The sequence below is a fragment of the Pyrus communis genome, chromosome 1, assembly GCF_963583255.1.
Source record: "Pyrus communis chromosome 1, drPyrComm1.1, whole genome shotgun sequence".
In the NCBI taxonomy this organism is placed as follows: domain Eukaryota; kingdom Viridiplantae; phylum Streptophyta; class Magnoliopsida; order Rosales; family Rosaceae; genus Pyrus; species Pyrus communis.
Genome location: NC_084803.1, coordinates 42,867,224 through 42,931,134, shown reverse-complemented (window position 1 = coordinate 42,931,134; position 63,911 = coordinate 42,867,224). Strand labels below are relative to the sequence as shown.

General features: G+C 37.2%; 7 protein-coding genes, 1 long non-coding RNA gene and 1 pseudogene across 9 annotated transcripts; 5 read left to right on the top strand and 4 right to left on the bottom strand.

Moving 5' to 3' along the window:
* Positions 1-4,682: 4,682 nt before the first annotated feature.
* On the bottom strand, positions 4,683-5,971 carry LOC137728296 (mitogen-activated protein kinase kinase kinase 18-like). Its single transcript, XM_068467126.1, has one exon. It carries the CDS (start codon positions 5,733-5,735, stop codon positions 4,683-4,685), a length of 1,053 nt encoding a protein of 350 aa, XP_068323227.1. The 5' UTR covers positions 5,736-5,971.
* A 1,769-nt stretch (positions 5,972-7,740) lies between these two features.
* LOC137713516 (uncharacterized) lies at positions 7,741-15,918 on the bottom strand. Of its 2 annotated transcripts, none has more exons than XM_068452832.1 (19): positions 15,351-15,918; positions 14,621-14,725; positions 14,205-14,261; positions 14,019-14,089; positions 13,324-13,423; positions 12,713-12,783; positions 12,507-12,607; positions 12,329-12,432; positions 12,189-12,242; positions 11,994-12,049; positions 11,764-11,802; positions 11,514-11,658; positions 11,042-11,223; positions 10,889-10,956; positions 10,493-10,565; positions 10,351-10,412; positions 9,332-10,259; positions 8,834-9,124; positions 7,741-8,255 (listed from the first exon to the last, which is right to left on the bottom strand). In XM_068452832.1, exons 1-19 carry the CDS (start codon positions 15,408-15,410, stop codon positions 7,979-7,981), a joined length of 2,844 nt encoding a protein of 947 aa, XP_068308933.1. In that variant the 5' UTR covers positions 15,411-15,918; the 3' UTR covers positions 7,741-7,978. The 2 variants fall into 2 exon arrangements, with proteins under 2 accessions (XP_068308933.1, XP_068308924.1); XM_068452823.1 differs by having other exon boundaries at positions 11,514-11,664; positions 15,351-15,917.
* A 5,091-nt stretch (positions 15,919-21,009) lies between these two features.
* On the bottom strand, positions 21,010-23,488 carry LOC137713507 (uncharacterized protein At5g43822-like). The gene is made up of 6 exons (XM_068452812.1): positions 23,158-23,488; positions 22,893-23,011; positions 22,408-22,590; positions 22,073-22,129; positions 21,513-21,577; positions 21,010-21,280 (listed from the first exon to the last, which is right to left on the bottom strand). The coding sequence occupies exons 1-6, from the start codon at positions 23,287-23,289 to the stop codon at positions 21,237-21,239; spliced, it is 600 nt and encodes a 199-aa protein (XP_068308913.1). The 5' UTR covers positions 23,290-23,488; the 3' UTR covers positions 21,010-21,236.
* A 735-nt stretch (positions 23,489-24,223) lies between these two features.
* LOC137713498 (uncharacterized) lies at positions 24,224-27,266 on the bottom strand. Its single transcript, XM_068452800.1, has 2 exons — positions 27,130-27,266; positions 24,224-26,036 (listed from the first exon to the last, which is right to left on the bottom strand). The coding sequence occupies exon 2, from the start codon at positions 25,776-25,778 to the stop codon at positions 24,558-24,560; it is 1,221 nt and encodes a 406-aa protein (XP_068308901.1). The 5' UTR covers positions 25,779-26,036; positions 27,130-27,266; the 3' UTR covers positions 24,224-24,557.
* A 4,083-nt stretch (positions 27,267-31,349) lies between these two features.
* Positions 31,350-44,180, top strand: LOC137713487 (vacuolar protein sorting-associated protein 52 A-like). Its single transcript, XM_068452789.1, has 20 exons — positions 31,350-31,713; positions 31,834-31,931; positions 32,240-32,297; positions 32,801-32,896; positions 33,488-33,589; positions 34,536-34,619; positions 34,915-34,995; positions 35,258-35,401; positions 37,856-37,947; positions 38,616-38,697; positions 40,063-40,245; positions 41,004-41,119; positions 41,227-41,285; positions 41,510-41,610; positions 42,098-42,148; positions 42,377-42,556; positions 42,646-42,780; positions 42,959-43,033; positions 43,580-43,637; positions 43,725-44,180. Exons 1-20 carry the CDS (start codon positions 31,687-31,689, stop codon positions 44,027-44,029), a joined length of 2,127 nt encoding a protein of 708 aa, XP_068308890.1. The 5' UTR covers positions 31,350-31,686; the 3' UTR covers positions 44,030-44,180.
* Positions 44,181-45,822: 1,642 nt separating this feature from the next.
* LOC137744399 (probable serine/threonine-protein kinase At1g09600) lies at positions 45,823-51,488 on the top strand. Its single transcript, XM_068484224.1, has 8 exons — positions 45,823-47,270; positions 47,919-48,203; positions 48,303-48,620; positions 49,156-49,383; positions 49,518-49,618; positions 49,897-49,975; positions 50,100-50,552; positions 50,679-51,488. Exons 1-8 carry the CDS (start codon positions 46,848-46,850, stop codon positions 50,883-50,885), a joined length of 2,094 nt encoding a protein of 697 aa, XP_068340325.1. The 5' UTR covers positions 45,823-46,847; the 3' UTR covers positions 50,886-51,488.
* Positions 51,489-52,888: 1,400 nt separating this feature from the next.
* On the top strand, positions 52,889-53,903 carry LOC137728931 (glucuronoxylan 4-O-methyltransferase 1-like). Its single transcript, XM_068467743.1, has one exon. It carries the CDS (start codon positions 52,889-52,891, stop codon positions 53,762-53,764), a length of 876 nt encoding a protein of 291 aa, XP_068323844.1. The 3' UTR covers positions 53,765-53,903.
* A 1,675-nt stretch (positions 53,904-55,578) lies between these two features.
* On the top strand, positions 55,579-56,771 carry LOC137729518 (uncharacterized). Its single transcript, XR_011068004.1, has 3 exons — positions 55,579-56,040; positions 56,156-56,250; positions 56,349-56,771. It is a non-coding gene; the product is annotated as an uncharacterized lncRNA (long non-coding RNA).
* Positions 56,772-63,641: 6,870 nt separating this feature from the next.
* The window catches only part of LOC137728289 (tRNA (cytosine(38)-C(5))-methyltransferase 2-like), a 2,746-nt pseudogene continuing 2,476 nt past the window's right edge, over positions 63,642-63,911 (top strand).

Here is a 63,911-nt window from a genome sequence, read left to right as displayed (position 1 = left end):
GCAGAATCTCACACAATTCATGTTTAAACACTCAAAATCAACTATATAAAATACTCAATTTAAAGATATATATTTGAATCTATCCATCCGCAGCTCTAGGTTACCATGCACATGCAATTTGCCAAGCTCATCGTTCTCCATCTCCAGCTCCAGCTCCACCTGGTTGTGGTGGATCTATGTTTTTGTTCGTTCAGAGCACGTACGTACGTAGAGAGGTAAGTTTCTTTTTGTTCATTTGATTGCTTATAACCAGTGTTTTAAAAGACTCGTCTTGAGGCGCTCCTAGGCGACCTTAGAGACGAGGTTGCATCATTTTCGCCTCTATTTTAAGGGAGTCGGCAAAATACACGCCTAGGCTGTCACATCCCTGCCCGGGGTCAACAACATCCCGGGCCCGCTCCACCACCGTAACACGATATTATTCGCTTTGGACCCCAACCACGCCCTCATGGTTTTGTTTCTGGGAACTCACACGAGAACTACCAAGTGGGTCACCCATCATGGGATGGCTCTCTCGCGCTACTCGCTTAACTTCAAAGTTCCCATGGAACCCAAAGCCAGTGATCTCCCAAAAGGCCTTGTGCTAGGTAGGGATGGGAATATACATATAAGGATCACTCCCCTGGACAATGTGAGATCTTACATAGGCGTCGATTGTGCGTCCCTTTTTCTTTTTTAAGTTTCAAAAATCTGGAAATTTTTTAGAGTTGTAGAGCTGTTTTGAGTTGCAGGCCATGAACACCAACAAAGGAGATGAAGAAGATAAAGAAGACTGCTAGGTTTTTTAGGCCGAGTTGGTATTTTTAATTTTTTCTTTCTTTTTTTAATGCTTAAACTGACATCACTTTGTCATATTTATTATCCCATTATCTTTACTTTTTTAAAACTAATCTCACTTTAAAGACATTTATTACCCCACTATCTCTTTTCTCTTCACTTTTTATTTATAATATTTATTTTCTCATATACTAGATATATATTAGATAAGCATTGCTTTGTTTTTGTTTTTATTATTTTCCTGAATATTCTCATGTTTGGCCGTAGAAAAGAAAACATCTTTTTATTTGGATTATTATTTTCTTAATGTTATATTATTCTTTTTTTTTTTTTAATTTGTTATATTTTTTTCTTATTTCTCTTTTTTTAAGACTACCTATCCCATCCAAATATTATCCAAGACTCTCATATAAATATGCACTTGCTTAAGTAGATGTTTGAAATTGATTAATTTGATTGCTTGATTAAACTTGGTTATGTGAAGTTGAACTAGTTTGTGACTATTATATTGTTATATGTATAAAATATGTATTAAAAAATTGGTCTCGTGAGGCGAAGGCTTTCGCCTAGACGGGACTATCCATCAAACGCCTCACTCACGCCTTTCCCTTTTAAAACATTGCTTATAATAACCGTGCATAATTACAACAATCATTCGAATTGGTCTTGTTGCATGCAGGTATGGCTTTTGCGATTGGATATGCCGTGGCCAACACGGCCGTGGATGCTTTGATGGGTCCTCGTCACGTCACTGCGCTGCCGCTGCTGCTTCTGCTGATCCTGCTGTTCTTGCTATTTCTGCTCCTCCAGCTCCTGCTGCTGCACACTACAAACCATGGCTAACACAAGCAGTATCAGTGGTTCAGATGCCTGCAGTATCACTCCAAGGCATTCCAAAAGATGTATGCAATGCTCGCTACGTCCTTTTCCCTTCATTATTTTCCTCAAGATTTATTGTGTCAGGGACCGTTTGCAGTTTTCGCTTTTTCGAAAACTACAAACTAATTATATGATGACCTTTGGTTTTTGGGCAAATAATTATACAGAAAACTAGATTTTAATTCCTAAATAAGATGAAGTTTAGAAAAATGTCTTATATAAGATTAAAAATTAATTTTAGTCCATAGACTCTATTTAATGCTAGCATATGTATTCAATGTTTCTTTTTTTTTTATTTACAATTTTATGAAAAATATTATAAATTTTAATTCTCATTATGGTAGGCATCTTATATAAGAAAATATTTTCGTAGAGATTTTTCGGTACACTTACACTATGTTTGGACAAAGAAATTTAAGATTAATAAGGAATTTTAAAATGACGGAAATTGAATTGATGGGATTTTATTTTCTAGAATTTATGAATTTTCTTGTTTAGTTAACCTAAGAGAACAATGAAATTGAATACGGAATTTGTTATTTTTAAGTTCTCAATCATATAAATTGAGAAATGACACCTACTTACATGGAATTTAAACTTGGGAATTGGAGGTCCTAAATTCCAAGGTTTTTTTCACGTGGAAATTCTAAATTTCTATGTTTATGAATCCAAACAAAAGAATTAGTGCAAGTCAATTTACAAAGTCTGACTTTTATCCAAATTCCAAGTTTATTTTTCTCATCCAAACATAGTGTTATGTTTTTGCATATTTTATTATCTGCCACTAATTCATAAAAATATATTTAGGTACGAACATTTCGGTACAATGGGTTAGTATAATATGTTTAGGTACGAACATTTCGGTACACTAGCTTAGTATAATATATTTAGGTACCGACATTTCGGTACACTAGTTTAGTATCATATAATTAGATACGGAATTTTGGTACACTTATGTTTTTACATAGTTTCTTATCTGTCACTGAATCATTATAATATATTTAGGTATGGGCATTTCGGTACCCTAATTTAGTAAAATATATTATGATATGGATGTTTAGATACACTAATTGAAGAAAGTTAAATAAAATTGTATAATAATAAATTTAAAATTTAATGTAATAACATTAAATAAGTTATCTATTAAATATAAAAACTTTGACAAAAAAATTCTATTAAATATAAAAACAAAAATATAATATGAATTTGAATTAAGTACACATTAAATGTCTAAAATCAATAATTAATATAACACCAGATTTTTTTTTTTTTAATTTTAATCTTCTTGAATGATTAAAAAAAAACCCCATAATTATATGACCACCTTTGTGCAGTGCATCGACGAATTTTAAGTGATATCAGCAAGTGTCAGTGGTACATGGATAAGCTGTACGGGTGCAAGAAAAATTCCAGCATGTTGAATGCTTAAGCATTGCTTCCTTGCAAATGACTTCCTGTGTCTATCATGATGGTGAATTGGTTGTCTATTTGTGGGGGAAGGATTTATATAAATCTTTATATTAGTACCTCTTCTTATTTGAACTCGATCGATCTGTGCTTGTATATTGCGTTCATGCTTTTTTTTTTTTTTTTTTTTAATTTGGCCACAAAGTTTGTCCCACTCCAGCATTGCTATTATGAGAAGAGACTTTGAGGAGAATTTATTGATAAACAAGAAAAATACAATATGTCAGGGGGGCATGAGGCCAAACCCAGATCATTAAATAATTCATAACCACAATTGAAAACCTCTTTTAGCAAAACCTATAACAAGGAAGCTTAAAAAGGTTCTGAGAATAAGCAGCTGCAACACAAAGAGGGCATGAATCCCACCAATGTACATCGGGGTGCTCAACACCATAATTGGCCAAACAATCAGCAACTTAATTACCCTCTCTAAAAATATGAGAAATCTGAACCTGTATGAAGGATAGTAAAACTCAAGAGTTATGCCAACTGACCAAAAGCCTCCATGGGATAGATGCCAAGGAAGGTGAGGATGAAGAGACAAAATGAACAACCAGTGAAGAGTCACATTCAATCCATAAGGAATGCCAACCTTTATCCCAAGCTAAAGATAAAGTATGAATAACAGCATGTAGTTTGGCATCCAAAGAAGAGGCCAAGCCTATTGAACCCGTAAAACAACCAAGAGAATTACCCGTAAAATCTCGAAAGATACCACCAAATGCAGCCACACTAGGGGAACCTCTTGCGTTCATGTTCGTAAACTAATGTTTCGTTTGCAACTATTTGGTGGATATAGTTGAAGAGAATTCAAGTATCAACTGTTAGTACCGAGTTCAATAACAGTTAGGGTTTGGCAATAGTTTCTTTATACTTATACCGGTTCTTTCAACTGTTTTCGACTGTGAAAGGGAGATTAGATGGACTTATTTGTGAATAGCCCAAAAAAACGAATGGAGCCATATTTGACAAGAAACGGTAGGACTTCATCAAACTTGAATTCTTTCTTTCAAACTAAAGAGATAAGACGAGAAGGAACTGTGAGCAGGAAGGAATTCTCTGTAAAAGCCAAACATATATATGTGAACAATCTGCATGCAGATTCTCTGTTTTCAACTATGTTATGTACAAACGCATTAGTAAGTAAACAACCTTAAACCTTATACTCCAAACGAGCATTGGATATGCGTTTTTCATGAAAAATTTTAAATGCTGTAGAGGAATGATTTTGTTGGAATGGAGCAAAATTCATATACATCGCGTTTGTTTGTGATTCTAGTTTCTACGTCTCTCATTTTGTGGAATCAAACCGATTAGAGAATGGCTGAGAGAAAGTTATATGAAGAGTGATTCAAATTAAACTGAATATTTTGCTTGCAAATCTATGAGTGTACAAAGAGAGGATATACCTCCACAAAAATAACTACTTGGAAAAACAGACAAACCTGTATTTTTTTTCTCTCTATTGGCTAGCTGTCTCTACATCTTTTCACAAATTTCTGATCATGTACAAACTGTGTTTTTATTCTTCTGCTGTGGTAATGTGATCTCGTAATCCTTTACCTAACAGTAATCCAATTTCCTGACGACTCCAAGTGATTCTCAGATATATGCTGCCTTCTTGAAAAAGGATGTCTACTCGGGCTGCTGGGGAACTCATCGCGATCCTGGATCTTCAATCCCTCATCAGAACAATCAGAAGCCTCTTCGTAAAGTCTAATGTCTAATGTGCTCGCCGGTGAGTAGGCCACGCCCTTTCTTGAAACTCGCATTGAGTTTCCGGACACAAATGGATGGTTGAGCAACTCCTTCGCAGACCACCTCCTTTTGGGGTCTCTCTCCAAGCACCTTGATAAGAAATCCAATCCTTCATCCGAGAGCTTTTGCGGGAAATGAGGCTTCTCGTTGCCACAAGCAATCTTCAAAACAGCAGCAACCGGATTCCAAATCTCATTCCCCCAAGGAGGCCTCCCAGTAGCCATTTCAATCACCGTGCATCCCAAGGACCAGATATCTGAAGCAAAATCTAGCTCTTCGTTTCTCAAAACTTCAGGAGCCATCCACAACGGTGTTCCGCCAATGCATTGCAAAGAATGCTGCACAGAAGCCCCGTCAACTTTTGAGTCCTTTAGCCTTTTCGCAAAGCCAAAATCTGCCAACTTGACATTTCCGGAGGATCCCAAGAGCACATTCTTGCCCTTGAGGTCACAATGCACAATCCCACTTTCATGAAGATACTGTAGGCCGTGAACAATCTCTCTGGTGTACAACCGAACCACCTCTTCCTCCAATGCGCCACCAAATATCTGTGACACATCTGACAAACTACCCGCTGCCATATACTCCATGAACACATTGATGCATTTCCCCTCACCATTTTCCCTCTCCATACATTTAACAACGTATGGGGAATTCAGACTCTCGAGAATCTTAACCTCTTTCTCGAGAGCATCAACTCCATCCCTTGACTGCGCAGATTTCACAACAAAAAGCGCTCCTGTGGCTTTGCTCATGGCCAAATGAACACTGCCATAAGAACCAGACCCGACCAGTTTGCCCTTCATCCACTCACCGGGCAGAGGAGATGTGCACTGATTGCGATTCGCCGCCATGTCCTTTCTGATATTTTAAACTGGATAAGAAAACAGGATGATGGAAAAAAAAACATGGCAACAGTTCCAGATTGAATGGAAATCGGAAACGTAAACAAAACAAGGAATTAATTTGGGATTAAACAGGAACTTCAATGACAGAATTACTCTCGTACTTTGATGGTAGTCAGATTTTTCAAAACAATTAAAGTTCATGAAAAAAACTGTAATGATGGTAGAGCGGTTTCCCTCTCGATGGAAAGCCGCTCTAGCAGCAAGAGATTTCTCCTGAAGTTTTACTAAGCAGACAAGTTTGATATTCTCCTCCTTTTTTTTAAGATACAATTTGATGTGGGATTTAGAATTTTTATGAAGTCCGATGGGAAGGAAAAAAAACTGTTGGCCATCCTAGCCTTGTGCAACTCCCTCCAGTCCTATTGGCCAGACGTAATGGGTACCTGCCACGTGGCGGTAACTACAACTTAATTCATTTTCTTCATACATAAAAAAGAGCGGTTATTGAGACATTAAATTTCTTGCCGTTCATTTCACTTAAGTTGGAATTTCATCCCTACGAATTAATGGATTATAGTAGTTTAAAACGTTGTTTCTAGAAACTAGTCACTCCTTCTTTTTATCACGTGCGTCGCTCCCAACTTACAGGTTATTGTTTTGCTCCATGTATTTGTGTACGGGTATACAGATCAATTGGTTACAAAAGAAAAAAAAAATGCAACTCTTTGATGTTTTGTGGTCATTAAAATATACAATTTGATGTTTCATGGTCAGGTTTTTCCGTTCATTTCGAACAATTTTTTACATTCGATTGTTTTTTTCTGGTTGTATTAACAGAGGGCAATTTGAGATTATTTGAATGTTTAACCATAACGCCTTCTGCCTAAATAATATAGACTAACATTCATGAACACGCTCAAGCATGTGTAGAAAGTATTTTTTGAATCACGGCGTACTACGCACAACTTATATGTTTTAAATGTATTAATTTGCATAAATTGACAACAAATATTTGAAGTAAATGAATAATTTTAGATTATGCTAGAAGAAATCTCTCATAAACCAATTAAAGCAGTTGAATTCACATAATAAAATCGGTCTCTATAGATTTTACATTAAGAATATAGAAAATAATATTTAACAAACAATTCATTGAATCACATTATTACTAGCTCATTGTGAGGCTAAGCCCACCCCTCATCCCCTTAATGTAGATAATATCGTTTGTTTAAAAAAAAAAAATACTCATTTGACAATTAATTTAATCACATTATTATCCGCATGCGAAAGACATTTTTTATAACCAGCATTATACACCTCTTAAAATATTTTGAACGTACTTAAAAATAGAGAAAATAATATTTAAAATATACAATTTGATGTTTCATGGTCAAGTTTTTCCGTTGATTTCGAACAATTTTATATATTTGATTTTTTTTTTCTGGTTGTATTAACAGAGGCCAATTTGAGATTATTTGAATGTTTAACCATAACAGTGTATTAAAATGCCAAGGCGTGGGCGAGGCGTCTGAGGGATAGCCTGGCCTAGGTCTGAGGTGTGAGGTGAAGCCTCCCGGGACCTAAATTTTTTAATATACACACACATATATTATATTAAAAAAAAAATTATTAATCAATAATCATCATGAGCACACACATATATTATAAAAATACACACACACACACACACACACATATATATATATAATAGAGGATGAAAAGCACAATAAGCACACATAAATGAGGCAGTTAAAACCCTACCCAAAATTTGGGTTTGGGAGTTAAAAAAAAATAAAAAAAATAAAAAAAAAGCAGCCAAACAGAGGCGCCTGGACACCGTGAGGCGCGCCTCCGCCACCTAGGCGACTCCAACTAAACCTTCCGCCCACTCCCTCAAAACAGAGGTGGCAACCCTCACGTCCAGCCTCAGAGGCCACCTAGGCGCACCCTGAGGCGAGCCTTTTAAAACATTAAACCATAATGCCTTCTGCCTTAATAATATAGATATAGATAAAAACAAACCACTATTAAAAGTTGGATCCAAAATTTATAAGGAAAATTAAAGAGCACAAGGAAGTTGCAGATCTTTTTATACAACTTAGGGGATTTATAGAATGGTAATATACACAAATACCTTCTAATCAAACTGGTTTTCTTCTTATTGAATGTACAGCACCAATATGTGGTATAAACATCGATTTATTACAAGAATCACGATTCAAGATGCTATACGCGGGCAGAAATTTCACTCACAGCCACATCCTCTTGCAGGTATAATCGAAAACAGTCTGCAAAATACTTCTTGATGATTCCTCTGGTGGCAACTTTAGAAGCTGAGCCACTTTCGAGAATCCAGCCTTGTGCCTAAGCAAAATAACTTCATCCACTTCAAATTCCGTCTCCTGCTTGAACAACGGTGGTTTTGTTAAAGCCCACTGCATTGACCAAATCGCCAGAGGGCGCATGTAAGCTAAAGATCTGTATTCACCGCTGGTGGTCCAAGCTTCAGGAGTCTGAAAAGAGTATCTGTCGATATAAAGTGATAAAGGAGTTAGGAAGAGAGTTAGGAAGCGAGAAATAGAGAGCAGATAACATGTACATCAATACGTTGAGTTAACAAGAAATTGACAATAAGTGAGCCAACATTTAATGGATCATATATCCCTTGACTCCCTTCAACGAGATTGTTGACAATCTCCAGTATGGTCGCATTTCAGAAACTTGGAAGAGAAGTCATGTATTGCCATTTGTTTAAGCTAACATCCAACATAAACTTTAAACAGATATGGTGCTCTCATAAACTCAATCTGAAACTCGTGATGGTAAAATTCACAAATATGGATGGATATCAGGCTCAAGCTGTTCCTATAAGTTAAAAGTTCAACTGAACTTGGAGACAGAGATGATAGTTGTGATTGTGGTGATGAGAGGTTTTTTCCTTTTATACTATTTCTTTCAAGGGTAAATCTGGTTAACGAAATATGCAGAGAGGAGGGGTTAATATGAGCAATTTTGGAGGTTACACAAGAACCACCCTATGGTTATTTGATGTCCGACTTCTACCAATCTTGAGCTTTCGAATTACTGATTGTAAGTTAACTCACCCAAGTCCTTCTTTGGACCATCCAGCTTCATAAACTCCCTCCGCAGTATGAAATCCCATATCAATTGCATCTTCCTGAATCATCGATGCAGCTACAGCGTATGTAACTCCGGACCATATTTCTCTTGACTGCAATGTTGACATGTCAACCTTTCCATTAGGTAGCATCCCGTTAACAGCCCCTCGTCTTCCATCCTTAAACTTTAGGACATTGTAATTATAAATCTTTTCCAGTGCACTTCGTGCCTTGTCTTCGTCAACAATTGGCAAAAGACCGCATGCTCTGGCATACCTACAAAGTAGCTAGACAGTAAGTTTTAATTCATCGCCATGCATTACTAAAGAACAAATAACCACATGATTTCCCCAAAGTACTGAATAGGTCACGACTAAAGAGAATAACTTCACCGTGTGTGATGGTTTTGTGAAAGGAATCTTTTGATTGGCATGAATAGATGACATTCAAAATATCTAAAATGTTAGCTGAGTCACAACATACCATTGTCCGGCCAGTTGATCAGCTTGAATTGATGAACTAGAAGCTTGACCACTGTTGTCATAATTGAAGTAAGATCCATTCCATAATTTCGCATAAACGGCTTTTGCCTTCTGAAACTTTTGCCAAAAATAAACTTCTGAACCCTTGTCACCTACTTCTCGTGCCATGCCTGATGCAGCCTGCAATGCTGCTACCCACAGCCCACCACAATATGCACTCACACCATAGACTGACCACGTATCATAAGTCTGATCTGGGAAGCCATCATTCTCAATCATTCCATCTCCATCTTTATCAAATTGTTCCATATAAGCCATTGCAACATAAACAGCGGGCCAAACGGCTTCTGCAAACTTCTTATCACCCGTGGCAACCACATCCCTGTAAACTTGGAGAACAAACTTGGGATTCAAGTCTTTCCACCTATCTGTGTTATACAGGTTATAAGCATTTACTTCAAACCAGGGGTCATGGAGGCCGATATCATGAGGAACAGCTCCAAGAACCTTTCTTTGGACCCATCTTCCATCACATAGCAGTCTCATCTTACTGGGGTCATGCATCATTACTGCTGCTGCAAAGTCTCGTTGGATGCTGAGTTGAAGTTTTGGAAATAGCATGACTAGTGCAAAAGATGAGTAGAAATGGACATCGTAAGTATTCCACATCTGATATTCAATTCCTTCAAGATAAAGGAATTGACCAATGTTTTCTTCTCCCTCCTGAAGGAGATTTGTTCCAAATGCAGAGTTTGCTGCTATGGGCGTGTGAACTTGCTCAAGTGTTGATGTCATCCTTCCAAGAATGTCGATAGCAGTATCATTTCGCTCGGGTGCATCAATGACGCTTTTCAAACCTAATGAGGACTTATCAAGGGAAAACTTCCTTTCTATAATACTTCTTAAGCTATGGACTGGAGGTGATCCATCTGCAAAACGATTTATATGAAAAAAAGATTAACTAATGTTTCACTATAACTGTCCAATTTCACCGCGAAAAATCTCGAACTTAACAAATACCTGTCCAAACTGTGCCCCCGGAATTTAGAAAGTATAGCTCATTGAACAGAGTGACAGGGTACCTGCAGAGAACTTTGACATATCTTAGGAATCTGATCAGATCGGACATATGCTCAAATCAGATTAGATATCTAAAACTCACCATTCTGGAAGTCTCTTGTCCTCAAGAACTGGTCTTTGCCATGCTTCAATCTGGGATTCCCAATGGCGATGCTCTATGTTTCAAGGAAAATAGAATAAAAAACAAAGGATGTAAGGCAACCGATGACAATCAATGGATAATATAACAAAAGAAATGGTGAATTAGGATTTCCTAGTTAAAGGAGTAGGTGAGTTTCACACTCCTTTGTGTGACCGGGCGACAATATACTATGTGACCACTTCCTAGTTTATAGACCAATGCTCCTTTAGGGTTGGATGATGACACAAGGGTTATGTAAGAGTGACTGACCATGAATTAGGTACACTCGAATAAATAATTATATTTAACAGCCTTAAAAAAATTCACCAACATGAAATGTATGTAATCAACCATTACCAAGAATAGCATCATGAGCAATATTTGCAGCAGCTTCCCCATGTGTTCCATAAAATTTAGTGTACCGCCTGTTTATAAACAAATTTCAGCACGTAAATAACTAAATACTATTCCACAATATCATATATTTCCCCCATGCGTTTGGCCACCCACCTGTGATACGTCTTCCCACCCCCAAATTTTGCTTCTGGGCAATCCCATGCCAATGAAAATGTTACAGTACGTACTTCACCAGATGGAACTGCCACAGACGCAGCAATGGCTGCTCCAATAGATGATCCGGGTTCTGAAGGTAATGGCATTTCTGCAGAATTAAGACGATCAAAGGATCCATGCTGTAACAAAAGAGGCACAAGTATCAAGGTTTTTGAAGAATAAGAATAGTTCGAATATACCAAAATCAAATGGGTCTCCTACCCAGCACCATTCCTTCAAGAGCATCAAATGATTAAATGAAAATCTCCCATAAAAAGACAAAATCGTTGTATATAGACCAGATATTTGGAATCAAAGTGTCGTTTGAAACAGTGAAATCTAGCCTTATAAACTACTTCCTTGTAACAATTAAAATACAAAGGGATGAAGACACTTCTATGACATGAAAATGTTAGCACAATCTGCTGACCTCTTTTATCTCACTCCACATGTCCTTAGCTGTGACACCCTTTGAGTCACCAGATATCACAAAGCAAGGGCACTCTGATACGTGAACACCATCAGTCTCCTGTGCTGCTATTGCAAATGTCACTGGGGACTGCCCATTTGCAGTCCTGTATCTGCAAATAATGAGTGTTACATGTAGATAACATAACAAACATGTCATAAATTGAGCAGATCATTTCAATAATTGTTTTCCATCAAGAAAGAAAACTTACTTGTGATGTAGAAGTACGCCATGCACGCCATCCTTCATCCTAAAAGGTTAAATACTGTGGGTTAGAGTAAATTTTAGTTAAGGTGATGAGCAATAGGGTACATTTAGAGATACATCATGAAAAATATATATGCACCGCCATGTGTATAAGTACACATGCATGTTATTTAGAAAACTCAAACGTCTAATTTGGAAATCCAAAGAGAAGTGAAGCTAACAACAAGATCTTACAATGCTCTTGAATTGGAGTGATGACCAGAAAATTCAGAAAGCCCTCCAACAGAATTCTGAATGGGACATGCCGAAATGATTTTGAATTAGTTGTAATGGCATCTCATGGGATAAGTCTCGATTCAAGATTGCCAAGAAAACATACAAAAAGAAAAAGATAAATAAAATAATTCACAAAAAATAAAAATGACTTACTGCCCAGGTGAAAAGCAGTGTGACATCAGCTGAGGTCTTCCCAGAATTATATAGCTGGAAAGAGAGAGAGAGAAAAAGAAAACTCCTGATACAGCTGCGACAGATTTTATGAAAACATATTTCTCACAGAACATTCTTACCGTATAAGTAAAAACTGAAACAGGTAGGCTGCTCTCCTTGTAATTATGGGGAATAAAAGGTGAAATTTGACGACAGACTATTTTGAGAGCTGGGTCAGGTTCCCCTGCATTAAAGAGAAAATTATGACCCACAAAGAACATAATACCACTCAGATGTATAACATTTGATGTATCTTACCGTCATAAACAGACCAAGCCCTTGGAAAAAGGGCATGATATGTAGAATTATCCCCGTTCAGATTCCAGTCCCAAGATCCAATCCCTGAAACTTGACTTCCTCTGTTCATGCACACAATATCAGTAAATTCGTTCATTCATTCATTGGGGTTTCCTTATTATAATGAAAAGTAAACAAGTTTTCTTGTTTCATGTTTAGGAACTTACTTCAGATCATCTGGGCTCCTCGGACAGAGCACAGTAGAATATTTTTCACCATTGGTGCGGGAAACAAATACCTGGCACAGCATTTGTAATTCAGTAATTAAGGGAAGAAACTTTTACATCATCTTGAAAAAAAAAAGGTCTAATAAGAAAGGCTACTGCAACTATTTGTTAAAATGATGATGAAATATTATCAGAAGGTTCCAGAAGGGATAAGAGCGAAGCTAAAAGGACGTCTATTGAGATTGTATCAGACATTTATGCATCTTATAACTTAAGGAAAAATCAAATGAAGGTTATGTAATGAGGTACCATAAAACTATTGATTTTTGTAAAAGATTTCAAAAGAAATCATGGACTTGAATTTGAAGGTTCTTCTGCACACTTAACTGAACAACTGTAGACTCTTTTGAGAGAGCATCAGTGTCTAACACATGAGGAGATGTATTATGCTTCTAGAGTGTTGCACTCCATTAAGTACATAATTCTCCCCAAGAGGATGTGTATATTATATAACTTCTGATTGTTGAAAGCATTAGCGAAGAAATGCCTCGAGATGGCCGGCAATAAACTTACATAATTTTCTACTTTTCTTTCTATAAGAATTAACTTACAGAAAATTGATCTGCTAAAACAGGTTTCTCTTCACATCTTCCAGGGAACAGCTGCCACCGCTGAAAATCACCACTGTAACTTCTTCCGATGCTTCCTGCCCTAAGAAAGCAGACAAAAGGATTATATAAGACACATTTGCAAACAAACTGATCTGCTAAAATGGTTGAAACAGATCACAACTGAAACAAACACACAAAAGAAATAAATTGGGAAAACCAAAAGTTCTCCTGTGAGAAACGGTAAATAGATACAGTATATTTAGCTTCAATAATAATTCCCTGCATCTTGTGACGTTCAACGATGTCTTTGGTTATCAAAAAATGAACCTTCAAATATGATATGCAAATAAATGTATATTCAAGTATGATATACACAACATACATCTATCTGCCCCACCACCAGCAACGTCTTAAAAAACCATCTTGTTTCTCTCCAAGCAAACTGCCCCAAAAAAGCAAATACAATGCACCCATAAAAGTTTGACCTTCTCCCTATATTTCTTCTCTATCAAATTAATAGAAAATTAAAAACTGAAACCCAAAATGATAAGGTTTTCAAATGGACCCTAAACTACACGTAACCAGAAAGCTTCAAATACACACAACAAGATAGACATATGCATAAAAATTTGTCTTACTTCTATACTATGCAATTGGTTATGCTTATGTGAGAGAGAGAGAGATTGATGAGTTACCCAATACCACCAAGTGGGACACCATGACTAGATGTTAGAGAGCGCTTGGCAAATGGATCAATGAAGCCCTCCTGCAGATAAAAAACAAACAGGTGCGTCCGTGTTAGGAAGAAATTCAATTAGATGGATCCCCTAAAATAAGCAATCATCAAAGTAACTATGCTCATTTTACATTAAGAAGATTACCCTTTCGTTAGCAGCTTCTTCTCGTATATGACGCCATAGGCGAATACCTATTGGAGCCTACCAAAAATGAAACACGCAATATTGTTGAGAGAAACAATAAAAGAAGGTAAAGGTCAGATATCAAATGGCAGTCACCAGTCAGTGATATGCTGCATCACCAAGGCCTAAGGCCAAAACTTCATGCGAAATATCTCCAGTCAATATGTCATTTGTTCAACTTCATATATGGTGCACTTCAAACTTCGTACATTCATATATGGTGTACTTCAAATTTCATTCATTCTATATTGTTTAAAAGACCTTAACTCTTTCCAAAAGAGTACATAATTAAGTGTTTCTAACTCAAGATATGAACATGAAATCGCACGACCCATAGGATTTTAAATAAACATTTATATTGAAATTTGCAAACTTACCAAATGAATTATCTCTTTTAAACTTAGAGTGAATGGCAAAGGTGCATTGCCCTTGCTGTTTAATTTTCGTTGCCATGTCAGTGATGCAGGCTTCCCAGGGTCGACCTTAATCCAGATAAACAAAAGAAAGTACATATTAGAGAGCACCAAATAGCACAAAACTTTCGAGTCTCAAACAAATTTCAATCAACAGTCTTAGGTCACTTGTCAGATCTTAATTACATCACACGGACTATGTTAAGTAATAAAAAACCCACTATTTTTATTGGCCAAAGCCAGCATTCCCCAGTGACAGATTCTAAGCGTTTTCTTCAATTTTCATATTTAAAGAGTAGAGACATGAACACAGTGGGTCTTCAATATAAAATGATGCAAAGTAATCAGCCTTCCTTTCTATACTCGAAGACATTGAAAAGTTAGACTGAATACAATTACTTCATCTATTAGCACAGTTGCATTGTTACAATTATCCGTCTCCTCTAAGATGCATACGAAACAGATGCTGAAACTAAAGCCTCTAAGACATATTCAGCAGAAGTTAAAAGTCACAGGCTTTTCGTAAGAGAATGCAAAGTCAGTAATTAGCTGGATAAGTACACGAAATTCATCTTTTGAAGAATATAAGGACAAGTTAAAAGTCAAAACCTTTAATACACATCAAAAACAGGTTCAATTTACTTGTTTCAAACAAACAGGAAATGCTGCTACAAATAATCTGTATTGATCCTACCTTTTCAAGTGAAGAATCCGAATGCTCGTTATCTCTTTCAGCAAACCCATTCTCAGGCATGTTTCCTGTATCAAACAAAACAGTACTTAATCTTTACAGACCGCAGTTACATGATTAATTAATAATTTTCTTCATCTTATCATGTGCCTTCAGTTAACTGGAAGTTAAGAACATCAACACAGGCATAGAAATTACAGCTACCATTTTACCTCGATAAGTTGGTAACAAAAAAATGCCCTTTTCCATCCTCTCATCCACCAAAAAAAAAAAAAAAAAAAACTACTGCAAATAATTTCAGAGAATTCTCTGCAAGATGATCAAAATTACAGAAGTGGTAACCCAGATAGTAATGTTGTGGATAACTGTAGGACCCACATTCCTTTGACTTTAGGTGATCACTTTGCAATGCATCCTGATTCCGCAGGATTATTGAAATTTGCAATTCACACAACCTCAAATTTCATAACAAAAACACAAAAGAAACAGAACCCAATTGCGGAAATAAACGAATACAAATCAAGATAAGAAATCTTCATGACCGATTTCAACTGAACATTAACCCGACCCAACAATCCAAATAAACATAAACAAAAACATTGACTTGTTTTTTTTTTTGATCGAAAACAAAAATATCGACTTGAAAATGCAAAAGAATCGACCCAAGGCGATGAACAAAACTGTGTATATAATTCAAACCTGACAGTTATCAGACTGGAACTCCAACCCAGAGACACAGGAGAGAGAGGGAGAGGCGGGAGAGAGAGATGGAGAATAATGCTAATGGTTTGACCATATAGAGGTTAAAGGCCGGCCTTTGACCGTTATGCATGTTCAATCCAAACGCAATAAAACGCAACAAAAGTCTATAACCCCGACTGCATGACAACGACATTGAGATATTTGATGAATTGTTTCTCTTCTGTTTTGTTGGTTGGTGAGCGAGATGTCTAGGTGTCTCGGTTTTCTTTACGTATGAATTTCGGAATGAGACTTGTATGTTCATTATTTTAACACACTATTCTGATTAAATCCATAACTTATAGGAGGTTTACCGCTGTTTGATTGGTTAAGTTGTCGACTTTTAGTGTTCTAGCAACAAAATATGGTCTGGTAGGCAAATTAATGGTAACTATAAAAACATATTATACTGTAACGACTTCTATGATGATGTGACAATTAATTTAATATTCGTAACTGTTTTAAGTATTGTGCCAATATATCACTTAAAAAATGAAAGTTTGGAAGCAATGTGCTTAAGTATTTTTTGTTGGAAAAGTAATGTGCTTAAGTAAAAATAAATTAACATGAACTAGTGAGATTACCCTATCGTTTTTCAAAAAATAAAAATAAAGAATTTGAAATAGTACATGGCTTCAATTTCTCATAAAATGGTGGGCTTCTTATTTTTTCTTTTTCTTTATTTTTTCTTTTTCTTGATTTGTCTTGCGACGCTAAAAGAGAGTCCAAGGTGATTCATGTTGAATTAAAGTATGGTCGTTGAGATATGGTAATCAAGAAATTACACACTCTAAACGTGAGTTAGGCTTCTTCGTCGTAATATTGTATCCGTCATTTCGTATTTAGTACAAATCAATTGTAGTTTACACTATTTGCGTTTAAAAAAAGGATAAGTATACTTTCATTTCTGTTAGGGCTAGTTTAGGTTGCTGTGTTTTTTTTTTTTTTTTTCAAATTGCTTCTATTGTGCTGTGAAAATAAATAGAAGTGAAAAAAACAGATATGGGTTTGGTAAACTATAGTTCACTTGCTTCAATGAAAAAAAATACCACTTTTTTTTAGAAGCATGTGTAGTGCTACTTCTGATTCTGCTGTTATGGACCCATGATTTTGAACTTTTTTTTTTCACATTTACCAAACATAATTAAGGCTCCAACATTTTTTTTTTTTTGAACAAATGATATTATTTACACTGAGAGAAGGGGGTATGCTTAGCCTCATAATGAGTTAGCAATAATGTGGTTCATATTCCCTTTTAGCGAAAATCAAACCTAAAACCTCTCATTTACAAGTGAAAATAAATATCACTAAAAAAAATTAAACTGTTTCTTGATTTATGTTTGTCATCCTTGCCCAAGCTCTAACTTTTTTAAACAGCTACTTTTACAAAAACTTTATGCAAATCCAAATCCAAAAAGCTGCCTTTACAAACACTTTATGCAAATCTAAGACAGACAACTTTTTTAAAAAGCTACTTTTACAAAAACTTTATGCAAATCTAAGACAGGCAACTGTTTTAAAAAGCTACTTTTACAAAAACTTTTTACAAAAACTTTATGCAAATCTAAGACAGGCAACTGTTTTAAAAAGCTACTTTTACAAAAACTTTATGCAAATCTTAGACAGGCAACTGTTTTAAAAAGCTACTTTTACAAAAACTTTATGCAAATCCAAAACAACGAGAGCATTGATTCCCAATTAAAATTAAAATCTTTATTACTGTTACCGGAAAAAATTGCTTAAGAGTAAAAACGTACACCCCCAAATATTGTACCACATGAAACTAAACCTTGTTTTTTACTTCCCAACAGTATACTCTTCGAATTTTTTTGGTGAGGATCCTAGTGATCTGTGAATCGTGTTCATTAATCATACATCATGCGATCAAATTTTATCAAATACTATTTGTGTTTAATTTTAAATAAAAATATTTAAAATAATTTCTGACTTCACGATATACGATGAATGGATAAGATTGACGGATCTCCAGAATCCTCACAATGAGGATCCGGATGTAAAAATTGACAAGTACTTAACCGCCAGAGGACTGAAAATACTGAAAAGTAAAAACTAACTGATAGCTTCAGGCATATACATCGTACTATATACCAGAACAACAAAACCATCTCAAAGTTACGAGATTTACTCGGTAATACCTCAACTCAACATCATGGACTGAGAAGTTACAGAAGCGCTGATACACGTCTTTTCTTCAAAGGACTTTCATCAACAAGAAGGTATTGACTTCCAAGAGACCTTTAGTCCAGTTGCCAAGCCAGTTACAATTCAGATCTTACTCATTCTTGTTGTCCAATATAATTGGTTTCTCAATCAATTGGATATAAGCAATGCCTTTCTTCATGGTGACTTAAAGGAGGATGTCTACATGCAACAACCTCCCGGGTTTGTTGATCCAAATTTTCCTAATTCTGTTTGCAAGTTGAAGAAATCCCTATATGGACTAAAACAAGCTCCTTGAGCTTGGTTTGATAAACTATTTCAAGCTCTTCATTCTCTTGGGTTCCAACAATCTTCATCTGATGCCTCCTTGTTTGTTCTCAATGGTCCTCATTTAGTTATTGTTCTTGTGTATGTTGATGACATTCTAGTAACCGGTCCTAACTCTCAACTCTGTCAACAATTTATCACACAACTCAGTTCTCAGTTTTCAGTAAAGGATCTTGGTCCTTTACACTACTTCTTAGGCTTAGAAGTACACAGATCCTCACAAGGAATTTTTGTTCATCAATCCAAGTACTTACTTGATCTTCTTAAGAAAACAAACATGGAGGGTGCCAAACCGTGCTGCACACCACTTAGTTCCAAGAAATTAGATAACAGTAGGCCTCTCATGTCTAACCCCACTAAATATCGTTCTATTGTTGGAGGGTTACAATACCTAACTTGGACTAGACCAGATCTTGCTTTTGCTGTCAACCATATTTGCCAATTCATGCATGTTCCCAAGGAACAACATCTTCAAGCAGCTAAACGAGTTCTCCGATTTCTTAAAGGTTCTATTTCCCACAGTTTGTGGTTCACAAAGGGTCCAATCCATCTTTCAGCATATTCTGATGCTGACTAGGCTGGCTGCACTTTTGATAGAAGATCTACAAGTGGCTATTGTGTGTTCTTAGGCTCCAATCTCATTAGCTGGAATGCTAAGAAACAAAGTACTGTCGCACGGTCATCTATAGAAGCTGAATATCGCTCATTAGCTCATACAGCTGCATAACTTACTTGGGTTTGCAAAATCCTCATAGATCTTCACTTCCCTATCCCTACACTACCTACACTTTGGTGTGACAATATCTCAACAATCTCCCTAGCATCTAATCCTGTCTTTCATGCTCGTACAAAGCATGTTGAGATCGATTACCACTATATTCGGGAATTGGTTCTAGCTAATCTTCTCAAAGTACAGTATGTTTGCAGTGAAGACCAATTAGCTGATCTTCACACCAAGTCCCTATCCAAAAGTCGATTTCAGTTCCTGTGCTCCAAGCTTCCAATTGGAATCTGTTCTGATTCCCCTTCTAGCTTGAGGGGGTGTATTAGGGAAAATGACAAGTCACCCATTTCAGTTATTGTTAAATAGTTTGTTATCTCTAAATGTAATTAGCTGTGCTAATGTTTGTGATTAGTTAGAACTATTATAAGGTTAGGCAGTTAAGGGGTATCTTTGTAAATAGCCAAAGGCTATATATATATGTCTTCAGTGGACAAATGATTATTCAGAAATATAATTGAAAGCTTACAGAGGAAGTTTTCAGTTTCTATAAGTTCGAGTTACAATGAATTCTCTGTCTAGGGCCCTTCCAAACATAAAACATTGTGGGGACCTTTTGTTGTCTAACTCTTCACTCGTACTTTCCAAATCAAATAACTCTTGCATGAATTACTGGTACGTTCGAGTACAAGTATGTGTTGACTGGTTTCGAGTTTTTAATGAATTCTGATGAGTCGATTTAATACTATATATTATTCCCTATTTTTGGTATATTTTGGTGAGATTTTATACTAAGCCGTTTGATCGTGGCAATGAAATAAAGGCCCAACGCGCAACTTTTCTAGATTGACATTTCTAGACGTTTTGGGCATTTTGAAGGTTAAGATGGAATATTTTGAGAAATATTCCTTCTGAGGATTTGTAAGGGACATCTTCAGCTTTCAAAATAGACCTTTTTGGACCAAATTGGAGTTGATTTGGTCGGTTAAAAGTCTGATTTTCTAAGAAGTCTGAATTTCAGTTTAAATAGAAAACCTTTTATTTTCTGTTTTGTTTTTTTTTATTATGTTTCCTAGTTTTATTCTAAGACTTTTTAGGGTTTTATTTTGTAGTAGTATAAATAAGACTTTTTAGCTGTTAGGGTTAGTAGGGAAGGAGAGGTGGAAACGCACACACAAGCTTTTGATAATTCAAGTTTATTTTCTACGTGTTTTCTTTCCATGTTCTTAATAATATTTGTTTTATGAAGAAGGCTTTTTGTGATTAGTAATTTGATGCAATTTTTGTTGGAACATCACCCTGAAATTGAAAAGGGCTTCTTGTGATTAGTAATTGTAAGTTCACTTAAGGCGAACATCACGCTCTTAAGAGTTGCATGATTTTTCAAAGGGTTCTCACAAAGCTTAATGAGTCTTGCATGTTTATATTTGATTTGAACATCACAGACGGATTGCATGTTAGATATACGTTCTCGCTTGAACATCACGAGAAAAATATGCATTAGGAAAACCTAACCTTCAAAGCATGTGTGTGGAAATTCGTAAGTAATTGATAGAATTGCATAGGATTGTTAAGGGAACGGCTAAACCCTAGGCTTTACAAATTGACTTTCTTTAAATTGTTCTCTAGTTAATTTCTTTAATTGTTTTGTTTTAAAATTCATTTTTATTATATTAAATTCTAAAATCAACATTTTCCAAACTTTATTTTCAATAATTAATTAAGAGTTGGTTTTAAACACAAATTATTCATTCAATCTCTGTGGAAAACGACATTGCTTGAGCTGCTATACTACGATAACCTTGTACTCTTGCAAGTATTTTTAAGTGTTTTTATCCCTACTTTTGCATGTGGTAAAAATTCCTATCAAATTCTTCCTCCCAGATCTAGGAAAGCCGGCAGAAATGTTTCAGAGAACATCAACAGATTTCTTCTGCAAATATGATATCAAAGATGAATTGAACTGCAAAAAGAAGAGAAAGAATTACCAAATATCAAATGGACCACAAAGGATAGATGATTGACCAAATATCAAATGAAACAAAAGGGCAACGGTTTCAGTTTCAATTCCACGTCAATTAACTTGTCAAAACCAGTCGTAACACAAATATTTGTACAAGAAAATGGAAGGAAAGTGGCTCAAAGCATATATAGTTGAAAAGAGTGGTATAACCCTCTCACACATTGTATCTTACCTTCCTCCTTGGGGATGTTAGGCTGATCAACCAAGAGCTGCTGGAGTGCTCCCAAATCACTGGCACTGGAAAATTGATGAACGAACGTCAAGTACAAAAGCTTAGTTCTTAAAAGTAGGAAGAAATATGTTGAAATATGACCATGTTAAAAAATGGCTGACACATCTGCAGATTACACCGAGTTCCAAAGTGTGCCAAATTTATAGTAGACTAGTAACTGTAACATAAATAATTCAAGTACACTGGAGGTCCAAATAAAGTTCAGCCTACTGATCTGGGCTCCCAAAACCCCCAGCCCGGAAAAAATCGAATGGAAGCTCATAAATTGAGAAAGTTGAACTACAAATATATAAATAAGGGTGGGCTGCGAGGGCGGTGAGCTGAATCTCGACACAGTTCATTCTCCCTCGATGTTACATGCTAAAGAAGAATAAAAGTTGCATTAAATAACATCTTCCAAACTACAACAGAATCTCTTCACATTTGGAAGGATCAAGTTCCTAAACAAATTAGAAAGGTAAAAATATCAGTTCTGATTAGAAGATAAGTACTTCGCACACCTGGGTTTCAAGGTCAGTTCTGACAGTGCTGAAACCAATGATGACTTCAAAAGGTACCTGATAAAGGAAGGGGAAAAGAGAAAATTATTCATGATCTCGAGTCTCAACCAATATATAACCCGAAAAGAAAGTTTAATTACATTGGTGCGTGGTGTGCGACTGTGCGTGTGGGCAGGAGAGGACCAGACATTTTGCAGCAATTTAGATTAAACTTCCAATACATCCAATTACCATAAAGTCACAGAAAAATAGGAATGACATCTGGCGAAACCTCGTTTGACATCTCAAAGCTAGCACACAACAATTATCGTTTAAGACACCAAAGAGTTACATACTCAGAGCAATGCATGTCCTGGAGAAGCATAAGCCCATCTAAGCAATCTGCAAGACTGGGCTTTACACCAATTCGTTGCTGCAGTTGTTTAACACTCAGCTGACCAGAAGCACCGCCTTTTACCATCTGCCTACCATCACGATGGATCTTCCCAAGAGACAGTACAATACCATGAAACTCTTCCCTGAAAATAACAACACAAGTTTAACCTTTTCCCCCCCTTTCCACCTAAAAAATGACTGGTAGCACTAGATATACGCAAATAAGCAGGCTATGCTTTCAATTGGAATAATCATGGTTTAGGACTGAAATGGATGCATTCATAATAAATTTCAGTTACCACCACAACAACAAAACCTTATCCCACCAAGCGGGTCGGCTGTATAAATCCTAAAAAGCCACTGCTTTCGGTTTTGAGCCAAGTCTAGCTGCCGTAGTCCCGGTTACCAGCACCAGAAAGAAAATAACAGGAGGAAAGTTACTTACATGGTTTTCTTCATGGAAAGGAAGATGTTTTGCAATGATTCCATCTGCTTTGCCAGTAGTGCCTCTTCGATACCAACGACATCTTTCAGACGGCCGTAGTTCTTGGAATCTTGAAGCACCTGATCAAAAAGGCAAAGTTAAGAAATGAAACCCAAGTTGTAAATTAACAAAAGGCATATCAAGAAATGGTTTTTCTTTGGGGTGGGTTTGTTTTTCGTGGCTGCATATGGAAAAAATAAATGGATAAGAAGAGGGTGTTCGAGACCTGCAACCTCTGGATGATGGAGGAGGCGTTCCTGAACTGCGAAATCAAGCGAGACTGAAGCAGGGCCCAGCTATCCATCTCATCCTTCACCTTCCTGAACCTCTGCTGGTACCTCTTCACCATCGCCTCCATCCCCACAACACCACACTCCACACAGAGTGTCAGAGACGGACTCTAACAGGGTAGCCGAAATTTTAAAATTTTGGTTTGCTTGTAGAGACGGGTCGAGTTCGAGTTCGAGATTCCACCTCTTTCGCATGTGGCTGCGGCTGTGTTGGTGGTGAGGCGGAAATGAATTGACGATGGGTGGGTAGTAGGGTGGAACCGTGCAAGGGTGTGTGGGTGGTCCATTTTAGGTTTTTAACTTTAAATTATTTTCTTCCTAATCATTATTAACCTTTTGAAAATAATTATGATTGAGGAAATGACCAAGGAATGTATGACATTCCAGTAAAATTTTAAATTTGCATATGAGATTGTAGTGTTTTAAAACTTGAAAATGCAAAATGTAATTTAATCATCATAATTACCCTCATAAACACAAACTTTTCGTCCCACTTTAAAATTGTAATTTACCTACCCCTTGTGAAGCTATAGGTCCCATAGCAAAAGTAGCATATTGAGGACCCGCAATAAAATTCAAACCAAAAGTTACAAAGATAGAACTTCAAATAGAAAAATGTGAAGGAGGAGCTGGAAGAGCAATACTCTCTCAAGTCATCCTGCAAAATAAGCAATTAAGCACAGAAACCTCAGCGAAACTGGAGAGACTTCAAGGGGTTTTTTTTTTTTTTTTTTTTTTTTGGGTCAAACGATAAATTTGTTAGATTAACTGTTTGATTAAGGAGCCTATGGAGTTCGAACCAATACCGTGATGCATGAACAACACTTCTCTCCACTACTATGATAGAGAACCGCTTGCGATTTCGAGGGTTCAGTTAAAATACTTGGTATTCCATTACACCACGTAACAACCGATAACTTCAACCACTCAGACGATCGATGGATTGAGATACAACAAACCATTCCCGTAGATTTTGAGCAAACGAGTCTGTCTACAATTTGGTAGCTAATCTCATCCAACCGGAAAACAAAATCATGTTTCAACTCAACAGATTCGAATCAAAATCGAAAGGTTTTGCATATAATAATACAATTAGATCTTCACTTCAGCAAACAAGGAAGGTGGATTCAGAGAGAGCGAGAGAGAGAGAGAGAGAAATCATATCATGAATTCGATCAAGCAAGCAAAAACCCATCACTAATCTGAAGAAAACTAGAAAAACAAACCAAGAATAAAAATCCTTATTCAAAAATCTAAACCCTTTACAATCAGTTTTTCTTTACCACAAAATTGATATTGATATTGACCAGGCGAACTCAGTTGCGGCTGCATGCTTCTATCTAGCTGTGGTTCCGTGAACTTGAACTACTGGTGAGTGAGATGATGGAACGGGGCGCATGGGCCACCCGAGCAGCGGAGGTGAGTCCGGGGGTGATGCATCTCGACTAGGAGAGAAGAGGCTCAGTTCCACAAAGGGTACCCTAGAAGAACCCTCCTCCCTATCCAAAGTACGAAAAGAAATTGATCCACGCTTTGCTGACACATCAGAGTTTCTACATGGGCTGATTCCAGAACTTTCCTCCATATGACTCTGGTTAGCAATAAGAGAAATGGTGTCATTTTGATCATCATTAACTCTCCTACTCTCCAAGTCCTGTAAACTCCCCAGGGCTAAAGAATCCGCAACAGGGCAGTAAACAAGCATGCATATACACACCCCGGCACAACATAAAAGTGCAAGAAAAGCCAAGAAAGCAAGAGCTTCAAACTGAATGTGCTCTGGTTTAGATAAAACAGAGAAACCAAGCAAAGTAACTCTTAATGGAAGGAAACTTGAAACCGAGAATATCAATGTATAAACTCTCTTCTGTAGACCCTTGTTGATGACCAATTTCAAAATTTGCCTTCCAAGCCAAAACAAGTAGGCAGTAAGAATGATTGCAAAAATCCCAAGGAGGATGGTACTCAGCAAGGGGTAAGTGCAGAGGGCAATGTGATCAGTCTTGTGCACTGTACTTGTGAAGTAGGAAGGCAATTTACGTAAACTCTCATTCCTGTAGAGTTCGGGTCCGATTAAAATAACAAAGAGCTGAAGAGCAACCACTGGAAGGCAAAAGAAAAAAATGTAACCAGCTGTTTTCCCATTCCACGTTTGGCTTAGAATTCCAGTCTCCATTGTTTGCAAGGGCGCACGAAGTAGAAACACAAGCGTCAGGAATAGGCATGGTTCTGCAAACCCAAGGTTTGAGACAATGTAACATTTGCAAAGAGTCTCCTGCCATTTCAAGTTAAGGGCGTTCAACACTCTCCCCTCACGTCTCAACAGACTTAAACGGACAATTTCACCGAAACCCCACCAGATTGCAAACACGATGAAAGTGATTCGGATAATCCAAGGGCCACTGAAATAACCCAGCTGAATAAAACCCTGACTACGAATGCGAGAGCGAAAGTAAAACAAGTAAATAATGCAGAGGAAACCAAGAAGGATCAAGAGAGCAACTAGACATATGGTCAACACACCGAGTGTATCGGCAGCAATACTCGTCAGGGGCATTACCCGAAGCACAGATTCCACGCATGCTCTCTGCCAGCATGGATACAATGATCCTCTGGTAGCGTAAACGCTTCCTTCCCAGAATTAACGAGAACTATCAAAGCGGTTTAAATAGTAATACCAGAAGATTCTCATCGCACTCATAGATATATCAATTACTGAAGTTGATGTTTCCAGGACATTCCCATGAACAACCATACAGCACCAACACTATCTGAACAATGTTGGGCTCTTAGGTTGATTATGTGACCCACACAGCTGCAAAACAGATGGAAGAAAACCATGAGCACACAAGGGTTTACAAAGATTGAAGATTAACAAATTTATGGTTACAATCAACATAACTCAGATAACTTAAACTTTAATTAAACAACAAGCTAAACAATAGTACACCAATAAAAATTTATAACTGCCATACCTGAAAGAAAGGGTAAAAAGGTCACACAAAATAACCAACCCCATATAAGATTGTCAAAACATAATAAAGACAAGTGCACACCACTTAAAAGAGGAAACATGAAAGAATAGCTTTTACTCGAGGCAAATAATAAGTGATTACAGATTCTATGAATATGTCAGATTTTGCAAGTACCAATTTTTGCATAAAAAATTAGAGCACGTCAAAGTGTCTGCGCACCCAAATATCTACTCTTTGTAATAGAAGAGATCTGTAGATCACATGTCCAGAAAGAAGAAGTGCGGATGGAATCTCATTGCTTGCGTAACATACTTCCCTCGGCATTGTGAGAACTAGTTTCGAACGATTGACGTGCTTTTACAGCTTACGAAAATATCAATCAAACTACATTACCTCTCTTCTCACAAAAGAGTGTTTGCTCTAAACTGCTTATACTCTTATAATCTGACAAAAATCTTAGTATTGCATCTCATTCATGGACACTACTGATATTCTATCGAGCTATATCGACGTGCGCAAACAAATCATAAAAAAGAAAACAAAAACGAAACCAGGAAGCCTAAGGTTGTTCATTTATTTGATATCCATTATAATAGACCCAAAAACTGGAAAATATAGTTTGAATTTATAATCTAGTTTCTTTTCATTTCCTACCATTTCTCAGCAACCAAACAGTCCATAACCATTAAACCGAATTTCAAAATAATAAACCTCGCACAAACATTATATTCCAAATCATTTCAAGAAGAAATTACAAGAAAAACAAAAGTCACAAAAATGACTAAAAAATAACTACACCCAGAAAAATTAAATGAATTATGAATAACACAAGGAGAACAGCAAGCCGCAAACATAATAGAAACCCTAAATTCAAGAAACGATGGCACAAATTAGTACAAATTAAAGCAAAAGGGAGATCAATCGAGATCTTACAGAGCCGAGAATCGTGATCTGCTGAAGCCGAAGCCTGAAGTGCAGAATCGGACGAGAAGATCAGAAAACCCTAACTTGCACAGAGAGAGGAGAGAGAGGAGGGAGAGAGGGAGAGACAGAGAGAGAGAGAACAGAGGGACTGGAGAGAGAGAGAGAGAGAGAGACTAGTTAGGGGACTAGGTGAGTGGGACTTTGTTGGTGACAGCCTGTTTCCAGCTGTGTCGTCCGAGCCTCGTGCTTCGAAAACTGAATAGGCTTGCTTCGCTTTCTTCTCGAGCCTACGTGGCAATGTCGTGGCGGCGTTTACAGTGACTTTGCTTTGTCTCCTGTTTGTTATTTTTTTGCTGTTTATTTTTTTGTTTTATTTTTCCGTTGAGGACAATTCTTTGGGAGATTGGGCGGTAGATTCTCGAGTTTCCTCTTCTACGCATTTTTGACTAAAACAGCATAACCCTTTGCAAAAATATAATTTTAATTTCTTAATATGTTAGTTATCATAATTTGGTCTGAACATGACATCGATAATCGAAGTTAAGACTTCACATACAAGTAATGAATAATACAACTTAAAAATAATTTTTTCTAAATACGACGGTAGATTCAATAAGAAATGATCTCATCAGTACAAAATTTCATCAACAAACAAATAACTAATTGATGTACTAGTTAAATAATAAATTTTGAAATGAGATTTGGAGGATTCTCAAAATAGTTAAACAAAAAGTCAAAGTGAAAAGCATAACGAGCTAACTGATGAGCATCACCATTGGCTTGGCGTCTTACATGGTAAAAGTTACTCCAATGATTGTAGAGAGTAGATACTATGCATCTTTGACAATAGGTCAAACGAAATACAAATTGACAAAAATATTCTTCAATGCTATGACTCAGTCGTACGCGGAGGCGCGTAAATTTGATTCAAACAGTTATAGTCGATAAAGTAACAAATAAAAAACACAAAATAAGTGCTTCTTTTAAAACGCACTCAAGCAACTCGAAACGAGCCTTTGAAATCTTGGCTAATAGTGATAGTGATTTTAGCATTATTTTACTATAATTAAGAGAACACAACTTGTTAACCTTTTTGAAAATTATATCCATGTCATCATTTTAATATTTACACAAGTCTCCGACTCTCCCCTCAACCACAATTTTATTTATGTACATTTTCCTATCAAATTAAAAACCCGATTGTGTTGACAAAAGAAAAGTAAACATGATACTAAACCCACACTTGAATTGTAAAAGGTTGGGTTGCTCTTTTAACCTGATCAACCAGTTGCAAGTTTTAGTTAGGAATTGAAAGAATTTTGAAAAAGTTATAACCCTATGACGTTTTATGGAGTTTCGTTGACTCTATGTGGTCGTTAAAAGTGCTTTTAAAATAATTGAAAGAGTTTTTAGAGAAAATAATTTGGATGACTCTGTATGATTCGGTCTCTCAGTCTTGGTTCGAGGAACCTCCCGACCTTTTGGGCGATCAAGTGTTTTTCCAGGATTTCATTACATTTTTACCAAAAGAATGAATCGAAAAACATTTTCGCTAAAAGTGCTTTTAACCATTTTAAAACACTTCTAAATGAATCCTTTGTGAATTATGTAAAATCATTAAAAATCTTAAATGCTTGATTTCCTAAAGTCTAAAATACTACAAAATTGCTCCAAATCACTTAAAATTCTTTGTATTTTAAAAATATTTTAAAATCAAATTCTAATAGAATACTAATTTACTACTATGAATTTATTTAAAATAATAATTAAAATATTCGTATTTTTAAATACTTTAAAATTAAAACACTAATATTGTGACATCCCACATCGCTCAGGGGAGTGATCTTTAAATGTATATTCACATCTCTATCTAGCACGAGGCCTTTTGCGAGATCACTGACTTCGGGTTCCGTAGGAACTTCGAAGTTAAGCGAGAAGGGGGCTAGAGCAATCTCATGATGGGTGACCCACTGGGAAGTTGCTCGTGAGTTCCCAAAAACAAAACCGTGAAGGTGTGGTCGGAACCCAAAGCGGACAATATCGTGCTACGGTTGTGGAGTGGGCCCGGGAAGTGGTCCCGCCCCCTGCGGGGATGTGACAAATTTGGTATCAGAGCCTAACCCTGGTCGCGTGTGTGCCGACGAGGACGTCAGGCCCCTATGGGGGGGTGGATTGTGACATCCCACATCGCTCAGGGGAGTGATCCTTAAATGTATATTCACATCTCTATCTAGCACGAGGCCTTTTGGGAGATCACTGGCTTCGGGTTCTGTAGGAACTCCGAAGTTAAGCGAGAAGGGAGCTAGAGCAATCCCATGATGGGTGACCCACTGGGAAGTTGCTCGTGAGTTCCCAAAAACAAAACCGTGAGGACGTGGTCGGAGCCCAAAGCAGACAATATCGTGCTACGGTGGTGGAGCGGGCCCGGAAAGTGGTCCCGCCCCGGGGCGGGATGTGACAAATATAGTTATAATTTTTTGTGTGTCAAAAGATAGATTTTGTTAAATTAAATGTCATATTAATTACTGACGAGATTTGAACTCACGTCATCATGCAACTTAACATCTTTCCACAGTAAAGGGTCTATGAATTTATTTAAATGTAATTTAGTCAAAGATTAACAAAAACTACTATTTAGTCATTTATCAATGACATATTTTTGTTATGGACTCAATGATATATTTTTGTTAATTAGGAATAGGTTAATGATAAATGTTACATGGGCTTTAAGGCATTATCATAGTTAGAATTTTACCCTTCCCTCATTTTCTCTCATTTTTTTTTCAAAAAAAATTGTGATTACATGCTGCCCGACCTTTCTCTTCCACCCCACAACTAGCTGCCAACTAGATTTGCGAAATATGCAATCAAGCCGTCATGTGCGCTCCATCTTCCCCCACCAAGACACCACGTCGATCTCTCTTAGCCTTCTCCCACTCTCAACCTAGCAACTTGTTCTTGGTGGGACTGTTCGACAGCGCCACACCACGGCCACCACCTGCAGGAGAAAAAAGACCCGAAAATCAGGCCCAAAAAGCTATGATTTCAATACATACGCCTCATTGCCGCTATCTTTCACTGGCAAGGCCTTCTCGTTGAGCCCAAAACAGGTAAAGTCGTGATGAGCATTTGTGGGGGATGAATTTGGGGTTGAATCTTATGGGTTTTGATGTTTTCTTCTTTTGGGTTTGAAATCTTTTTGCGTTTTGATTAATTTTATGGGTTCTATCTCCTTTTGTTCTATGATATGAAATTTATGTTGTCTTAAAGAAGTAATTTTATGGGTCAAGGGAGACTCCGTGAAATGTGGAAATGATGACGGGAAAAAGAAGATAACCAGGAAATAGACAATGTAATGTAGTGTCTGAATAGAAATGTGAAAACAGAACTAAGAAACGGACACTACATTGCAGTGTTTGAATCAAAATGTAAGAAAGGGAAAAAAAAAAAAAAAAAAAAAACTAGGAAACAGACACTGCACTATAGTTTTTGAATCAAAATGTAAAAGAAGACAAATAAAATAGGAAACGGACATTGCATTGTAGTGTATGAATCCAAATGTAAAAATAAAGAGTCGCGCGAAGAATGAAGCATAGAAGGCGTGTGAGCGATGAAAAATAAGGAATCAAGAAACGGACACTGCAATGCAGATTTTGAATCCGAGTGTAAAAAATAGAATCAGGAAACAGACACTGCTCTGATTCGTATTGACGCATTCCAAAATATGAAAAAAATATGAGAAATGGGGTGTCGATTGGAGTGGGTACCAACTGTAGTGGCATATTTTGTAATTTTTGTTTATTTTAAATGCATTTAAGTGTCACAATACATGATTGACCTATTTATAATTAACATAAATATTGTTGATCTATTATCAATATGATAATTTTGTATTGATTTCATACAAAATCATCCTTTATTTAAAATGTTAATCGAATACAACTCTTTCAAAATATTTAAACTCCTAGCTGTTTACTAATTCGTAATCAGATTGAAAGAAATTAAATTGAAAAAAAATTAGATTGATGAGGAATCATAATCAGATTCTTATTAAATTATTTGTTAAAACTATCTGAAATCAGAATATGAAACCTATTGAACCATATATACAGTGTATTAACTCGTATGAATCGAAAGGAAATTAATAGTATTACCAAAATGCCCCTATGATCAGTAATCTATTTGTTGTTGCTGTTGAAGTTGGATTCACGGAATTCTCTATCTTTTCTCCTCCTCGTCCTCCTTATAAGGTTCAGAGTGTGTCCTCCTCCTCCACGTTCAGACTTTCACTCCGACGCCCATATGCTGCCGCATTATTACGGTTCAGATTCTTCTTCTTCTGCTTCGTCGCCGGAGCTTTGTTCCTTCTTCCTTCTCGCTCTTCATTTGTAGTCTGGTTTCTTTCTAAATCTCGATTTCACGGATCCCTATAGGAATTGAGGTCCTCACCGTCGCCGGAGCTTTGTTTCCGGTCAAACTCCTCTGAAATCAGTGTATACTGAGACGCACCTCTCTTCATCGCCGGGGTCCTCTGGATCTTCCAATCACTTGCACTCAACAATCAACATGGCTTATGTTTCGAGCAACAAAGAGGTAAACCTTACATTGCTCAATTTGATGAAGCAACAGCTTAATTAGTATGATCTGCTTCCTAATTTTGAAAATATTGTGTTAAATTACGATTTGGCGGGCATTGTGCTTGCGTGCTTGCAGGGAGACTCTTATGATGTGAGCAATGGTGATGCTCAGAAAACGGTTTTCGATTTGGGTGCATTCGTTGGGGATTTGACCGTTGAGGAGGATGCAAGCAGGTATTTACTTATTTCGTATATCTACATAGTTGATGTATTGAGTTCACATTGTCAAATTTTGGCTAACAGCTATTGGATACTACACTAGGAATCAGTATTCACCCATGTATGAGTAATGCCATGCACAAACATTAGAGAGGTTTATGCGTGCAAATTAAATTGCTTACTTGAAATGCATGTGGCGCGGCCGCATATTATGCTGAGTATGTTGATGACAGATGGAATAAGTATTCTAGAATTTCAAATTATAGTCTGAGAATGCATCATCTCAGAAATGATTCCATTGTAACTTTTTCCTCACCTTTCAGTGATGATATATCGTTAGAAGGACTGCAGCAAGAATTGGAAGAATGTAAACATGATGATGTGAGTAACATTCAAGTTTCCATGCTCTTTAATGCTCCAATACATGGTTCCAACGTATTTCTTTTAATTGGTATTTTGTTTATTGTGATAAGAGAGAATGGTCTTTTCTCTGTGCTTTGAGGTTTTGAAAATGGTTCTTGTGAAATGTAATTATCCGTTGACTAAGGAGAAGTATATGAACTCATGACAAATGGAATTCCTGGAAGTGATTTTTTCCTGGTCAGAGAACTCATATGATCTTATTTACATTTTGAAAATAAGCTCATAAGGATTCATGTGGTTGGACACCTATCCCATTTTAATACTTGTGTGTAATTTGTGTGAATAGTGAATACAGTAATTTCCTTGTAATTGCGTCGCTCTATTACTTGTGATGAACTACTCAAATGCATCAATATTTCTTCTATCTATCATCTGAATCTGATGTAGAAAGTTGGGAATATATTGTCTTGTGGTTATCACTAAAATGCATTAATCTTTCGACCATATATCATCTAATGTAGGTAGTTGCAAACATATTGTCTAAAGGCACGAAACTTCGGGAGCATACAAAGGGGGTTGAGAACAATATACGACAAGTTGAATTGGACTCCATCCAGGTTCTCGTTGGCTCACATTCTCTTTACTATTTTTTGTGCATTCCCTAGTTGAATTATTTCTAACAGATTTATCGAGTGATTGATATCGTGATAATAGTTCCTCTTTTTCTTTTGTTTCACTTGAGTAGCTGTGCTTGTGTGCATAATATGTGCAAATAAGATAGTGTTAATATTCCTGTTGAAATGTGTACTTCCTTGAGCTTTTTGTGATTACAATATTTACCTTGTAACAAGGTTTATTCACGGTGAACTGTTCTCGTTTTGGTTATCAAACATTTGTTATGTGTTTCAAATCTTTTCTGAGAGGTACTCATTTTTCTTGGAAGAGGCTGTGAAAATTTGTGAAGGGTTAAGATTTTGGTTTCATCCTGTTGTATTTTGGTGCATTTTGAAATAATGTTGTCAAATTTCGCCGTTTTCAGCATAAATGCTTCTTCTATGGTGCATAGTTATTAATTTTTGTGAAAATCATTTATGCATGGCTCCCATGTAGTTTCCTGCATTAAATTTATATATATAGTGGATATAGTGGATAAGGTTCTGGGAATAATTAATTTGATCGTTCGGATCTTCCTTTATGCAATACTGCAGGACTATATTAAAGAAAGTGATAATCTGGTATCTCTTCATGATCAAATTCGTGATTGTGACAGCATCTTGTCACAGATGGAAACTCTTCTGAGTGGATTTCAGGTAGATTGGTCCTTTCACTCACAGAATGACTGTATCTTCTTTTTCTTATATTGATAGAAAGACTTCTGGCTTCTCACTTATGTTTGCGGAAAATATATTTAACGATGACTCTTTAACATAAACATATATACCCAAATAAAAACCCTCGTCAATATCTCTAGGAGGATTACTTTACAGAAAAAAATATTCCTTCTTTTGACCAGCGTGTAAAGTTTTGCTTCAATCAAATACTTTGTATATGTATAGTACCATTATTTGAGTCATGTCAGTTATATTTGCTGCAGTGATTTAATAGGAATGCATTAAAAAATCCACTTTTGATTTCCATTTTAGTTATATTCTAAAATTCTAATTAGTGTATTCTTCTTGATTGTGGAGGTGTTTAAAAGAATGTACAGTGTTTGAGTTTGAAGGTGTTATGTTAGATATATGGACTTTTATATTTTTTTTCTTCCAGTTTTTCATTAATAAAGTATGTGTTTCTTTTAAACGGTTTCTAAATTTTTATTTTATCCCACAACTATGCTCGAAAACAATACTATCATTTCAGCTGTGATACAACTCAAAAGCACATAAATTTCCAATATTACATGCATTTTAAATGATATCCATTTCCTTTTTCCAGTTCCTTTTCCTTGGGTTTATTAATTTCATATTCGGTTTCCTCAAGTCTTGTTGCTTAACCTTCAATTTCTTGCATTGAGATTTTATTTTATTTCCAATATTTTTTTAAAAAAAATTTAAAGCAAGAGCTTCTATTAAAAACATAAGCATAAGACTGGAGAACAAGGAGTGATCTGAAAAATAAGCACAACATGCAATCAGCCACTGTATCCTTAAATAAATACAACAAACCATAGAATTTTAAGGGGATTGTTTGTCAATTATCCTCACCCATAACATATATTATATAAATGTCATTAACACTTCAAGAATTCTTTTCCAGTCAGAGATTGGTTCAATAAGTTCAGACATCAAAATTCTCCAGGAGAAGTCTATGGACATGGGTTTGAAGCTGAAGAATCGCAAGGTACCATTTGTTTGTATAAAAAGCTCTATGTCTTTGCTTCTCTTGAGTACAATTAACAAATAACCTTTTGAGTATTGATGAGGCATGCTCCTCCGTAGCTTGCTGGTTTGTGTTATAAAGTTGTTGGAATAATATCTGTACAAATTTCTTACTAGATTAGCAGATAATATGGTATGGAATGCCTGTAAATCATCATTATTGATTAAGGTGAATTGATGGTAGACATAGTTGGTCTGCTTCTTATCCATATGCTTCTTGTTTCTATATGAATGACCGGTTTATGTTCATTTAACAGGTGGCAGAATCAAAATTGGCAAAGTTTGTTGAAGATATTATAGTCCCTCCAAGAATGGTAGACATAATTGTTGAAGGCGAGGTATATCTTATTCTTTTAATTGTTAAATTTATCCTTGTAAATGCAATATCATCATTTTTCACGTTTTTTCTGTTCGTATATGATAAAAAAGTGCCATTATAATCTTGACAAGAATGTTTTCTCACAATCTCAGCTGTATCATTTCTTAAGTGAAACTTAATGGAGAGTAACATGTTCTTTAGTTGGCATATTGAATTTGTATTATGTTGTGTTGTCTTTCTTTCATTGCTGTTAACATGCTCAATGTGTCGTTGTTATCCAGGTGAATGATGAATATATGAGAACTTTAGAGATTCTAAGTAAGAAGCTCAAGTTTGTAGAAGTAGATCTTATGGTTAAAACTTCAAAAGCCCTAAAAGATGTTCAGCCCGAGCTTGAAAAACTCCGACAGAAAGCAGTTTCCAAGGTTGGTACTAGAGTTGCTAGATAAACTGTCTGATATTGATCACCTAATTGCTTGTGTAATTGTATGTTCTTATCATACATGCCTGATCTATGTCAGTAGAACTGTAAACGCCTCTTAGGAGTAAAATCTAGTGGTCTTGTGACAAAAATTGGTCATCCTAGCCAGTTAAACATGTGCGCATGTGAGTATGTCCATTGCTATATGGGAAGCAATGTAATTGAGGTATTTGTCTACTAACTAGTAACTAATTTATTGGGAGGGATTTTGCAGTCTCTAGTCTAGACTACCAGGTTATGCTTTCAATGTTTTGTTTGTAGTTATGATATGGTTACAACCTCATGCACACTACTAATCCATGGTCGGTAAAAGCTGAAATTTGAACAACAACAACAACAACAAAGCCTTTTCCCACTAAGTGGGGTCGGCTATATGAATCCTAGAACGCCATTGCGCTCGGTTCTGTGTCACGTCTTCCATTAGATCTCTTAAGTCTTTTCTTAGAGTCTCTTCCAAAGTCTTCCTCTACCCCTTCGGCCCTAAACCTTTGTCCCGTGATCGCATCTTCTAACCGGAGCGTCAATAGGCCTTCATTTTAGATGTCCAAACCATCATAACCGATTTTCTCTCATCTTTCCTTCAATTCCAGCTACTCCTAGTTTACCTTGGATATCCTCATTCCTAATCTTATCCTTTCTTGTGTGCCCACACATCCAACGAAGCATTCTCATCTCCGCTACACCCATTTTATGTACGTATTGATGCTTCACCGTCCAACATTCCGTGCCATAAAGCATTGCCAGCCTTTTGCTGTCCTATAAAATTTTCCCTTGAGCTTCAGTGGCATGCAACGGTCACACAACATGCCGGATGCACTCTTCCACTTCATCCATCCAACTTGTATTCTATGGTTGAGGTCTCCATCCAATTCTCCGTTCTTTTGCAAGATAGATCCTAGGTAGCGAAAATGGTCGCTCTTTGGTACTTCCTAGTCTCCAATCCTCACCCCTAACTCATTTGGGCCTTCGTTTGCACTGAATTTGCACTCCATATACTCTATCTTTGATCGACTTAGGCGAAGACCTTTAGATTCCAACACTTCTCTCCAAAGGTTAAGCTTCGCATTTACTCCTTCCTGAGTTTCATCTATTAACACTATATCGTCTGCGAAAAGCATACATCAAGGAGTATCATCTTAAATATGTCCCGTTAACTCATCCATTACCAATGCAAATGCAAAAAGGTAAGGACTTAAAGATGAGTTTTGATGTAACCTTACAGTTATGGGGAAGCTTTTCGTTTGTCCTTCATGAATTCTTACGGCAGTCCTTGCTCCATCATACATATCCTTTATAGCTTGAATATATGCTACTTGTACTCTTTTCTTCTCTAAAATCCTCCAAAGAATGTCTCTTGGGACCCTATCATACACTTTTTCCAAATCTATAAAGACCATGTGCAAGTCCTTTTTCATATCTCTATATCTTTCCATCGATCTTCGTAAGAGATGGATTGCCTCCATGGTAAAGCGCCCTGGCATGAACCCGAATTGGTTGTTCGAGACCCTTGTCTCTTGCCTCAGTTTATGCTCAATTACTCTCTCCCAGAGCTTCATTGTATGACTCATTAACTTAATACCCCTATAGTTCATGCAATTTTGTACGTCGCCCTTATTCTTGTAGATAGGCACCAGAGTGCTCTTTCGTCACTCATTTGACATCTTCTTCGTTTTTGGGCCCACTGTTTTTCTATGCTTCATCTTTTTCAAAGCTACAACCACTTCTTACATTCTAATTCGGCGGTAAAAGGAGTGGTTTCTACACTCTTCTGAGTTACTCAACTACCTCAAAGAAGTACTCCTTTCATGTCCTTCATTGAAAAGATTATGAAAATAACCTCTCCATCTGTCTTTGACCGCGTTCTCTATAGCAAGAACCTTTAACTGACATATTTTATATAGACAATTTTTTAGTTGAATTCTTGTTCGTAGTTGTTATGGATTAGTATTTGAGTTCTATTGTGTTCCCCTAATTATGTACGGAAGAATGAATTCTTTTTTATTTCATTGTTCAGTACATTATTTTGAGCTAACTCTTGGTTCTCTTATATCAGTTTGTAAAAAACTTGGTCACATCTTAGGTTTCGAACTAATTCAGGTCTTATATGAGTATTTGAAAATATTGATCACTTTCTTAGGTCTTCAAGCTCTTTTGTATTTATTTTCTTGGAAATGTTAATTTCGCATGATTTAAACCAGTCAAGGCATGATTTAGACTTGGCACAAAACCGAGTGTAGTGGCATTCTAGGATTCATACAGCCGACCCCACTTAGTGGATAAGGCTTTGTTGTTGTTGTTGTTGTCAAGTTATGCTGCTGTTTAATTTCAATGATCCATCTCTTCCACAAAAGATTCATAATGTATGAGTTTTCATCTGTCTATATCTATCTTTCCACAGGTGTTTGACTTCATTGTTCAGAAGCTTTATGCATTGAGAAAACCTAAAACAAATATCCAGATCCTTCAGCAGAATATTCTTTTGAAGTACAAGTGAGTAGTTTCTTACAGTATTCTCAATTCTATTTAGTTGGTTTCCATTGATATCACATATTAATGGATCGAATTCAAGTTGAATTCAGATCATTGAACCAACCCATTGACAGCCCCAGTTGCTGATATTCAGGGTGGCAGCAACTATTAAGGATAATGGTCTATTTACATGGGATATTAGAGGATTTGGGTAAAAGTTATGTTGCTTATTATTTTGATGCCGGGAAACTATCTGATTCACTTATGAGTTTGATCGTACGAGATAAATCCGGCTGTGAAACTATTTGATTGTCTCATGAGTTTAAGATTAGGAGAAACTGGATTATACAGTCTGTCATTTTTATGTGTGTCCCACTCCTACTCTCCTTTTTCTGGATTATGTGTTGGTAGTGCTAAATGATTGTAAAAAGTAGTCTTCCTTGAGCTGTTCAGAACAAGTTCTCCATGGTGATATTGTTTCTGTATAAATATAGCATTCAGTCATGTACCAGTAATGGGTGAGTGTGACACGGCCAAACATAGGTATCTGTTAAATGTGCATGCTGTTTTGGGTTTATTTCAGGTGCGAGTGCTGGTATCTGTTAGGCGTGTATGGATATTGTTATCAGAATGATTTTATTTTTTTTTGTTTGATTTATTATTTGACTGATTCCAGTGTGACAATGTAGGTATGTTGTTTCCTTCCTGAAGGAACATGGCAAGGATGTATATATTGAGGTTCGCGGAGCATACATTGACACAATGAACAAGGTCAATACTTTTAAAAATGATGACCTGTCTTTGAATTATGATATTGAAGAACTAGAATACTGCTAGATGAATTACCATACATAAACAGGGAGTGTCACAACCTCATTGTCCATTTAACTTAAAATTCTTTCTGTTTTCTTCTATTATCAATTCTGGATTAGGTGATTTTGATTGTACATTTTGTTGATCCATAATACTTCCATCAAAGCCGAAGCTAAGCTTCATAAATGTTTAACTGCAGATAGTATCCTACTTCATAAAAAATGCTTCACAAATTTATTTCTTTTTTTTCTGTTTTGTCTTTTTGGGTACCGGTTACACAGGTTATAACTGTTTACTAGCAGATTACAAGCTTTATAAATGTTTACTTCCAGGTTGTATCCAACTTCATCAAAAAGTCTTTAGAAAGTCTTGTTTTTTAAGTGGAACCCAAGTAAGTTTAAGGACCTTTCTCATTGCTTCATCTGACATCCAAATTACGCATTGTCTTCCTGTCATTTTGAGGACAGAAATTCCCAAAAAAAAAAAAAAAAAAAAAACTACTTACATGAGATGTGAAACTCATGGTGGTCAGAGTTTTGATACACTTAGCTGCCCTATGCAACTGTACTATGATATCCAATGCAAGGGGAAGTTAGGGGAGAATGAAGCGAATGATCTTTTAGGTAGAAGGAGGGAGTTAAGGGACTGACTTTTTAGTTATGTATTTTACAGGTTTTAATATAAATAGAGACACAAGGAGTCGTTGAAGAAATTTAGAGCAGAAGAATGAGGATGATAGAAAAGAATGGAGTCAAAAACTAGTCAACCATGGCTAAATGCTCAAAAGCAAACCTATATGCAGAGAAAACACATATTTACTGAGGAATTAATGTTTGAACCTCCTAACAAGAGGGGCATAAGAGAAAACACAAATTTATTTATTCACATGTTAATTGATTGATTAAATTTGGTGCTATATTCTCTATTTTATAAAATTTGGTTTCAACATAGAAATAGTGTACAAATACTTTGTTTTATTCTATTGCTGCATGTTTATACATTACCTTGTTTTAAACTGTTTACATTTTGTCCCACCAGTACTCTATACACAATTGGCCTTTTTCTTTAATATTCTAAGGTTCATAACTTCATATAAAAGGGCCTTTCTGCATGGTTGAAATGACCCTGATATTTGAAGTTCATTCCTTGGTACCTCATTTTAACAGTTAATGTAGCTTTATTAAAGGAGTTGGATTTTATGCTATAAATACTATTGTAAAGGGTAATTGATAATGGCACATCTTTTCCCATTAATAAAAAATGGCGCAAAAAGAAAATGGATAATGTATGTAGTATATTGAAGTTCAGTTATATGTTTTGCAGGTTCTCAGTGCACATTTCCGCGCTTACATTCAAGCACTTGAGAAATTACAGTTAGATATAGCAACATCTAGTGATTTAATTGGTGTTGAGACTAGAAACACTAGTCTCTTTTTAAGAGGAAGGGAACCACTGAAGAACCGGTCTGCTGTCTTTGCCCTTGGGGAGAGGAGAAAAATTTTAAAGGTTTTGTTACCGCAACTAACTCGTTAATCCAATTTTATACAAGCCCATGGGAAAATGATATTAACTTTATTATCTTTGGTAAAGGGTTGTTTCCTTTTTTTCGTAAAAATAGTTGCGAAAAACTATCGACAAACTAATGCAACCTGTGTAACTTATTTATGGCATAGCGATTATTATGCTGAATGTTGCCATTTTTGTCCCACTATTTTAGCAATGTGACATTACATGTTAGAACAGCCTGCTATATATGTTGAAGAATATAAAAATTGCAAGATAGGCTGGAGCAACAGAGGAGCTCTTCTGTTATGTTGATCATTGTATCATGATTCATGCCTTTATGAATGAAGAATGATCAACATTTTAAATCTGTTGTCATAATCAAATTGAGGAGATCTTTAACTTCTTTGGGCCTGTTGGTACTATTGATACTGAATGTCTTTGAGATGGGAATTGTTGGGAGCTTAGAATGAGTATATCTTTAATAGCTTTTGAATGGTTGGAATTGGCTGTCTAAAAACAGGCAACACTGTAAATGTAGTGTATTGTGACAAATGACATCTTTAATTGTGAGTATTTTAATTTTGATAAGGATTGTTATACTTTGTCTTATACTCCATTTTTATATGTTCAATTGGTATAAATGTGATAGATGATGATTTTGTAATGGGCAGTTATTGTTAGTTTTCTTATAATGGCATTTTCTTTATATATCTTGCACGTAAAAAAACATGTCATGTTTGAATTTTGCTATCTACCAGGAAATTGAGGAACCTGCATTGATTCCACATATAGCTGAAGCCAGCAACATCAAGTATCCATACGAGGTCCTTTTCAGGAGCTTGCACAAGCTACTTATGGATACTGCTACTTCCGAGTACGCTAGAGTTTGCCTCTGCTCCTCATTAATGGTTTCTAAAATGCTAATGGAAAATTGATCAAATAGTGATATTTGTTTTCACAATTTTCCCCTCCTATATGCAGGTATCATTTCTGCGATGATTTCTTTGGTGAAGAATCCATATTTTATGAAATTTTTGCAGGTAAATCTGACGGCTATTCTTAATTCATCTTTTTATGGTTAAATATTTGGCAAAATGCATACTGATTATAAGTACAAAGAGCATAAACTTCTCCCAAATTTTAAAGCATTACTGGTGACTGTGTTTAGATTCAGATGATCACTTTGGATCTTTTGAAGATCTCACTGTGCTTCTTTTTGAAAATTTGGTTCATTTTGATGACTTCTAATGTTTTTTAATGCCAGGCCCATTTTCTGTAATTGACGAGCACTTCAATTCAATACTTCCAAATTGTTACGATGCTATTGGGGTAATGCTTATGATTCGCATAATACACCAGCACCAGGTAGTGTTCCAGTTCCTATGATCATATTTTTTGTAAAGGAGTTTAATCATGTCCAGAGTTGTTATTTAATCTGGTTGTCTGTATGTTGGTCTAGGTTTTCTCATTAATTTGTCGTGTTTCTTTTGTTTTTTGAGGTGTTTCATGGACTACTTGTCCATGCTTCTTGTATTCCTTGTGCTTCTAACTTTCTTATATAAATAAACCAAATAGTTTTAAATATCAGTTAACTTTTTTGGGCCTCCATATTGTCTGCATTTTTTTTCTAGGTTTGGTCCTGATGTGAGTGTTCTTACTTTGTAGTTTGTACCACAAACTCATGACATGGTCATATTGTGCATACTATGTGGCATAGCCACATGTCACTTGGCTATAGATGTTGAACAGAAAGTGTTGGACAATTCTCATTCTAATGAGACCCTCAACCTGTGTTCTGTGGTGCGTTTGCTAGAAGATATTCTATTTCTGATTCTTTTTCCTTCCTTTGCAGCTCATTATGTCTAGGCGGCGTATTCCATGCTTGGACTCATACCTTGATAAGGTTTGTGTCCTTAATTTGTCTGCGTTCTAATCTTGTCATCTGCATTCTGCATGCATTTTCGTGTATTCTTAGATGGTTGACGATAGGTAAATGTAAAGAGAGAGTTACAAATTGCTAGTATTGACTTATGTTTCTTCAAGTGGATCATATTGAAAGCACAGCTTGTATTGGGCTTTTATATCATAAATGCATGTAATGACTTTGCCGTCTGATTTGAAACATTAACAGGTCAATATTGCCCTATGGCCTCGCTTTAAGATGGTGTTTGACCTGCATCTAAACAGTCTGCAGAATGCAAATGTGAAGACATTGTGGGAAGATGATGTTCATCCTCACTATGTCATGAGGCGTTATGCTGAATTTACAGCTTCACTTATCCACCTCAATGTGGAATATGGAGATGGGCAGGTTAGATATAGAAAATGAACTTAAAAACTTAATGCTCAGTAAGATTCTTGATCACTTCATGGGCTTAATTATCCTTTCATGATTCGCAGCTTGAATTAAATTTGGAGCGACTGAGAATGGCTATTGACGACTTGCTTATCAAGCTTGCTAAATCATTTCCAAAACCAAAACTACAAACCGTGTTTCTGATAAACAATTATGATATGACGATTGCTCTGTTGAAGGTAAACTCAATTTCTAGTTTCTTTTGTCTTTTCAAAATTGAAAAGGAACATCAAGGAATCTATATCAACATGAAGGTGAAATTTAAGCGTCTGGCAAAATTTCTTGAACATGCTCAGTTGTATCAGTTGCATGCTTTGGCTGCTGCTGTTTTTACAATTTTTGTCATTTGAATACTAGGAAGCTGATCCAGAAGGTGGTAAAATTCAAATGCACTTTGAGGAACTTCTGAAAAGCAACACGGCATTATTTGTGGTAAGTGCCTGGTCGTGCTATCTATCTTGCAGATAATGTTTTGGTGCAAATTGAAGGTTGCATTATATGAGTTTGGGTATCAGCTAAACATTTTATCTTTCTAATTCATATTTGATATGGAACTTCGGTATTGCTTGCGTATTCTTTAGAAGCTTTTAACAAGAACATAAATGGAAGCATATCAAGTAAAAGTATGAAGTTGATAAAAGTTGATTTTACTTATAAAAGTAATGGTCCGTTTTTCATGGATAGGAAGGGATAACGATTTGCATCAGTGGAAACAGTTATTTCCTTTAATTCACCCAGGAAGCTTCAAGGGGAAAGTTAATTGGTTATAGATTATATGTTTTTAAATTAAGAAGAAATTAGGTTTTATAGCCATTAGCCAATCAAATGCTTTCTCTTACTTACCAGTATCTTGTAATCAAAATGATGAGAATGGGAGAAATAACGCAAACGTATAGCCTCTTTTGTTCTTTCTTCCCTTTACAGTATATGGTTTTGCTTTGCTTCTTTTGTTTTAAGCTTTCACCTCTCTCCTTGCAGGAAGAACTACTACTAGAGCATTTTGGCGATTTAATCAAGTTTGTTAAAACCCGAGCTTGTAAGTATTTTGATGAATAATGCTTTGGCGTCTTATACCCTTCTAGTCTCTTTATATTAATGTACTTATTTGCAATTTCCTTATCAGCGGAGGATCCAAGCGCTAGTTCTGAGAAGCCTATAACTGTTGCGGAGGTTGAGCCCCTCGTGAAGGACTTTGCAAGTAGATGGAAAGCTGCAATCGAACTGATGCACAAAGACGTCATAACTTCTTTCAGCAACTTCTTGTGTGGTATGGAGATCTTGAGGGCGGCATTGACTCAGCTCTTGCTCTATTACACTAGGCTCTCGGATTGCATAAAGAGGGTTGTTGGTGGGTCTGCTCTCAACAAGGATCTAGTGTCCATACCGTCAATCATGTACGAAATTAGAAAATACTCGAGGACTTTCTAGGTTGTTTCGGTTCATATGGGTTTCCTGCGTTTGGACTTTTGAGCATAATGTAAAACTTGCAGTCATCAAAAGTTGCCGAAGAAAGACAGTTACGGTGTACTTTTCGCCAATAAGCTTCTTCGTGATTGCTTTTGAATCTTTGGTTTGACACTGAGACGCTGCTTTCCGCTAGTAATTTCTGTTGTGAGCTTCTTCGTGATTGCTTTTGAATCTTTGGTTTGTCACCAAGACGCCATTGTTGTAGATTAGTACGTCGTGATGGTAATTTACTTACTGTTATTATTGAGCTGAAGAGGGGAGCCATAATTAGGAGAGATTCTCTCATGCAACCAAGATTTAATACTAGTCATATCGTCGTACAATAAATGTTTGCTATGTTCGGTGACATGAGAAAATCTCTCCGTAATTAGAGGGGTGTTCAGACTGTTCATGTTCAACAATGACTTTGTTAGTCGCCACCAGCCAAAGGTCATGTTGAGCTAATTTCAAGGGTTTGACACGAATTTCTTCTTAGTGCATCTTGCACGTCAAAATTTAGTCTTCGTTTGGTATTTAGGATTGAATTGATTGGATATTCTGCTAAATTAAAGGTATGTTGAAGGGAGATGGTAGGATCTGGTCAAAGCAAAAGAAGAAATTGCTCAAAGCCTTCCTTTGAAATTTTGTTTCCACTGTTTCCAGAGACGTTTGGACACGCCAACACATGATTTGGCTCGAGTATTTCTTTCAGTCTTAATGCCAAGAGAAGATTTGTGAGGAAAGATGATTGCATGCGTGCTACTGTTAGAGGCTGTCAATAGACAATGTATGTGTAGAGATTTTGTAAATTTTTGCGAAATCTCTAAATCAAACAATTAAGATGATGGTTCGATTAAGTTATTTTTTATGTCTTAATGACCGAGGACTTTTGGGTTTTCAATGTGTCGTGCTTGCCTCAAAGAATGCAAAGACTATGAGCCAACTAAAAGGAATACACATGAATGTAAGAATGAAGGCCGTGATAATGCTAAATCAGATCAGTGAACTGGGTTAAGTGGAGAACATTTTACCTGGGAGAGGAAAACTTAGTTGAAATGTCCATCAACTAGAACTATACAATAGTCATGAATTTTGAGGTCTTGGCTCCAATTTTTGAGACGAAGGTTTGACAATTTTATGTTTATTCGGATTTTTGTACAATTCCTCTTTGTTTGCACCATTATCCATACACCCCCTTCATTTAATTAAATTTGGATTTCAATTTTGAAAACGTAGTTATGGGAATGAGATTCATTATGTCATGTTCTTTTGTCTAACAGTTACCAATTACTCGATTTAAAAAAATATTAAAAAAAATTAGACGAATTTTAAAACGATATAAAATTTTAAGAAAGACAGCATGGACCTTGACGAGTGTATTTTTGCTCATCACCATTTAGTATGGTGTATACTTACTATTGTATTTATAATTGTTAAATGAGTTTGAATTTTGAGATTTGTGCTTATCCACTACACGAATCTCGTAATTCAAATTCATCTAACGATGATAAATAAGATAATGAGCATATACCACACTAAATGGTGGTAAGTAAAAATGCTCTAGACCTTGACTAGTCCTGTCCCATTCATCTTCCTGTGGGACCAATAATCTTGGACCCACATGTCGCCACGTTGCAGAACCTCAACTCTCTACCCGTGTGGTATCCCTCTCTCTCTCTCTTCCTTCTGTATGTCGCTCTCTTCGCCTCTTGTTCGAACGTAAATTTTAAGTTCTCCCTCTCCCTTTCTCCCTCCCTCTCTCTCTCTCTAAAACTACCAATAACAGAAAGCAAAGCAAATAAAACTTGCTCGGTTTCTTTGTTGAAGAAAACAGAGTGGAATGGTGTCTGAGAGAGCTCTGCCTCTTCCGAGTTCAATATCGTTGGCTGGCTCATCGTAATTCCAGATCCTAAAATCTCTCCCCCTCCCCCCCCTCTCTCTCTCTAGAATCTCCCCGTTGCTCGTCTGTCATAACCCACATTTGAATTTCCCAAAAGGGTAAATATTTGCCATTCAAAGTAATAGTCTTGGATGGCTTTCGTTGGAATTTACCTACCTTTTCTATTTATGGAATTAACCACATTGGCCCCAGAACTTTTCGCTACTTAGTCACGTCGCTCTGTTGTTCCTTTTCCGCCATTTGATTCCGTTCTGCATTGCCTGATTCCCCAATTCACATTCTTTCTGCAGGTTTGATTCCATCTCTCTCTCTCTCTCTCTCTCTCTCTCTCTCTAATTCCCACTGGATAAAAAGCGTTGGCCTTTTTTGACAAAAAGTTTCCTGCTTGGGGTTGATTTTGATTGAACGACTTGTCTTCGATCTGGGTTTTTGTAATTTGTGAATTTGGCATTAGGTGATTCTTAATATCAACTGGTAGTGTGGAGAAATCCCCTCATTGGGTTGTTGGCATTGGTGGAGTTTTCTTGAATTTGGGGATCTGGGTTCTTTTGTGAGTTATACTTTTGTTGTTCTTGGTAGGTATTCGTTTAGAACCGTCGATTCGGAGATCTGGATTCTTTTGTGAGTTATACTTTTTCCATTTCCCTTGGTTTGTAGAAATTTGAGTTGAACTGCTGGTCGTGCATTTCGTATTCAAGAACTAATCGAAGGGTGCATTCATTATATAGAAGTTGTTGATTGGAGAAGTTAAGTTATTGATCAGTTGAAAGTGGTGATGCAATGCTGATCGGATTACATGCTTTCGCTGCAAAAATCTCGGCCTGAGAAATGGCGTTTTGCACTGGGAAATAGATGATTTTGCAGTATTCTTGTTGGAATAAGGGACTGTGAAGTCGAATAATGGGCTGCATTTGCTCTAAAGGAAGGTCAGCCAATCAGTACGTTTCTGAGAATCATCGTAGAGACAAAGAACAAAAATCAAACAAGTCTTCAAAACGGTCAGAAGCTGCAGTTGGGGCTGATGCAACTGCACGGTTGATAATCAATCCCCGCAAAGAAGACAATGCAGGGTCAACTCCTATTTCATCGGATGAAGGGGAGAAGAAGATGGTGGTTGCTGAGAAACCCACAAAACCCTTCATGGAGGGTGGGGCAAGTGGGGGAAAGTTACCGTCTGGGCTGACTAGGATAACCAGCGTAAGAAATGGAGAAAGAGGTGCACAAGTTATTGCTGGATGGCCTTCTTGGCTGACTGCAGTGGCAGGTGAAGCGATTAATGGATGGGTGCCTCTCAAGGCAGACTCATTCGAGAAATTAGAGAAGGTCTGTTTGTTTGCTTTTATATCTGTAATCCTCTCGTTTAATAACAATGTATTACGTCTCCTACATTTAAAAAATTTCAGGTGTGAATATTACATGTTTATTGTGAATCTCTGATTCTTTTCATTTACTTTTCGGAGTAAATTAAAATTTTGGGGTTTGTTTTGGAATTTTGCTTTAAGTTTGTACCAAGAGCATAATGCGCATTTAGTTTTTTGGTGACATGCTTTAGAAAAGTCTTAATTTGTCAGATTGTTTTGCTTACAATTGTTGTCAGGTGGTGTCAGTAGATTTTTATTTGTAAGGAGATATATATGCTTGCACATTCTGATGGTAAATTTAATAGCATTCTGATAGTAAATTTATCATGCATATCAAGATTTTAAAGTAGGTTAGATGCACTCATACTGCAAAAAAAAAAAAAAAAAAAAAAAATCTAAAACTATCTACTTCTTATTGAAGTTTTCAGCTACAAAGCCTACAATACTAATGGATCCCATCTATGCTCACTGTTGCATTGATACCTTGTTTGTGAGAACCACATGAAACCAAGAAGTTTGAAACTACTCCTCTCTTGTCGGTGTCCACATTAAGGACATTTTGTTTTAGTCCTATTTCTAGTGATTTTTTTCTGTTCTGCGTATAATGCAGATTGGACAAGGAACTTACAGCAGTGTGTACAGAGCCCGTGATCTTGATTCAAACAAAATAGTTGCACTGAAGAAGGTGCGATTTGCCAATATGGATCCAGAAAGTGTGCGTTTTATGGCGAGAGAAATTCTTATTTTGCGTAGGCTTGATCACCCCAATATCATGAAGCTTGAAGGTCTGATTACATCGAGGGTTTCGGGCAGCTTATACCTTGTCTTTGAATACATGGAGCATGATCTTGCAGGGATTGCAGCACGACCTGGGGTCAAATTCACTGAAGCACAGGTCTTTTCATCCTTCTGATCCTATTTTTATTGTAGTAGCAGGATGGTTGACTAATCTTTTCTTGCGGTTGATATGTGTTGTTTGTGCACTGGGTTGCAGATTAAGTGTTACATGCAACAGCTTCTTCGTGGACTTGAGCATTGTTACAGTCATGGTATCTTGCACCGTGACATCAAGGGATCAAATCTTTTGATCGACCATTATGGCAACCTCAAGATTGCTGACTTTGGGCTAGCAACCTTCTACCGACCCCGCCAAAAGCAGCCCCTGACAAGTCGGGTAGTAACCTTGTGGTACCGACCACCTGAACTTCTGCTTGGCTCTACGGACTATGGGGTTGCTGTGGATTTGTGGAGTGCTGGTTGTATTCTTGCAGAATTATTTGCTGGGAAGCCTATCATGCCAGGAAGAACAGAGGTATTTTTCCCAGCTTCTTCATGATATATACACCTAAAACTATAAACGTATTTATATTTATGTCCGCTTGCTTTACATGTATTAGATGTGGAAAAAAAAAACTAGATATTCAGTCATCTTAAACTCCCAACAGCAAACTTTGAATTTAGTATCTTTGTGTGTGAATGTGTTATCGGTATGAGAGGGGAATATAAACACAAAGTCTTGCTTACGTGTTTGATAACTGGTTTTTCCATAATGGTCCGAAATAGGCCACAACTGCATTGTTCTTTTTTTGTTTCTTCCCACCATCATTTGATAAATATATGCGCTGTAACTTAGAATGTAAGCATGAAGAATTTGAACTACTCTGAGATGCAACTCTAGTCGTTCAAGAGCATGAGCTTGATGTTTGGCTGATTCGAACGTATTATGTAACCAGATTCTAATGAATGTCATATTGTATGGTTAAGCCCTTGTGCTCTAACATGAATCTAGCAACTATACCAATGGCTATTTGATTGTGATGAGATCTCATTGTTTATTTTTTTTGAAGGTGGAGCAACTACATAAGATATTCAAACTTTGTGGTTCACCTTCTGAAGAATACTGGAAGAGATCAAAATTGCCACATGCAACTATTTTTAAACCAGCACATCCCTACAAGCGATGCGTTGCTGAGACATTCAAGGACTTCCCTCGATCCGCATTGGCCCTGTTAGAGGTTCTTCTAGATGTAGAACCTGAAGGTCGGGGAACAGCTTCTTCTGCCCTTCAGAGTGAGGTAATCACGGGTTTTCTTTGCTTTTGGAAACCATGCTGCCTATTTCCGTTGGATTTTGTGATCTTGTCAATTGGAAACAATTTTGGAAATTAGATCTTACTTCTGATCTATTTTTATTTATTTTTGTTTCCCAGTTCTTCACATCTTTGCCTCTTCCCTGTGATCCATCAAGTTTGCCCAAGTACCCACCGAGCAAAGAGTTTGATGCCAAGCTCCGAGACGAGGAAGCTAGAAGGTGAGCTATTTCCAAATTGTATTAACTAATTTTCAGGTCCTTGTGCAGGCGTTGGTTACGAAATCTCTTTACTCATACCATTAAAGAGTATCTATATACAGAGAGAATAATGTTCTCTTGCTAGATATTTCACATGTTATGTTGCCAAGATGTTAATCTGGCACCACACATTCAAACAAGAGTCCACCTAATTAATGGAAAGAGATGTGTATGTGTGTTTTGAGTCAAGATCAGTCTTGTTTTTACTCGCGCTTGAAAATTATTCTCGTCTGAACCAGGCGAAAAGCAGCTGGTGGGAAAGGTGGGAGTTCCAAAGACTCAAAGGCTGTGCCAGCATCAGATGCCAATGCAATACAGGTATTATTCCCTTACAAGTTTGTAATTATATCTTCATGTTTTTAAATACAAAACTCAAATTTTTGCAAAGAATTACTTATTTAGGTTCTAAACATTTTGTTGTATGTATTTTCTAATCTTGAAGCGACAAGGACAGGCTAACCCCAAAAGCATCAGTGAGAAGTACAATCCGGAAGAGGATAGCGGCTCTGGCTTTCCTATTGAGCCTCCCAAAGGAGCAGCACCAAATGCCTTCTCCCATTCTGGCCAGTCAGTGCACCCAAGTGCATTTGGATCTTTGCAATCTGGCCACTCTAAGAATGGTGCGGAGTTTAGCAGGCAGAAGTCTTATATGTATCGTGGAGCTGCCCAGTCATCGAGGTTTTCTAATTCAGCTTCAGTTCGAAGTGGTTCACGGTTTGATGGTAATATAGAAAGTGCAAATCCACATTGGCCAGAGGAGCGGATGAATGGAAGATATAACTATTTAGACAACGGGGATTCCTCTGCGAAACATGATTGGTCCCGCCATTTTCTGGAAAGGCCAAGGTCTTCCCATAAGAAGGATGAACAGCCATCTGGGAAGGAGTCTGCAATGGTAAAGGAGTTTACCATTTTCATCTATTCCATGTTTAATTTTAAAAGTCTACACCTTTGTTTACTGCCGTTGTAGAATTTAATATTTAACATGATTAATACTAAATCATTTTCCGTTTGGTATCAGGGTTATGCTAACAAGAAGAACCGGATTCACTACTCTGGACCATTGATGCCCCCTGGAGGAAACATTGGGGAGATGCTCAAGGAGCATGAGAAACAAATACAACATGCTGTCCGCAAAGCTCGCCTGGACAAGACCAAAACCAAGAAAGCTAACAGTGACAATGGACAAACAGAATCCCTACTTCAGCATGTAAGAAACGGCAGGTGATGACAAAAGAGAGAATTGCACTGCCTTAATTTTGAAAGCCAGAGCTCCTCAGATCGGCATAATTCTGATATTAAAGAAATATTCCTTTCGAGAACTTGACAAATCTCATCACGGAAAGATAAACTGGGACGCATGGAGCTCCTTCTGATTATATCACATCGAATATGTACTCGATTTACGAAGGTACGCCATCAACTCAAGCACTAATCATCACATGCTAGAGTTGATTCAGAACGAGTATTAATCTTTGCATTCGAAGTGTCTTAAATCTGCGGGCATTGACTTATAACCTGCTCCGGAATGATGGTATTTGTTATTGACAAACCGGAAAATTGTTTCGTGACCAGATGGCGAGAGAAGATCGTCGCTTTGGTGTTGAGATGCTGGAGACAAGCTGAAACCCTATTTGCTCAATCAGCTCTATTACATTCTTTGTAAAGTAAAAGCTTAAGTTATATGATTAAGTAGAAGGTTTTGTCATCACATTCACAAGTGCATATAATTAAGGATAAGCCTCCGATGTGTGCAGTTTGTTTGTCGTAGATTAATTTTTTACAAGGTAATATTGTAAGCTATTTTAATTTAAGGAGATGAACATACGAACTTGGGTGCAAGGCGGGGACGGTGTATTGCGCTAATTGGCCTAACTCACATTACTTCTCACACTCTTTTAATTTCCGATCGTAGAAATTTATTAAAGAAGAAAAGACAAATTAACAAGGGGTGTGTAGAAAGTAAAAATTAGTGTAGATAGCATCACCCTTGTTTTGTTGCTTGAATCAAAATCCTGGAGTCCCTTTCAATAATAATTTGATTAAAACTTAAATCCATTTCTGTGATTAACTATAAGGACTATGAATAAAATGTATCTAAAATAACAATGAACATGATAAAAATACAAAAATTGATTACAAAATGAATAATGCTAGGGGAGACAAAATGGATAATGCTAGGGGAGACAAAATTTCTAAACCAAATGATATGTCACCAATAAGAAATAAATACGTTAATCAATACTTAACAGTCCAATTATCGACAATCACATCATTTGATTTAAAAATTTGTTCTCCCTAGCATAACCCTTACAAAATAATATTTTGCTTTTGTAAATAACTATAAAGAATTGAAAATTTTTCAGCTAAGAACATTTTGATTAAAAAAAAAATTTGGATCAGAGATCCAAAATTCCTATAAATATTTTTGGAATATTAGGAATCCCTATATTCATTTCACTTACCATATAAGAGAAAAGTATACATTTGGCAATTTAAGATTCCAATAAACTAAATTAATGAGTGTAAACTGAAGAAAGAGTAGATGGTAAGTTAATTAATTAATTAAATAAATTATTTTTCTTTTTCACAAGAAATAATTACATGTATGAACTATTCATGGTTAGTTTGTAAACACATGGCACGAATCTATAGCGGGGTAACGCTACACCCTGATTAAGAAGGATAAGCAAAAACGAGCTTTACTATGTATGATACTTAATCATGATACGTTTTTGGAGTGTAACAACTCCATAAATAAACCTAGTACCCTATCATCAACACCTCCTAACTCAGGAAATTAAGCAGCCACTAAACAAATCTCAGATTTAAAAATGGCCAAACAATTGAGACCTGCAACCAAATGGAACTCGTAGATCTACCAACCTTAACTTGTTCCCTTTGCTTCACAAAGAATCCTAGCAGCTCTTATGTCTTGATCAATTAAGCATCCGAACCAACTTCCTTCCCTTCGTGTTTAAGCATCCATTACAAGCACTACAACGCAACGCCTCCTCATCAACCCAGTCTCTTTCTTCCTCCAACTCACTTTACCAAATTAATCAAAACCGTTACATATACATACTTGCATATATATATATATATAATATATGTATATACGCACACACATATATATGCACGGTTTAGGGTTCCAACCTCCCATCTTAACCTATTTCTCTCCACACATACTGATCAAAGACACACAAAAAACCAGATAAAACCAGCAAAACCATGAGAACCAAAACCTATCCAACTTTCAATGTTAAGCTTCTCCTCCTTGGAATTTTCCTTGCTTTGGTTGTCATCTTTGTCTTCAGGTCAAGTTCTGATTCATCACCAGCTTCCTCCAATGAAAAATCCCCCATTTCGGGGAAAGAAGCCGTAGATGATCACGAAAAATCAACTAGTTGTGAGTCCACAATGACTTGCAACAAGATTCCAACCTCCCTAGCCAAAGCCCTAATCCACTACACAACCTCCACCATCACCCCACAACAAACCCTAAAAGAAATCTCAGTCACATCCAAGGTCTTGGACAAGAAATCGCCCTGCAACTTCCTCGTCTTCGGCCTAGGCCACGACAGCCTCATGTGGACTTCCCTCAACCATGGCGGACGCACCATTTTCCTCGAAGAAGACGAGTCATGGATAGAGCAAATCCGGCGCCGCTTCCCCACTTTGGAATCGTACCATGTCACATACGACAGCAAAGTGAACGAGGCTAACAGTCTCATGGATGTTGGGAAGGGGCCTGAGTGCACTGCAGTTGGTGATCCTAGGTATAGCGTGTGCCAGCTGGCACTCAAGGGGTTGCCCAGTGAAGTGTATGAGATAAAATGGGATTTGATCATGGTGGATGCACCCACAGGGTATCATGATGAAGCACCAGGGAGGATGAGTGCCATTTATACGGCTGGGATGATGGCCAGGAACAAAGAGGGGGGAGAGACTGATGTGTTTGTGCATGATGTGAATAGGGATGTGGAAGATAAGTTCTCCAAGGCTTTCCTTTGTGAAGGGTACATGAAAAAACAAGAAGGGAGGTTGAGGCACTTCAATATTCCTAGTCACAAGGATAGTTCCAACAGGCCCTTTTGCCCTGAGTAAATAATTCATGTGTTTTTATATTTTTTTGCAAATTAATTCATGTTTCATATTGATTTTGATTGTCTCAATTTGATTCCATCCATTTAAGCGTTTCTTTCTGTTTCTTTTTTTACTCTATGGCCATCCATCCTTATGTAATTTATAGTACGTCTAGAACTTCGAAGGTCGTCGGACCCTAGAATGAATATAAACTATGAAAACCTTTGCTTTTCTTGTTGTGTTTTTCTTTCACTCAAGACTTCCTTATATAGTGGTTCGGAAGAGGGAAGAACGACAAATTAGCCCATGAAAATCCTCAGTATATTCTAGTATGAATATCTCTTAATTTTCTTCTAACTATCCCAATAATAATAAAGATAAATTATATCAATCAAACACCCTCATTTAGATGGATTAACATTTTATTTATCTAATAGATAAATCCTACAATGATCAACAAAGTCCCACCCGGATAGTTTTGATAAGTGCTTCTCCAAGAGTATTCCATTGTACGATTGACGAAGAGGACACTACTTCATCTTCTCGTATATCTATAAAAATCCTTTTTCAAAAAACAACAGGGAAATTTTGTTTCTTCATCTCAGTTTTATTTGACCAAGTATAACAATAATCTACTCAAATTGGAGATAATGATGGCACACAAGTTACGAGATCGAGATGTGATGGCCGACATTAAATTGACTATAAGACCCCATCTGTAGATGACATCATAAACAACCTAATAACGACGCCATAGTAAGATATTTATGATGTGTAAGCATTTGAACAAAAAAATGTTCATTGAAATAATAAATCCAAAGTTGCTACATAAGTACTTATCATCATTCTTACTTGGGGACACGTATTATCTCGGGTTTGACCCCGTTATTAATCACATCACACCATAACAGCTAGAAGTTTCACACAGCAGTAAATAGTAATACAACAAAGTGCAGTGCTATGCATAATCAAAAGTGCGATCATGCAATAATTATTACAACATAGATAAAATTGTAGTCAAAGAGCCATCACCCAAAACCCAAGGGATGAAAGCCTCACTGCCAAGCCCACTCGTCCCCACTGATGTTCTCCTTAGTCTCGTTACACCCTGAAGGGGTCGATAAAACAAAACGTGAGTGGACTAGTTTTATCATAATTATAAAATCTTCATTTAAACATAATAACCCCTGTTTTGAAAACATATATAGTGATAAACTATATAGTATAATACTACCATAATAGTAAAGTCTCATTCATCAATATCAACGAAAAACCGTTAAGTTAAATCCAGAAATCATACATTCAGTCAATCAATCATGCTAGCATCTAATAACATAAGTATAGCAAGCAGGAAATATACTAGCATCAACTAGTTAATCTCAATACCGGTAATAATCATCAACCCTAGCGTCCACTAGGACAAATTTAACCTGCAAACATATCTACGGCCGAAGATAACTATACGACTCATCACCTGATGACCATGTGGTGAAAACTAGGGGTGGGCAAACAGGTAAAGGAATTGCGGGTAGGGGCGGGTAGTGTAGGTTCGGGGCGGGTACGGGCCGGGTCCCTTTTTTTTTGGGAACAAACGGGGCGGGGCGGGCCGGGGCATGGTTATTTACGGGGCGGGCCGGTTCCTACACCTTAGAAAAACGGGGCCCCGGACCGGCCCGTTTCATATTATAATCAACGGTTGAGATTGAATGATAACCTATCATTCAATCTGAACCGTTAATTTGTAACCTAGGTTTCCAAATCAGTTTCAGACTTCAGTGTTCAGTCTCAAATCTCAATCTCTCCAACACTCCAACCCTTTCTCAAATTCGCGGCGCCGCTCCTCCGTCCACCTTCTCCGACACGACACGACTTCAGTGTTCACTTGTAGGAGGTGATGGGGATTTAGAGAAGGGTCCGATGACTGCACGGCCAAACCAGAACTCTCTGGAGGAGCCATCGCCGTCGCCGTCTCCGTCTTCCACGACGTCGGCGCCGGCTTTGGTGCTTTCCAACTCCGGAAAGCGGATGGACCAGGCGGGGAAGAAGAAGTACTTGAAGCAGGTCACTGGGCGGCACAACGACACGGAGCTCCACTTGGCGGCTCAGCGCGCGGATCTAGCCGCCGTGAAGAAGATTCTCGGCGATATCGATTCGCAGATTGTGGGGACAGTTAGCGGTTGAAGGAGTGATGAATTTTGGTTGAAGGAGGTTATCGAGAAGGTTCTCGCTGAGCCGATACGGCTTCATTTGGTTGTGGCTAATATTGGAACTGGGTCTCGTATGACATTTGCAAGCATGTATGTGTTCTTACTCATATAAACACCTTAATCTTAATTAGTATATAATTTAGATACATTTTAATTAAGAGAAGCAAATTACGGATTTTCTTTTGTTGTTTGTTTGAAATTACAGTTATAAAAAAAAAATTGGGGTCCAGTGTTCCATTCATCATTTCTACTTCAAGTGGAATTTTTGGAAGAGATGCTCTTACCCATGAATTCAAAGAGGTTTCGTGGTTGTGTTTTTCGTGTATGCCATGTTTTTGTTTATTAATTTGCAGCAAGTTCAAGTCTTTACTGATTTCAGATGAAATGTGATTGTTTAGGTTAGGTGGGGAGAGGTTTGTGGTGATGGAAGTGATGAAGATTGCTCTATACCAGCAAAGGATGTGACCTATGACATCCTTTTGACTGTTGGCTTTGTGCCAGGATTGAAAGTTGATGCCATCCTGCTATTACGAACAATAAAGGTGCCAAATTTTACATTTCTGTTACACTTTTCTTTGATATGCTTTCTTGGGGAATATTTACATTTCCTTGAACATTATCCTGATGCATCAAATTTTGTTTCTGTTACAGATATGAAACTGTTCATGTGATGAAGGTACTACAAATGTGTCCATCTTTGCATTAAATCACCGGATTCGTTTAGTTTAATGGTCAAATTATTAATTCAGACATTTGCTAACTGTTTGATCTGTTTTTGGATTGTTGTGTGCTATGGAATTGTGTAATATGTTGGATGTTGAGATGGCATTTAGAAACGCATGCTACAACTGATAAATGTTTTGAGATTACTGCTGATAATAGTTTTGGTGCTTGGTTTGTCTGTTGTTTCGAGAGTTTAAGACGCACTGATGATACTATTGAATCGACAGTTATGTGAGAGAAATTGCATCATGTTGTGAAACAAATATTGATTTCCATTGACAAAGGTTTCGTAAAACTACTGATACCTTTCCTAGTTGCTTCTTTCCTGGTTCTTTTGTGTATCCTCAAATTTGACAGGGGTTTCGTATAAGCAATTCTACTTGGTATGCAGTATGCACATAACCTCATTCTGCTATTTGGTTCTACAAGCTTCTTCCTTTTCGTCAGCACTGGAACCACACCTCATTCTGCTTCAATCTTAGTATGCCCATAACCATATTAAAAAAAAAAAAAAAAAAAAAAGTTATTGGACCCGTGGACCCGTCCCGAACCGGCCCGTTTGATACGGGCCGGGTTAGGTCCGGTTCCCAAACTTAAAATCCCTACACCCGGCCCGGCCCGGCCCGTTACATTTTAAAACGGGTAGGTCCGGTTCTTCCAAATTTGGGCCCGGCCCGGCCCGTGCCCAGCCCTAGTGAAAACAGATCACAAATGATCTAAAGATATCATCAATATCGTCACTAGTCTCGTCAGAGACTTAACATATTAATATGCATCCACATATTAAGCATATATAAGCGTGTGTGTGTGTATTAATGACTAATTATGAATAAGCATTGCTATTTTTCAAATTTTAATCATTTGACATGGTGATTATTACCATGATAAAGTGGTCGTATAAGGTGGTGGCGACAACAATGTTGGTACAAGTGTCACGTGGTAATTGTCAGCAAGATAGTGATATTCTATGTATTGTCTTAAGTGGCTGCAATAGTAGTAGGGATGGTGATTGTGGTGGCGACATGGTGATGGGGTGGTGGAGGATTGGGGGTGGGGCCGTGGTGATGATAGTGGTAGAAGAAGTGAAAGGAAAGAGCTTCACAACAAGGAGGTATATACGGTCGTGCAAGGTTGCTTATTTGACAAATTTGTGATATTTAACACTCAATTAGACACATATGAACGGTTGTGAAATATGATTGTTGCAATTGAATTAGGATTTGTGGTTATCTTGTTTGTAAAATAAGCATGTTAAGTTGAATCGAACTGAACTGCAGTACGTAACACACCAATAAGGTCAACAGTGGGAAAAGAACATGTCAATTGAACATCACTGGTGTGTCACGCCATCTCAGCAGTCATGTTAGTCTGTAACATTATATCTTGCATCTCTTTCCTGATGTCTGTGTGGTGATGTATTACTAGTAATTTTACAATGAGGGAATATGAAAACATGAAGTTACGTTTTATATTCCTTTGTGTGCCTTTTTAAACCCCAAAGGAGTCTCCCAATATTCCACTATTTAAGTGGATTAGACGTTCCGTAAAGCGTACCAAGCTTGGATTTGTCAAGGAATTCTGATTGATTGAACTTTGATCTTGATCCATGTGGAACTGAAATTCTATTTGAATTATAACGGAGTTTGTGAGACTTTTATAGAAATTTTGATAGAATTTGTGGATTGACACATATATTTTAATGACTAATTATGAATAAGCATTGACGTTTTTCAAATTTTAATCATTTGATATGGTGATTATTACCATGATAAAGTGGTCATACGAGATGGTAGCGCCAACAATGCTGTTTTCCAAATCTTTTCCTTTTTATGTTGAATAATAACTTAATTTCAGAAGAATTTCCCATGGAGCTTTGCATGCTACAAGCGTTATCACAAAATGCTGCAACTCAAACAGGCTATAATTATGTCCACTTTCCCATTTACAACCAACGGTTAATGCGTTTTTTTTTTTTCTTTTTTTTTCCTAAATGGGTTAAGAAAATATTTATATATTGAATTGGGATTATGTGGGTAGTTTAGGTGCTAAATTTGAGTTTGAAGAGATATTGATTGTTTAATTAAGAGTAATTGACACACCCCGACCCAGAAAGTCCACGTGGACCCTGAATCGAGCTGTGCTGGCCGACACCTGGAAGGTGACGAAGCCATAAAATGTGATAGTGTAAAAAAAAGTGAATGAATTTGAATCTAAAAGTGTCTAAATACCAGAGTGCGCTACGAGTGGGAGCGAACCCATTTCACACGCGATGTCAGAGCATAAGTAAGGTACAGTACTGTGGGTAAGAATCATACCCTAAAAAATATCCATAAATACTAAGATTCGCCACAGATTCTTGTCGATACAAACCCAGCAGCTAAAACCTGGAGGGCACCAAACAGAAGGTGTGAGTAAGCAATAAAACCAAGCTTCCCAAAGTTACTACCTCTCTAAAAGTAATGCCCCTAAATGTAAAACCCGTATCGTTTTCCATAAGACAGTACAACATATATACATATATCCAAACCATACTCAGAAATGACCAAAACCACGGTTTGCCATCAAATCCACCATACATTAATAAGTAGGCCAAATGAACTAAATCAATACAAAATGATATATCAGTCAGAGTCATCTAAAATGGCATGTACAACTTATCCGTATCTCATCAATCATGGCTAGCATATAAGTCGGAGTCACTTATAGTGACCTGTACGACTTATCCATATCTCATCAATCCTGGCTAGCATATAAGTCGGAGTCACCTATAGTGACCTGTACGACTTATCCATATCTCATCAATCCTGGCTAGCATATAGCTCAATAAGTATACCTGCACACGAGTCGGAACCACCTAAAGTGGTCTGTACGACAAGACTGGGTGTAAATAAATACGCTCGAGTCCTACGATCACGTGAAGACTGGGCGAATAATCGCGGGTCACCTACGAGTCGGAACCACCTAAAGTGGTCTGTACGACAGGACTGTGCACCTACCTTGGATCCAAGGTGAGCGTAAGGTGCGGGAGGTGAACATCACGTGAAGGACTGTGCCCTGGCCACGAGCAGGAGCACTAACACCGGGGTGCAGGTTTATGAGCTCTCAATGCATCTCAATATAACATGTGCAACTCATGACAACCTGTACGACAGTATCGAAGTTGCCTAACTCATAACTGTAGTCATGCTATAACGCAATCGATTCAACTAGTACCATAAACTCACCTGAACTTACCTGGGTGTCCTGAGTTCACCTTTGCACTTGAAAGCACTCCCAATAATTATATGCAAGTAATATACATATTGATATACCATGATGCAATCTAATACTCAACCATGTCGTAACATTCTCAATTATAAACAATACGGTGTGAAGTGTACAATCAATAACGTTCTACTCCCGAACTACTTATTTTCAGGGATAATTATCCATGACGACCCAATTAACACTAATTTAGCTAACTAATTCATAAAACTAAAACTTGCCTTTACCAATTTCCTTCGCATTACTCAATTTCCCAAGCAAGGCTTTTGTCTCAAATATTTTATGGCTGCATCTAACGTCTCGTTAGACTGCCTACGTACCCTAAATAGGGATCAAGCCATTCGTAGTTCATATAAAACACAACCTCAACGAAATTCTAAAATAGTTTGATACCCTTTGACCACAAGCCAACCGTCGATCAAAGATCGACGGTAGGGTTTACAACCTTGTATAACTTGACCCGGAAGATCCGCATATCAGATTTCCAATCCGCAACTCCCAACGATCCACAATATGTTTCTAGAATAACATATTAAAATTTCATTATGATCCAACGGTCAAATCTCCGCCAATTGCCTAAAACAAGTGGTCGTGAACATTTATTTTACTTACTTACAAATCCAATTCAGGAAGATCCGTAAGTCGGATTCCCGATCCGTAAATTCCTATGATCTTTAAATATTACGTATTATAATGTATCCAATTTTGGTGACGATCCAACGGTCGGATCATCGATTCACATTTTTATCAAGTAACGTATCATAACGAATTTAGGTTCCAACGATCAACCTACATCATTCAAATGACAAAAATGAATTCAAAACATTCGACATAGCCTAAAAATAGTATTGGCGGCTCACTGGCCAGGCGCCGCCGCAAGCGCCGCCGCGGGTGGCGGTCGGCCGCCCCGACTCGCCGGAAAATTCAACTATTTCCAAAAATTCTCAAACTTCACAGAAATAAAGATATCAGTGAGTGGAGTAACTTTCATACCTTCCATGAAGTCCAAAAGTGGACGGAAGATGGTTAATTTTGCCCACGAAGCCGGCGGGTGCCTAAAACTTCCCGACGTCGATTCGTCGTCTACGGTGGTCCAACGGGGTCAAGGTTGGTTGGGTTTTGCTCCTGGGATGATGGGCTACAAAGCCCAAGTGGTGGCATCAGCCATTGCTTTGCCGATTTGCCGGAAAATCGAGAAGGGTGGCCGGAGCACCATTGATTTTCGTCAACTTTCGTGGCCTCAAACCTCCACATCCCATGGTTAATCAAGGTGGTTCTTCGGTGGGTTTTGTAGAGGGGAATGAGAGCTTCAAGATGGTGGTGGTGGCATCGAAAAAATCCACCGGAGTTGGCCGGAATCGGCCTTGGAAAATGGGCACCCGCGGTGGGTGCGGGTGGACGAAAACCCACTTCCTTTTTTTTTTTTTTTTTTCTTCTTTTCTTTCTTCCAATTCTGATTGGGCTTTTCCCCACAAGGGGGGAATTTAATTTAAATAAACGCTAAACTTTGAATAACCAATTTCGAACGTCCGTAATTATACCGTTATAATCCGGATTCGCAAACAGCTTTCGCCTATACGTTCGTACCAATAAGTATTACGAGGATATGCTAAAAGAATAAGTCTCACATCTCTCGAGTCGATGGTCAACGGAAGTCAAAGTCCTTGCTTCTAGGGCAATTTTGTAAAATCACGCTTTTAAAATAAAATAAAAACGTAAAATTTGGAACGGGTTGTCACAGTAATACATGTGAAGAGAGTAAGTTGAGTGTAAAAATAAGTTATATGAGTTCAAATAAAATTTTCTATCCCGTAATTGAAATCTAATTCCATGTTTTGATTCTGATTACGGGTTTATAAACATACCATAAAGTTAGTTGACAAGTTGGATTGAGGTAAAAAGATCACAAAATTATCAGGATGAAAAATATTAACCAAAAATAAAATTAAAAGAACGAAAGTGAAAATTAAAGTACATTAATTCGGCCTTTAAAAAATGCAAAACAAAATCGTCATTGCATGATTGTATCTAGGGTAAATTACATTTTACTATCTTAGATTTGAGATCTATTGTAATCTCATACATCTTCTTCAAAAAATTTCACTTTCATACCTCATGTACTATTTTATTTCAATATAATATGTTCGTTACATTTTTCATTTATTGATCCGTTAAGAGTTGACGTTACTATCACATTTGGGCTGACGTGACTGCCAAATTTGTGCCACATAACAAAAAAATAATTTTTTATGCATTTAAAATATTATAATAATTTACCCATTCCCCTGACCCACCTCCCTCTCCTCCACTCTGTTCAACTCCCTCCCATCCAAAAACCCAATCCATCCCACCCCACCCCCACCTCCCCCGCAACCACTCACCCCACTCCCACCTCCCTCGCAACCCCCCCCCCCCCCCCCCCCCAAATGATAAATTCATAAACTTTTTGTAAAAAATTTGAACTTTTGAATTCAATTTTATTTTTCTCACCTTTGGGCTTAATTTCTGTTTGGTTACAAAGAAAATGGCGTTGAGTCCGTGCATATCGTCGGTTCTCGAGTTGAGACGGCCGAATTTGTCCATGGCGTGCAGGGCATTCACTATGGAGGTGGAATCGCTAGTTCTTGAGCACCAAGTGAGGGGTGCACACAATAACGGGTGGGGTTGGGGGGAGGGGGGTTGAGGGAGAGGTGGGGGTTTGGGTTTTTGGATGGGAGGGGAGGTGAAGAGGGTGGTGGAGGAGAGGGAGGTGGGTTTTTGGGTTTATTTGTTTTATTTTTTATTTTTTATTTTTATTTTTAAGGGTCAATATTATAATATTTTTAATACATAAAAAATTATGTTTTGCCACATGACATAAATTTGGCAGCCACGTCAGCTCTAACGGACCAATAGATGAAAAATGTAACAGATGTATTATATTGAAATAAAATAGTATGTGAGGTATAAAAGTGAATTTTTTTTGAAGATGTATTAGGTTGCAATAAACCTCAAACCTGAGGTGGTAAAGTGTAATTTACCCTTGCATCTATATTCTCATCGGAGAACAAACGGCATGTCGTTTGCGCTTCAAAGATCGTAACGAATTGACAACAAGCTTCTAAAAAACGCCAGGAGCTAGTCGAATGGTGGGTTGGGGCCTAATGCCTAGACGGCTAGGCGGGCGCCTAGACGAACTAAGCGGATTTAATCAAATTTACTATGTTTCGTATAAATAAGTTTCTATTTATATTTAAAATAGGGAATTGTTATTAGCACTCCAAAAATCTCATTCTACACTCCAAATTTTTTATATTAGGAAAGAAAAATACACTTATGAGGAGTGTAGAATGAGATTTTTGGAGTGCCAATAACACTTCTCTTAAAATATATATAATTTCGTCATAAACTACAAAATAGAATGACATATATATTATTAGCTATTGGAATATAATGAAAATATGGGAAACAAGTATATAATGTGTGTTCATTTAAGTATTTAACAAGCTTCTTACAATTTATTAAAAAAAATAAAATAAAAAATAAAAAATATTTATTTTCTGTCTAAATAACTTGCAGCCTAAACCGGTTTTGGCGGCTAAACGGGCCGAGGCAGTGCATTAATTGGGACGGTGACCCGCTTAGCACCAAGTCGGGTTTAGCGGTGCTAGCGGGATTTTTAGAACTGACAGTCGAGGCCGCCCAGCCCACGGAACGGTGCTACAATGGCAAAGGGTTTAGAGAGCAGAAACAGGAAGAGCAACCATGGCGGGTTGTCGAGTTCTACTGCGGCATTGGCGGCATGGTAGGTAACCCATATACCCTAAATACCCCTTTTTGCTTTCCAGTTTTTTAATTCTTCAACGCTTTTTGCTCAAGTTTGCATCTTTGCGATTGTCAGAGGTACTCTGATGAGGGCAGGAGTGAACGCCGAAGTTGTGGAAGCGTTCGACATCAACGACAACGCCAACAAAGTTCACCAGCACAATTTCGGC

What these genes read in the sequence shown, in the direction of transcription:
- LOC137713516 (XM_068452823.1), bottom strand. Translation starts at nt 15,410, where the DNA reads ATGCCTGAGAATGGGTTTGCTGAAAGAGATAACGAGCATTCGGATTCT. An exon ending in TTTTAGCAGATCAATTTTCT is followed by an intron (nt 12,784 to 13,323) that starts GTAAGTTAATTC and finishes ATGCTGTGCCAG; the next exon opens with GTATTTGTTTCCCGCACCAA. An exon ending in GGCGTACTTCTACATCACAA is followed by an intron (nt 11,665 to 11,763) that starts GTAAGTTTTCTT and finishes CATTATTTGCAG; the next exon opens with ATACAGGACTGCAAATGGGC.
- LOC137713498 (XM_068452800.1), bottom strand. Translation starts at nt 25,778, where the DNA reads ATGCCCCTGACGAGTATTGCTGCCGATACACTCGGTGTGTTGACCATA.
- LOC137728296 (XM_068467126.1), bottom strand. Translation starts at nt 5,735, where the DNA reads ATGGCGGCGAATCGCAATCAGTGCACATCTCCTCTGCCCGGTGAGTGG.
- LOC137744399 (XM_068484224.1), top strand. Translation starts at nt 46,848, where the DNA reads ATGGGCTGCATTTGCTCTAAAGGAAGGTCAGCCAATCAGTACGTTTCT. An exon ending in CTTCTGCCCTTCAGAGTGAG is followed by an intron (nt 49,384 to 49,517) that starts GTAATCACGGGT and finishes TTTGTTTCCCAG; the next exon opens with TTCTTCACATCTTTGCCTCT. An exon ending in CGAGACGAGGAAGCTAGAAG is followed by an intron (nt 49,619 to 49,896) that starts GTGAGCTATTTC and finishes CGTCTGAACCAG; the next exon opens with GCGAAAAGCAGCTGGTGGGA.
- LOC137713507 (XM_068452812.1), bottom strand. Translation starts at nt 23,289, where the DNA reads ATGGAGGCGATGGTGAAGAGGTACCAGCAGAGGTTCAGGAAGGTGAAG. An exon ending in CTTTCCATGAAGAAAACCAT is followed by an intron (nt 22,591 to 22,892) that starts GTAAGTAACTTT and finishes TGTTATTTTCAG; the next exon opens with GGAAGAGTTTCATGGTATTG. An exon ending in GAACTGACCTTGAAACCCAG is followed by an intron (nt 21,578 to 22,072) that starts GTGTGCGAAGTA and finishes TCAATTTTCCAG; the next exon opens with TGCCAGTGATTTGGGAGCAC.
- LOC137728931 (XM_068467743.1), top strand. Translation starts at nt 52,889, where the DNA reads ATGAGAACCAAAACCTATCCAACTTTCAATGTTAAGCTTCTCCTCCTT.
- LOC137713487 (XM_068452789.1), top strand. Translation starts at nt 31,687, where the DNA reads ATGGCTTATGTTTCGAGCAACAAAGAG. An exon ending in GACAGAAAGCAGTTTCCAAG is followed by an intron (nt 35,402 to 37,855) that starts GTTGGTACTAGA and finishes ATCTTTCCACAG; the next exon opens with GTGTTTGACTTCATTGTTCA. An exon ending in ACATTGACACAATGAACAAG is followed by an intron (nt 38,698 to 40,062) that starts GTCAATACTTTT and finishes TATGTTTTGCAG; the next exon opens with GTTCTCAGTGCACATTTCCG.